At 32.2% G+C, this 72,089-nt stretch overlaps 6 protein-coding genes across 6 annotated transcripts; 3 read left to right on the forward strand and 3 right to left on the reverse strand.

The window, feature by feature from the left end:
• Positions 1–10,588: 10,588 nt before the first annotated feature.
• On the forward strand, positions 10,589–11,860 carry LOC124920363. The gene has a single exon (XM_047460841.1). The coding sequence runs from the start codon at positions 10,589–10,591 to the stop codon at positions 11,858–11,860; it is 1,272 nt and encodes a 423-aa protein (XP_047316797.1).
• Positions 11,861–13,798: 1,938 nt separating this feature from the next.
• On the forward strand, positions 13,799–14,302 carry LOC124920380 (secreted RxLR effector protein 161-like). Its single transcript, XM_047460864.1, has one exon. It carries the CDS (start codon positions 13,799–13,801, stop codon positions 14,300–14,302), a length of 504 nt encoding a protein of 167 aa, XP_047316820.1.
• Positions 14,303–18,982: 4,680 nt separating this feature from the next.
• On the forward strand, positions 18,983–19,777 carry LOC124920513 (leucine-rich repeat extensin-like protein 3). Its single transcript, XM_047461012.1, has one exon. It carries the CDS (start codon positions 19,094–19,096, stop codon positions 19,670–19,672), a length of 579 nt encoding a protein of 192 aa, XP_047316968.1. The 5' UTR covers positions 18,983–19,093; the 3' UTR covers positions 19,673–19,777.
• A 78-nt stretch (positions 19,778–19,855) lies between these two features.
• Positions 19,856–20,845, reverse strand: LOC124920512. The gene is made up of 2 exons (XM_047461011.1): positions 20,587–20,845; positions 19,856–20,500 (listed from the first exon to the last, which is right to left on the reverse strand). Exons 1-2 carry the CDS (start codon positions 20,828–20,830, stop codon positions 20,115–20,117), a joined length of 630 nt encoding a protein of 209 aa, XP_047316967.1. The 5' UTR covers positions 20,831–20,845; the 3' UTR covers positions 19,856–20,114.
• Positions 20,846–26,646: 5,801 nt separating this feature from the next.
• LOC124920390 (protein FAF-like, chloroplastic) lies at positions 26,647–27,450 on the reverse strand. Its single transcript, XM_047460876.1, has one exon. The coding sequence runs from the start codon at positions 27,448–27,450 to the stop codon at positions 26,647–26,649; it is 804 nt and encodes a 267-aa protein (XP_047316832.1).
• Positions 27,451–28,019: 569 nt separating this feature from the next.
• On the reverse strand, positions 28,020–29,866 carry LOC124920511 (CAX-interacting protein 4). Its single transcript, XM_047461010.1, has 3 exons — positions 29,734–29,866; positions 28,440–29,415; positions 28,020–28,349 (listed from the first exon to the last, which is right to left on the reverse strand). The coding sequence occupies exon 2, from the start codon at positions 29,389–29,391 to the stop codon at positions 28,459–28,461; it is 933 nt and encodes a 310-aa protein (XP_047316966.1). The 5' UTR covers positions 29,392–29,415; positions 29,734–29,866; the 3' UTR covers positions 28,020–28,349; positions 28,440–28,458.
• Positions 29,867–72,089: the final 42,223 nt, after the last annotated feature.

A 72,089-nucleotide genomic window follows, 5' to 3' on the forward strand; every position in this document is an offset into this window, starting at 1 on the left:
GTCACAAAGCGGTATGTATTCCGGTCGCAGTGTTGATTTCTTTCCGGAGACTTCTACAGGAACTGCGGTTGCCGAGAGAACCTGGCAAGCCGCCTCGAATGTTTCTCGATCTAGATTCATCGAAGTGTTGCGTCCATCTGTTGGTAGGCGTAGGATTTCAGCAACCGACTCTTCAGTTATGTCGAACTGTTGACCGCCTACGGTTGCGGTTATTGTTCTGCCGGAAAGAGATGCGGTTTTAAAGAATTCTTCAACTGCTTCTTTGTATAGAACAAACGGACCACCTAGGAAGTATTCGAGACCGGTCTCGGAAATCCGGGATAGAACTTCCTTTGCCGGAGCCGAACCGTTTTGTCTGATTTCTTCAAAGTCTACCTGGATGATGTGTTTGAACAATGCGGAATCACGACCCATTGTTGATGATTCAATCGAGAGAGCAAGAGAAGAACCGCTTTGAGAGAGTTTGAGAGCTAGAGAGAGAAAGCCGTTTCGCGTGAGAATGAAATGAAATGGCTAAGGACCCTTTTTATAGGTGCGGTTTGGAAGCCCAACCGTCGCAAACCGTCCCATCATCTTTAGGCGGAATTTTCCCTCCAAGTGGATTGGGCGCCAAACCAAGGGCGGCAAACCGTGGGCGGCAAACAAAAAGGCGGTAAATCAAGGGCGGGATGTTTGAGCGGGAGTTTTTGGGTGGGAAATTTCCCTCCAAAAATTTTCGAGTGGACTTTTGATTTCAGTTTAAATGAAACAGTCCCTTTTCAAAGCCGTTTATGAAGAGATGTGATTTATTAACTACGAAGATGACTTTAACCGGATTTTTCAGTGAAGACAAAGTGATTTATTGATATTGACCAGTTAGTTGGATGGTTGTTCCGATTTTGCAACTTTTGACCCGGTTATTAAACTGAAATAGAATTTTATTGAAGAAAGAGTACAGGATATAAACCGATTCATGAATCGGTTTTAGGAATAGGAATACATAAGAAATAAAAGTATCACTTATGTGATAACGACCCTTGAAAGTTTTTCTTCCACTCCATCCACGTCAAGGATGTTTGAAGAAGATGCCAGTGTGCCCGGTCCAAATTCTGGGCGGTACTTGAGAATGATCCGACTGATGTGAGGAGCATAACCGAGACCTTTCTTGGTCAGCACCATGGTTTTCAAGTTCTGGAAAATGACCGATGACCAATTGATGGCCGTGTTGCTAACAATGTAGGTCATCATGTCAAATATTTTCTTGGAGTAACGCTGATTCGGAGATTGACAAATGATAGAGCGGTTTACAATCTCATGAAGGAGTTGGATGTGGTGAGCAAGGCGGGTTTTTAACCCGTGATTTTTCACCGGTACATCGGTTCTAGAGAAGAATATTGAGTGATCGGTTGCTGCACTTCCCACCCGGGTTGGGAAGTCAGAAAACCCTTTTGTGGGCAGGTTGAACATTTGGGCAAATTCGGCTTCATCCAGCCAGAAAATGTGATCTCTTACTGTGGAAACAATGTAGTTTCCTCTTATGCAATCACTTCTGAAGAAGGTCTTGACATCCTCAAGAAGTATGTGACCGGATTCTTCGAGAAAGGTGCGAAGACCGGTGTCAATGAGAGATTCAAACATGACCTCCTTGGTTTCTATATCCCAATGTTCCATACATGAATCGAAGTTGATGCTCAAGAAGTTTCCTAGAGTTCGGCTCGGCATGATTCAAACTTTGCTAAGAAAGAGAGAGAGTTCAAGAGATTTTTGTTTTTGAGATGTGTTAAGTTGATTAGAGGGTGGCTCTTTATATAGATCCGGTTTTGGAGGGAAAATATCAACATTGAAGATCAGTTTTGTCTTATTAGAGAAGAGAATATTTATGTTTCCAAAGTGTATTGGAAAGAGGTTACTTTTGACCGATTGCGGAGCTCGAGGTAGGGATTTAGTTCAAAGGTAACCAAGTTAGTTGTGTAGTAATTACTCATGTAGTTGGGAGTTACTACATTAATTAAGTGATACTTTTCATTAATGACGAATGCAACAACAAACTGAAAAGTAACCGATTGAAACCGAAGATAACATAGACTAAGCTGAAATAATCATAGGAGAGTTAAACAAGGATACAACCGGTGCGTACAGCAAAATGACCGGTTGTAGGAAGGTGTGAGTTAATATCCGTTGGAGTTGGTATGACCGTTGGAGTTGATGTGGCGATTCCTCCTCTTCCAAGCCTTTTCAAACCGCTCATAAAATGAGTCGGTGACTTCTTTGGTGAGTACCTGGGCTTGGTTCAACCCTTCGCCTGGACAGGTTGGAACTCCAAGCTCCAGAAGCAGACAACTTAGTTGAGGTACGAGACAGACTGTTCGAACGCCAATCATCCAGATTAAGACGTCGAACAGCACCCTTGACCAGTTGACCGATGTGTTAGTGGTTATCGCGGCCATGATGTTGAAAGCAGCGGTGCAATACGTATTGGTCACATCCCTTCCCAGGATGCCTCGACCGATCACGTCGTTGAGAAGATGGTATTCAGCTTTCAACAGTGACTTGGCATCGTGGTCATCAACTAGTTGATTTGACCGGGCAAAGGCTAAGGAGATCTCGGCTTTTAGTTCAGCCGGCACATTGAGGTCGGTCATCCCTTGCTTTGGTAGGTCAAAGCATCTTGCGAAGTCACTTTCGGTGAAATCGAATACAATCCCTCCCACTTTTGACTGAATATGTGTGTCAAAGTGAGGAGTTCCACGAAAAACCCTAGCATTGTAGAAGAATTCCAGTACTGATTCAGAATAGATGACATGTTTGTCATCTAGAAAATGTTGGAGACCAGTATCTTCAAGTGACTTGATCATCTTAAAGACTTCATAATGCTCAGTGCTTTGAGCAGATTTGAAATCCACTTGAAGGATGTTTGGAAACTGAGACATTTTGTCTTAGTGAGAGGATGAGTTATAACTTGTGATTGTTTTTTTAAGGTTTGTTCAACTTATATACTAGTGGAGAGAGGATCTTATTATCCAGGTATCACAGGTAATAATGTCTATTAACCATAGGATAAAGAGTTTTGCATGAAATAAGCATGTCTACAGCCTAGGATGTTGGTCATAGACCTGGACCATGAAAGATATCAAATCTTCACGTCTTTTGAGGTGTAACCATTTTACTTCGAAAAGGTAATATTTCATGACAGATAAGTTTAAACACGTGTAATTATTCCACTTTTGTTCGAAGACCAAATAATCTAAGATAAACTATTTCCGAACCGGTAAGTTATCAGTTGTTCGTCCCGATGCGGTTATTTGGTGCATGCACTAAATAACCGGTCAGTTTACTCTGACTGATAGACCAGGTGGTTCTTCCATAGATACCTTGGGAAATTTGACATCCGACAGTTTAGGAGGAACTACCGGTTTTGTCTGTCCGAACCGATTTCCCTTTTAAGCATCCTTAGGAATAATTTGATTAATATCGGTCAAACCGAGTGTGAGTCTAAATTGAGAAAACTTAGCTTCCTGTAGAGGCTTTGTGAAGATATCGGCTACTTGTTGATCTGTCGGTACGTATTCCAGCCGGATATGCTTCAACATGACATGTTCCCGGATAAAGTGATGCCTTATGTCAATGTGCTTGGTTCTAGAGTGTAGAACCGGGTTGTAGGTGATTGCTATGGCACTTGTGTTATCACAGAAGATTGGAGACTCTTCGGTTATGACACCGAAGTCCTTCAGTTGTTGTTGGATCCAAAGAAGTTGTGAACAGCAGCTTCTGGCTGCCAGGTATTCAGCTTCTGCGGTTGATGTGGTAACTGATGTTTGTTTCTTGCTATGCCATGAAACAAGCCGATCACCTAAGAATTGGCATGTTCCGCTGGTGCATTTTCTATCAACCTTGCAACCTGCATAGTCTACATCTGAATAACTTGTTAGGTTAAAAGATGAGTCATTTGGATACCACAGGCCGACGTCAGGTGTTCCCTTTAGGTATTTCAAGATTCGCTTTGCGGCTGTGTAGTGAGACTATTTTGGGTTGGCCTAGAATCTTCCACACACACCGACTGCAAATAGAATATCCGGTCTACTTGCTGTCAGATATAGAAGAGAGCCGATGATGCCTCGGTAAGCGGTCAGGTCTACTGCTTGACCCTCATCGTCTTTGTCCAATTTGACCGATGAACTCATTGGAGTGGCCGCTGAGGAGCATGTATTCATCCCAAATTTCTTTAACAATTCTTTAGTGTACTTGGGTTGACTGATGAATGTTCCTTCTTCGAGTTGTTTAACCTGAAGACCTAGGAAGAAACTTAATTCTCCCATCATACTCATTTCAAATTTGTTAGTCATCAGGGTTGAGAATTTATCACATAGCTTAGGATCGGTTGAACCGAAGATGATATCATCTACATAGATTTGAACAAGTAGGATATGTTCCTTTTTCTCAAACTTAAATAACGTTTTATCCACCGAACCGATGGTGAAGTCATGTTTTAACAAAAATGCGGTTAGTGTGTCATACCAGGCTCTAAGAGCTTGCTTTAGACCGTATAAAGCTTTGTTTAATCGGTATACATGGTTGGGTAGTTCAGCATTTTTGAAACCGGGTGGTTGTTCAACATATACCTCTTCACGTAGGTCACCATTCAAAAATGCACTTTTAACATCCATTTGGAAAACCTTAAAAATTTTGAAGGCAGCAAAAGCTATAAAAATCCTAATAGCCTCAATCCTAGCTACAGGGGCAAATGATTCTTCAAAATCAATGTCTTCTTCCTGTTTGTATCCTTGTGCCACTAATCTGGCTTTGTTCCTCGTGACCAAACCGTCTTCATTGAGTTTATTTCTAAATACCCATCTTGTTCCTATGACGAGTTGATCTTTCGGCCTAGGGACTAGGTACCAGACTTTATTACTATCGAACTGGTTTAACTCTTCTTGCATTCCCAAGATCCAATCCGGATCTGACAATGCTTCATCCACTCTTTTCGGCTCAATCTGGGATATAAAGGCGGAATTAAAGTATTCCTCCAGAATTTGACGCCTAGTTCGAACAGGTTTTAAAGGGTCACCTATAATTAGCTCAGGAGGATGTTTAGTGTTCCTTTTGAGGTTCGGTTCAGCGATGTCTACCAGATTACCGTTTACTTGATCAAGGCTAGACATATCGGTAGGCTGAGCAAGGATGTCAGACCGACCGATTTCCTCGGTTTGGACCAAAGTGTCAGCTTCCTGTCGTGGGACAGCTTGATTCGGTTGGATTTCATCATTACCCATTTGGTCATGGACAAACCGCCTGAAAACCGGAATCTCATCTTCACCATCAGAGTGGATATTGTTATTTTCCAGTCTGTTGTGTAGATCAAAGCATGATGTAGTATTACTTTCAACCGATTCATCGAAAACAACATGAAGTGATTCCTCCACGGTTAAGGTTATATTGTTATACACTCTATATGCTTTACTCACTGCTGAGTAACCTAACATGATCCCAGTATCGGTTTTTGCATCAAAAGCAGATAGATAGGTTTTACCATTTATGTGAATATAGCATTTACAGCCGAAAATCTTAAGATACTTGAGGTTGGGAATTCTATCAAAATATACCTCATAAGGTGTTTTGTTGTGAAACTTGTTAATTAAAGACCGGTTTTGTGTATAACATGCAGTATTGATAGCCTCAGCCCAAAATTTTTGAGTAATGCCCGAGTCGGCTATCATGGACCGTGCGGCTTACTTGAGAGTTCGGTTTCTTCTCTTGGCTAGGCCGTTTTGTTGAGGAGTCCTAGCACTAGACAACTCGTGTCTAATACCGGATTCATCAAGAAATGCGGTTAAAGTACTGTTGGTAAATTCGGTACCTCTATCACTTCTAATGCTATTAATGCGTGTTGATTTTTCATTTTGCAAACGTTTAAGTAGTGTGATCAAATTTGATGCGGTTTCACGTTTGGATGGTAGAAATATTACCCATGTGTATCTAGAGTAATCATCAACAACTACCATAGTGTAAAGCATACCTCCTAGGCTGATGACCTGAATCGGTCCAAATAAATCTATGTGAAGAAGATCTAAGCATTAGTTAGATTGAATGTGTCCTTTACTCTTAAAGGTTGACCTAGTTTGTTTACCCATTTGACATGCTGAACATACCTTATCCTTATTAAATACTATGTCAGGAATTCCGTCGACTAACTTTTTACCGCGAATATAGTTTAAGGTTTTCATGTTCAGATGGTTTAGTCTCTTATGCCACAAGCAGGTTTGATCAGTCTTGGCTATCATGCAAACAGGGTATTCTACTTTTGTTTTCCAGTCTACCTTGTAAATATTTCCTAGCCTATTTCCGGTTAGTAGTATGGTACCTTGATAATTCTTAACTAAGCATGCATGTTTAAGAAATTCTACAGTGTATCCAACATCACACATTTGACTAATGCTTAGTAGGTTAAAACGCAGGTTTTTAACTAAAAGTACATTATCGATTGTAAGGTTACCATGGACAATCTTACCATTGCCCACAGTTCTACCTTTTGAGTTGTCACCGATGGTGATTAGTGCACCGGTTTCTATTCTGATATCAGTTAGAAGATTGTTGTTCCCGGTCATATGCCTGGAGCAACCACTATCCAAGTAACATTTAGAGTTTCCTAGCCGTTTCTTTAAATCCTGCAAAATGTACATATTTACAATTATTTGGTACCCACATTTACTTGGGTCCACAGGCGATTAGTCCCTTGGGTATCCAGACCTTGACAAACCGGACAGCTTTCCTGGTCAATGTCTTAACTACTTTTCTTGCACTTGGTTTTGAGTCTTTCTGTTTTCCTAAGAAGGCCTTGTGTGGGGATGATCTTAGGTTTGTCCTATGCGGTTGTGGGTTGACTTTTCTTTTATTGAACAGGTTGGCTTTCCTTTTCTCAGGGTGAAGCCATTTCTTAAAATCAGTTGGCCCTACATAGGTTAGTTTTTCTTCCGTATTATAGGCGGTCAATTCCTCTTCAGCGGTTAAGGAGCTTCTTATAAAACTTATAAAGGGAAGATCATTCTTTGTGAGCCTTACTTTGTCTACGGGTTTTCGGTTTTGGGATCTATTGTTTTTGTAACCTAGACCAAACATGCAGGTAGGGTGTCTTTTGTAACTGCACATTTTTCTTACCATTTCACTAGATCTCTTATATGCGGACATTTTATATTGGAGTCGGGCATTTTCCTCCTCGGTCAATTCTCGAACTGGCTCATCAGGCTGTTCGGTTTCAGAGGATAGTTCAGGTGCTAATTCGGTTTCTAAGGTAGAGGTTTCATCAGGTTGTATGATCTCTGATTCGGTCAGAATGGGTACTATAAGGTCGGCTCTAAAGTTGGTTTGCTTAGGTAATATGGCTAGTAGGTTCTTATACTCTGCTACCGTATCATTTAATGCATTATATAACTCATCTTTAGTAAATTCTTCACAGGGAGAGTCAAATACCTGTTCCTCATTTGCCATGAGGCATGTGAGTTCATCATCACTATCACTGTGAGCCCATAGGCTTCCTCCATCATCGGCTATCAGTGCTTTCTAAACCTCACTTCCTTCACCGGTTTGTTGGTAATTATTTCGGTTATTTTGATTGTCCGGTTTCCGGTCATCCCTCCTCGGTTTTCTGCATTCCCACTTGAAATGTCCCAAACAGTTACAGTTATAGCGTCTTACATTAGATTTATCACCATAGTTGTAGTTGTTTGTCGGTTGGCTCCTTTTCATGAACCTCCCAAATTTATGTGCAAGCATTGCCATGGCATCATCGGTGAACTGTTCGGCGGTTCTGATCGGTGCAAGTGCAACCGGTTCTGTGGATGTGATCAATACTCTAGTTGAGGTTGAGGCTGAAACCTCTTCTTCAGTCCTAGATCTCATTTCGAACTCATATGCCTTAAGATCTTCGAATACATCGTGTAGTTTCATCTTGCTTAGGCAGTTTGATTCCCTCATTACCATTGTCTTTATGTCACATGCACTTGGAAGAGATCTTAACGCTTTCATGATGACCTCCTTGTTATCATACCTCTTGCCAAGAGTTGCTAGCTCATCTAACACACCTGTGAATCGGTCACTGTATTCTCTCATTGTTTCTCCCGGTTTCATCTTGATGCTTTCAAACTTCTGAGTAGCTACCATTACCTTGTTTTCCTTGGTTCTTTCATTTCCCTCATGAATCTGTATAACCGTTTCCCATGTTTTCTTTGCGGTTTTGTAGTCTATGATCTTGCGGTACGTGTTTCTGTCAACACCGTTCGAGATCCGGTTTTTGGCATGGTTATCCAGGTTATTTCTTCTCCTATCTTCAGCTGTCCAATCCTTCCTGTCCTTGTCAATGATTATCGGTCCTTCGGCTATGATGAACTGCATCTCGTCATCCATGGTGATTAAGTGCAGATGCATGCGTACCTTCCAGTTGGCAAAGTCATCACCTTCTAGCATTGGGGCCTATCGAACGACATGCTTGCTTGAGTATTGAAACTAACTGCTCTGATACCAATTGTTAGGATCTAGGTCGAGGCTGGGGAACCGGGGTCTGGGCCGGTTTCGCGTCTCACTCAAATGTGGTGATTAATCCGGTTAGAGATTAACACCGGGGTTTCAATACTACACAAACTGTCACAATACCTTGAACCAGGTTCAAGCGCGGAAGAGGTTTGTTTCAGGTTGAAGCAGCACACTCACAAGATAGGTAGAACCGGTTTTTAATAGGACGGGTTTGGGGGTTGCTGGGTCGGTTTTGGGTCTTAGTGATTCGGTTTGGGTAATGTAGAGTCGGTCAAAGCGGTGTAAGTAGGTTAGTACAGATCGGTAAGAATGTAGAACCGGCAGAAAGTAAATAACAAGACAGGTTTTTATGGATGTTCGGAGATAAAACTCCTACGTCACCCCTTCCTCTCGAAACCGCGAGAAGGATATTCACTAAGGAATACAAACACAATCCGATCGAGACTTATTTTCTGCTCGATAACACTCGTATAATTTTAACCGAAATTGTAAATACACACTTCAACTTAGCACTTAAGCTTTTCTAGAGATAGAACACAATCTTATCACTTGTAAATTAATTGTCCACTGTGTCCCGCATTTACTCCTCTTCTGCTCCTCCTTTTATAGGTGAAATGTGCCAACAGTCACATTTCACTTCCTTGAATTTGATTGGTTGAGAAGAGGTTCAGTGATTCAGACCTGACGGTCAACTTTTCAGACCTGGCGGTCTGTTCTTTCAGTATGTATGTCAAACCGGCTAGGTTTGTCTTTTACTCAATATGGCAACTGTTTGTTGGGCAGTTGCCTGTACTTGGAAGATTGCCTTTCTGATTTATCCTGAAATGGAGAGATCTTGTAGGACGGTTTTCTGCCACCTGCAGACTGTCCTCAGACTTGTATGGATATGGCAATGTTCAGTCTGTTCCTTTGGTATCATTCTCAACAGATACCCGAAGTATCTTTTTATGCTGGTTGGTCATGTATGTTAACCGGATGGCTTCCGGGTATTCCTTTGGCTTCTAGATGACCGACTGTCTGGTGTTTCCGGCCTTCAGTTTTGACCGATCTTGTCTTTCTTTGTGCGGTCATGTTTCTGGTCGGTTTGATAACTTGACCGGTGGAGCTTCTTAATCCGGTTGAGTACTTTGACCGGTCTGGTTCTTTGTTTGTTCCTGCATAGGAGATTTGTTTGTGTTAAGTTCTATTAACCGGTCTAATTTTATCTAACAGAAATGGTCAATTGTTTTAGTTGTATAAGTACCTTTCGGAAACAAATGATAAGTAGTCATTAAATATGTGAATTATATTGTCGATTTACCGAAGTGGTGCTAAAAAGTCGGTAATATAAGATATAGTTGAAGTGCAAAATACTCAAAATTGATCACAAAATTTAGTAATATGAGAGTTCAATTGGGAAATAAGAGGATTTGTAGTGGTTAAATATGTGAATGAGATTGGCCAAAATGATAATAAAAAGTTTATAATTATGAGATAGTTTGATGCAAAAGGCTCGAAATGGGATCAAAATATGTAATGAGAGTTCGATTGGGGATAAGGGAATGTATGGTGGTTAAATATATGAATGAAATCGTTGGTTGGCCGAAGTGATGGTAATATGATGAGATTGTTGGGTACGAAATGTTACGAAAAATGGTTAGTATAAATAATGAGATAGTTAGTGTAAATACTTGAAATGAGGTCACAATTAATTATGAAAGGTCAATTGGGGAATAAGAAATAATTATATTTAATTATGAAAGAGTCAGAAGTTGCCCGAGTCTTGACTAGTTAGAATAAAAGAGTTAGTATTTATCCTAGTCTTTAGGACTAGTTGGAATAAATTCCTATTTTATAGGATTCTTAGTCTACTTTGATTAAGTCTTATTCGTTTGTAATCGTGGCTATTTTTAAGCCTTAAGTTTCCTTTGTTAAGAGTCTGATAGCATTTTCTCTATTCTTTATATTTGGTATCAGAGCCAAGTTTGAGAGTGAGAGTTTTTGAAAGGTAGCAACCTGAGATCTCAAACACAGCAAAATGAATGAAGATAAAACATTTACCAAAATTCCACATTTTGATGGTTACTATGATCATTAGAGCGAACTCATGGAAAACCTGTTACGGGCAAAGGGTCTATGGAGTCTAGTGGAATGCGGTTTTGAAGAACCAATAGAAAGAACTCTACTCACAGATGCACAACAAGGACTATTGAACAATACCAGAACCAAATATCACCAAGTAAAATATTATCTCTTTGAAGCAATAGATAGAACTGTTTTCGAGCAAATTCTGGATCGACGCACGTCCAAGGTGGTGTGGGACTCACTGAAAAATTTTTTTGGAGGAAATGAAAAAGTGAATAAGTCATTGAGAAATTCTCTAAGAAGAGATTTTGAAATTCTAAAGATGAAGAAAGGAGAAAGCATCATTGATTACTTTGCAAGAGTAATGGTAATTGCAAACAAGTTGCGCAGCAACGGGGAGGACATGTTGGATTATAAAATCGTGGAGAAAATCTTGCGCACTTTGACTAAGCAATTCACATGTGTGGTAGTGTTCATCAAAGAATCCAAGGACACAGATAACATATCCATTGATGAACTACAAAGCTCACTGGTGATGCACGAGCAGAAGTTCAATCGCGTTCACAAGGAAGATGATGACCAAGCTCTCAAGGTGGAAGAAATAGCAAGGTATGGAAGGGGTAGAGGCAAAGAACCATCTCGAGGTCGTGGACGAGGTAGAGGAAGATATAATGTGGATAAAGCCACTATTGAGTGTTTTAAGTGTCAAAATTTGGGAAAATATCAATTTGAGTGTCCTAAGTGGAACAAAGAAGCAAATTATATTGAACTGGAAGATGATGAACTTCTATTGATGGCCTATGTGGATGATTCTGAGAGAAAAAGGAGAGACGTTTGGTTCATTGATTCAGGGTGCTCAAACCATATGTGTAGGGACAAAGATATGTTTTCAAGCTTGGACTTGACATTCTCCCATTTAGTCAAGCTTGGAAACAACAACAGAATGCAAGTAAGTGGCAAAAGAGTTGTTAAACTAGAGTTAGGAGGCATTGTATATGGCATAGGAGATGTCTACTTCATACCAGATCTCAAGAACAATCTATTGAGCGTTGGCCAACTACAAGAGAAGGGATTAACAGTGTTGTTTCAAGGAAAACTATGCAATATCTATCACCCACAAAGAGGTTTGATTGCACAGAATGAGAAGAGTGCAAACAGGATGTTCACTATTGTGTCAAAATCACCAAGTGTTAATAATGTGCAGCAAGAAAGAAGCAAAGAAGTGAATTGTTTTCACACAAATGGAGATGATCTATCTAAGCTTTGGCACCAACGATATGGTCACCTCAGTTAAAAAGGTCTGCGCACACTTCAGTACAAAGAGATGGTATATGGTCTTCCAAAGTTCTCGACTTCAACTGTAACGTGTGTGGATTGCATAAATGGAAAACAGACAAGAAGTGCAATCCCGAAGCATGTCTCTTGGAGAGCAACTCAGCCGTTGGAGCTCGTTTACTCAGACATTTGTGGTCTTATAACTCTTGCATCCAACAGTGGAAAGAGGTATTTTCTAAGCTTTATCGACGATTTCAGCAGAAAGGGATGGGTTTATTTTTTAGAAAAAAAATCAAAAGCCCTAGAATGTTTCAAAATGTTCAAGATTTTGGTTGAAAAGGAAATAGGGAAGCCACTCAAGTCTCTAAGAACTGATAGGGGCGGTGAATACACCTCCATTGTTTTTGATGATTTTTGCAATGAGAATGGGATTCGTATGCAACTAATCACACCTCAACAAAATGGCGTCGCTGAGAGAAAGAATCGAACATTAATGAATATGGTGCGAGCATTACTTTCAGCAAAGAAAATTCCAAAATCTTTCTGGCCAGAAGCAGTGAACTGGACTTTTCATGTACTGAACCGATGTCCTACTTTAGCAGTAAAAGACGTCACCCCTCACGAAGCTTGGAGTGGATTCAAGCCTCACGTGGAGCACTTCAAAATCTAGGGATGTATATCTCATACTCACGTTCCAAAAGTCAATAGAGGTAAACTGGATAATAAAAGTTCAGTTTGTGTTTTCGTAGGAGTAAGTGATAATACTAAAGCCTATAAACTTCTGAATGTTGAAACTAACAAAATTATTCTGAGTCGAGATGTGGTGTTTGAAGAAAGTGAGCAGTGGGAGTGGGGAAAAGAATTCGACACACTTGTGGGTGCTGATCTAGAATGGGGTGATAAAACACAAAATGAGGGAGGTGATGGTAACATGGAAAGTGAAGATAAGCTTGAGGGTGGTAATGAAGCGGTAGAAAATGCAGAAGAGGATAATGAGGAAGAGCCACAAATTCAAGAGGAAGAGTCGGATAATGAGGAAGAGCCACAAGTTCAAGAGGAAGAATCACAAGTTTCATAGAGAGTAAGAAGACCTCCTACTTGGATGAATGATTTTGTAAGTGGAGACACTTTGTCAGTGATGACAACATTAATATGGTGCAAGATATGGGTCCTGAAGATCCAATTCATTTTCAAGATGCAGTGAAAGAGCAAAAATGGAGGCAAGCAATGGACAATGAAATTAGCCTCATTGAGAAGAACAACACCTGGACTTTCACAAAGTTACCAAAAGGCGCCAAGAATATTGGAGTCAAATGGGTTTTTAAGATAAAGCGAGACAAAAATGGGAAGATCACAAAGCACAAAGCTCGCCTAGTAGCTAAGGGTTACTCTCAGAAACAGGGCATCGACTATTATGAGGTTTTTGCTCTGGTGGCTCGGTTTGATACAATCATAATGGTAATAGCATCAGCAGCTCATAGAGGATGGAAAATTTACCAGCTTGATGTAAAGTCAGCGTTTCTGCACGGCGACCTGACCGAACAAGTGTTTGTTGATCAACCTAGAGGCTATGAGAAAAAAGGATGTGAAGAACTTGTGTATCAACTGCAGAAGGCACTGTACGGACTAAAACAAGCTCCTAGAGCTTAGTTTAGTCAAATCAAAACTCATTTCATTAAGGAGGAATTTCATGGCTTCCAAAGTGAACAAACCTTCTTCACCAAAAAAAAGCAAAGAAGGTAAAGTTATCATTATCAGCATTTATGTCGATGATTTAATTTTCACTAGTGATGATGAGTCCTTGATGATGGAGTTTAAAGCATCAATGATGAGGGAATTCGACATGACAGATTTGGGATGTATGAGTTATTTCTTGGGTATTGAAGTTTTATAAAAGAAAGAAGGGATATTTATCTATCAAAGAAGGTATGCAGAAGATGTTTTGAAAAGATTTGGGATGTTGGAGAGCAATTCGGTAAGCAATCCTACTACGCTAGGGTTGAAGATTCACAATGATGCAGATGGAGTACATGTGGATGAGACTTACTATAAACAAATAGTAGGAAGTCTTATGTACCTCACCTCCACGAGACCTGATCTAATGTATGCTACAAGTTTGCTAAGCAGGTACATGGCTAAGCCCACTATGCTTCATCTGCAAATTGCAAAAGGGATCCTTAAATACCTAAAAGGAACGATGAATCTGGGAATTTTCTACAAGAAAGGGAGTCAACCGGAGGAACTTGAAGCCTACATTGACACCGATTATGCCGGTGACAGTGACGATCGAAAAAGTACTAGTGGATATGCATTTCTACTCAGTTCAGGAGTTGTAGCTTTGAGTTCGAAGAAACAACCTATTGTGACACTATCTACTACAGAAGCAGAATTTTGTGGCAGCAACTGTATGTGTTTGTCAAGCCATTTGGATGAAGAGGATACTCAAGGTGATGATCTATGAAGGGAAGAGTTGTACAAACATAAAATGTGACAAGAGTTCCACAATCAAGTTATCCAGAAATCCAGTTATGCATGGTCGCGGCAAGCATATCGATGTTCGTTTTCACTTCTTAAGGGATTTATCAGAAGAAGGAACTATCTCCTTAGTTCACTGTGCAAGTGTTGATCAAATTACAGATATCATGACCAAGCCATTGAAGGTAGATGTGTTTCAGAAACTTTGCCTCGCTTGGTATGTGTGATTTTGCAGAAGTAAGTTAATGCTTCTTCATGACATTAGCTTAAGGGAGAGATTGAAAGAATCATTAGTTATCTTTAGGACTAGTTAGAATAAAAGAGTTAGTACTTGTCCTAGTCTTTAGGACTACTTGGAATAAATTCCTATTTTATAGGATTCTTAGTCTACATTGATTAAGTTTGTAATCGTGGCTATTTTTAAACTTTAGTTTCCTTTGTTAAGTCTGATGTAACTCAGTAGTGTTATATATAGCCTAGTACTTATTGAATAAGAGTCTAGCATTTTCTCTATTCTTTACAAATTATGTGGATGAGATTATTGGTTAACTAATAAAATATAGTTTCATACAAAATGTTTAAAATTAAGTTATAAAATTAGTTATAAAAGGTTATTTGAAAAGAAAGAGATAATACTATCTAATTATGTGGATTAGATTGCTAATTGATTGAGTGAAGTGAGCAGTAATATAATATTTAATATTTTGTTTATATATTTAACTGTGCATGTCAATCATTCTAGTTTAATAAAAAAATAAAAGTAATAACACTATTAATTTTTACATATGTAAACAAAAGAATCATTGCAGCAATTACTCTTCTCTTTATATATTAGTTGTTTATAATACATATTTCAATTTTTCACTTAATTATTATATTTCAATTTATAACTTATAAGTATGAAAATATTTTAAAATTATAATTTTATTCTTAATTTTTTAATTTAATTAATAATATATATATATATTCTATTTTTAATTATTAAAATCAATGTTAACGTAGAATAAAATTTATTACAATAATTTATAATATGAAAAAAATATTATATATTTTAATTTTTCAATATGATTAATAATTTTTTGTTTTCTTAAATAAAATTAACAATTTTAATATATATATATATATATATATATATATATATATAATTTTATTTACAATACATTGTTATTTAATATATATACATATATAATTATTTTTATTTATTAGAATAAGTTCATAATATTAAAAAAATACAATTATTATCTTAAAATATTTTTTATTACTGAATATTTTAGTTGTGTATTTATTTAATAAATATTGCAATAGTTATTCTAAATAAATGTATTATATATATTATAATTGTTTTTATTAAAAAATAATTTTTTATTTCAAATTATATATATATATATATAAACACAATTTCTATTAAATCTCTCCCTGGTTTACCATATTACAAAATATTTTAAATCTTCATTTCTTTTACAATATAAAATATATATATATATATATATATATATATATAAACACAACTTCTATTAAATCTCTCCCTGACTTACCATATTACAAAATATTTTAAATCTTCATTTTTTTTACAATATAATATAATATATATATATATATATATATATATATAAATAAATAAATGTTATATCTCTCATCCTTATTAAAAAATATTACCTCTACATTATCTTTAATAAATTTCACTAAATTTCATATATAATAAAAATATTATATAAATATTCCCAAATTTTATTTTTCATATATACAATTAGGGCTTGCAATTTTGGCTTGCAATTTTGGACCGACAAAAAAACATGATCGGCGAAAAAATCAGGTTAGGATTATGTATTTTTTTGTTTAGGTCTAACTATTTAACTTGATTAATAAATATATCAAAATTGGGTCGACCTGAAACGACCCAAAGTAAACCGGATAACCTGATTACAAGTTTTTTTATTGAGTTTTGTGTTATGTTTTCTTATTCACTCACTTCCTTTTTTTTTTAAATAATTATAAATTAATTTGTTGTTTAACTTAATTTTTGTTTTGTGTTGATGTAATTTTAATTTGAAATAGAGAAATGTGAATTAATTACATCAGGTTTGATTCGAATTTAATTAGGTAAATCGGGTCAAACAAGTCAGGTTCTGGTCAATTACAAATAAAAATGACAAATTCAAGTTAGATTTTGACTCAAATTGCTGAATTACTTAACATCATGTTATCTTTCGCCAACATGAAAATGACTCAAATTGTCTCCCAATATATAATATGGAATTTTTATAAATTATTTTATATTTTTTTCTAATTAAAAAAATAAGAGAAGTACTTCATTAATTTATATATATATATATATATATATATATATATATATATATATATATATATATATATTTTCTCTTTCATAATAAATTTTTATATTTATAATATTTTTTCTTAATTTATTATTATTATATATATAAAATAATACTATAAATTATATATAAAAAAACACATTTAATAATTTCTCTATCTTCTATTTTTTATTATTAAAAAATTAAGTATTTAATAATTTCTCATTTACATATTTTTATTATTAAAAAATATGCATTTAATAATTTTTGTCTTTTTAATTTTTTATTATTAAATTATTAATATGTTTTTAAAATTATATATATTTGTTACTTATATAATATATTAATTATTTTATTTATATATATATAACTTTTTTTTATAATTTAAAAAAAGATATACATTTTTTAATTTAAAAAATATATAAATAAAGTGAAAAAATTAAATATAAATTTTATATCATTTTTCTCTTATTTTCTTCAATCATTTTTTCAAATTATAATAAATAATAAATAATAGTTAATTATATAGTTAATTAAAAACATTTTCTTATTAATTTATTATTAAAAAAATTAAAAATTATATTCAAATATAAATTCAAATGTTTTTGAAAAGGTATCATATAAACATATACACTTATAAATAAATAAAAATCGTAATAGAAAACTCCTTAATCACCAATCAATATTAATTATATTTTCACTAGTTTTTCATAGTCATAGTCAATCCCATTGACATTCTAAACTTTATATGTACTGGTGGAATAAATTAGAAATAAAATAGAATTTATATTAAAATTAATTGCTTAAAATATAATAAATCAGATCCTTTTAAATGATTTCTTCCTAATTTATTAAGGACTGGTTCTCTTTGGGTTTTATAAAAAATCAAACTAAATTAATTTACTAATTATCCTATTAAAATATTTTTTAATTTAAATTATTATTTTATATTTCATTTATATATGTTAATACATTTTATATATTTTTACCAAAAATAATCATATTTTCCTAAAATCATTATTCAAAAATTTAATTTTTCTCTCTATTAGTTTAAAAAAAAACATAACCGAACAAGGCATAAGAGATTGTTTTCTCTTTATTAAATATAATATATATTATTTTTTTAAAATTTAATTATTTACTCTTTCTATTATTATTTATTTCAAAAATACATAAATTAATTAATTATTAATAAATAAGAGTGAAAATTAATTAATTAATTAAAATAAATTAAAATAATTAATTAATAATTTTTATATTTAATTTGTTATTCTTTTATATTTATATTTATTAAATATAATATAATATATATTTTAAAACATATATATTTGTATATTTTATTAATTTGATTTATTCATTTTTTTTATTATTATTTAAAAATTATAAATAAGTAATTAATTCAAAATATATAAATATATATTTAAAATTAATAAGTAAAAGAAATAGAATGAAATAATGAAAAAGAAGAGGAAGAGAAATAATTTTAAAAAAAAATTATATAAGGTTCATTCTCTATGTAATTTTCTCTATATATATAAATTTATTTTATTTTATTTTTGTATTTCTCTCACTTTTTAAAGAGAAATAAATATTGCCTGTGATTTAATAAAAATTATAATCTTAACCAATAGGTTAACTAATATTTTTTAGATGGAGGAGAAATTATCCATGTGAAAAGAGTAAATTGTAAAGAAGGGGATATTGACAATTACAATAATGACATTGTTTATGGCAAGTATATGAAGTCAGTATTTAGTGTTTCCAAGTGTGTGACAAACTAATGTGCCAGTTCTTTACCCACTTTGTTATTTGGGAAAACTAAAGAAAATCAATGAGCATGGTGGTTGGGCATTCGTGATCTGACATTTTTAATCAATTGGAATGACTATTATAAGATTTTTTTAATACAATTAAATATGGGAAAAACTCTCTTGAAAATGACTATGTTAGTTAAGATAGTTTGCACCAGATAAACTTTTGTTTGATTATTTTTATTTTGCAAGTATTTCTTAATTCTCTAACCTCTATTGATATTATTTAATTGCTATATTGAAACCAATTCATTTTCATTCATGAACTTAATTTTATTTTTTAAAGGAAAAAATAGAGTTAAAAGCAAAAGTGGTAGAGATGGTTCTCTTCCATATTAATTGATGTGTAAAAGTCAAAATATTTGGTAAGAGCATGCAAAACAGTTAGAGTAAAAAATAGGTGAAATGCCAATGTTCCATTAAGGCTTTTATATGCTCAACCATATTGTCGAGAGCACATAGAGTTTTAACTCTTTGGAGACAATGCATTTTATAATATATATACATATTCATGTTCACAACAACAACATCCTTTAAATTCATCACATTATATGAAGTTGAGACTTTGAATGAAATATGAGTTTTGACATGATTTCATCTTCTCCTCTCCTCCTGCAACTCACTCAATTACTCTTTTAGTTACCAATCTATATCATGTCTTCTTCTTTCAACTACTTATGTCTTGTTTTCCTTTGCCAATATGCTTTCTTATTGTCTCCTCTCATGGTTTCTTCAAGTCAAGATGCCAATTGTTTTGGCTTCTTCTCTGATTTGTGTCACAAAATCTTTGATCATCCAATAATTCATCATCATCATCATCTCATACATGAGATCCCTCACTTTGGTTATCATAAACCACCACCAACGCTTCCTCCACCTGTTTATTCACCACCACCGCCGCCGCCAACCTACTCACCTCGTCCCAACCCACCACCACCACCAATCTATTCACCTCGTCCCTACCCACCACCACCACCACCAACCTATTCACCTCGTCCCCACCCATTATCACCACCACCACCAATTTATTCCCCTCCTCCTGTTCATCATAAACCTCCACCAACCTATTCACCTCGTCCCAACCCACCACCACCAATTTATTCCCATCCACCTACTCATCATCAACCTCCACCAACCTATTCACCTCGTCCCCCACACAAACCACCCGTACATCAAGTGCCACCTCCCCCAACACCATCATATATCTTCCCTCCCCCAACACCGTATGCATAAAATAAGCTCCCCGTATTTATAAGGAAACAATACATTGTAGTTGAATTGTGGTTACAACAACTAAAGGGAGCTAATAATATATAATATATTTGAATAAACTTCTCTTTGGTACTGTAATATCATTCACTGTTTTTTTTTCTTTCTTTCTGGTTTTTTAAAGAATAAAATCTCTAGAAGACAAAGACAAAACATATAATATATATTGCAGTAGTACAAATACAGTAACAAATATAGATAGGCCTCATATAACATAATAATATTTCACTACCTACTACTAAGTAGAAAATTGATAATGCAAAACCATATATAGATAGTTTAATTAGCTAAAAATACAAACAACCATAATTATAATTATAGGCCGACACACTAAATATACTAATTAAAGAACAGCATTATCAGATACTTATACATAGCATCATCCTATCATATTATTTCCCATGAATTATGGAATGCCTATGATAGGCATGACAGGAGTACTATCGGCAGGAACAGGGGTAGTGTAATAGTGGGAAGGCGGGAATCCCCATTCAGGTGGAAACGGTAGATCGTATGTTTTTGAGGACATGAACTCGTCAGAAGTGTAAAACTTTAGAGGGGTAGAAAGAGTACTGAAGTAGTGATCATGTTGATCAGAATCAGGATGATTATGCAGCACAGTCTTGGAGAAGGCATCTTTCCTAGACACATAAAGAGTAGTTGGGCCACCCACGATTTTGGCCAGGCAGTTGTCGGAAGAGGGAAGGTGAGTGATAATGAAGGAACCATCTTCTTTCGTGGTTGCAGTGGCCAACTCCTTCACTCCGCTGCACTTCACCACAACCTTAATGCCTAGTCGTGGATATCAAGAAAATATAAACCCAGGATAAACAAACATGTTACATAATTAGGTTAGGTAAGGTTAAAGAAGAACAAACCAGAGAGATCATGATTAGAAAGGCAATCAAGGCAAGAAACAGATCCTCTGAGATCTCCAGAGCAGGTGGAGAGCTGTGGCATGGAGAGGAATAAGGAAAAGAGAAGTAGTGGTAGTAGTATCAGAGAAATGGGGTCCTTAAAATGGGTGAGCTTCATTCTTTTTTTCCTTAGCTCAGGAGAATCAGATAAATCGGAAAGAATGACTACGATACGTAGACAACAGAGAAAGATGGTGGCTGCCATGAAGACTCAAGAGGAAGCATATATAAGGAAATACAAGAGATGGAGAAAAACTAAAATGGAACAGACAGGGCAGAGTAAATGAAGGGGGGCCTCTAGCCTGTGTATTTGGTGGTTGCTATGAATGCAACTGAGTTAGCTGCTAATAGTTAGCCCCGACCTTCTTCACTAATAAACTGATCCCTCAGGCTTAGTACTCCTAATTATCATCAAGAATATTGGACTGAAAGCTATGTATGCAAATGGGAACTAAAAACACATGATTAAATGTAATTTGCATAAAGGCACTGTGGTGTTGCCATCAGACAAACTTTTACAGACTCTTTAACTCAACTAGTCCTCTAGGGTGATTAGACTTTGGATGTGTAGTTAGTGTCTTTTACTTTGAATTTTGTTAATAAGGGAAAACTTATGAAAAAAGAAAGAAATGAAATGTGGGAGAGCTTGGGGGGGTGGTTGGATAGGGTGGCGGTGGTTGGTTAATTTAAAATTGAAGGAACATATTGATGGAGTCCAACATTTGTAGTTGTAGTCTTCAACTATAGAGCAGGCCACACACGTGATTCCTTTTCCTTTTTTCAACTTCTTGTCTCCCACTAATTTATAGTTCTTTTAATCAAACAACCATTTGTAGGCTAATGAAGGTGAGTTCAAACACATCCTAATATGGGATTCTTTCTTTGATTTATGCTCACCCAAAGTGCTCAAACAAAAGTGTTGGTTGTGGAGGAAACAGAAAGAAAATAGTTTCAAAATAAATCAAACTGGACCAACAAATCATTTAACAATCACAGAGGTCAAGTTGAGTTTCAAGCCTCATTCAAGATTTGGAAACACTTTTGCTTCTGAATCTGGATCAGATCCTACGGAGAAAACCACCAATGGATTTATGAATATGGGGGTTAGCCTATAAACAGTTTTCCAATGTGAATCCACACCTATATGAGAAATCTGACAGAGTTAATATTTTCAAATGAAGGCAATGAAAATTGCACCAGCAATGTCAACAAATGTTTCAGCGGAAAGAAACTGAGAATGACCTAAGCAATCTATTTGGATATACACAAACACCTGTTAGTATAAGTTCATCTTTATCATGGTCTTTTAATATTATTATTGTTGTAAACAAATTGATAATGGAGAAGGAGTGGCCAGAAAATGGCTACCTGTGTATTTCTGGACAACTCAACTAACATTCTCCTGTTATTAATACAAAAAAAGAAGCTAATTAAATAATGGAGCAATTTTCTAGAGAGACTTAAATGAGCCTTACTTGGGAGAATCCAAAGCAACTCCCAACTACTTTTTGCAGTAATAGTTATGGAAATTATAATGTGGCTACATTGGTAATTTCCACAAATTATGATCATGTTCTAGAAAAGGGTTTTCTTGAAAGTGTTTCAATTCTATTAGGTGGTCTAGAATGAATCTTTTTTCTCACTTTTTTTCTTTAGATAAACATCACAAGAGAACAGATCCAAGGTTGAGAACCCATAAACAAATAATGTTCCCAATCGAAACAAGATCAGCAAAACTTGAAGTCTATCTGAAACTCCCTAAATAAACTTCAAGAACACAACCTAACTCAAACATGTCTCAAGAGTATATAAGAAAGATTATTTCAGAAGCAAATATCATTCTGGTTTCTTGGGAATGTTCTTCTTGAACAGGATGGGTAGAGACTGCATTAGATTCTTCAGTTTGATGAGATTGAAATCATTGATTTTTTATATCTTCAAAGGGATATCATTATCATAAATCACAGCTAATATCAATCCATACTATGCAAAAACAAAACACTCTCGACTGGTTAATAATCAAAAGAAGAAGAATCATCATGGACAAATTTGGTTCATATTAATACCCTACACAGGTTTTAGCAAAAATACAAATAAAAATGCCCTACACGGGAATTGCAGAAGGCATGAAGTCATGTATCAGAGATGATAACAGCAGACAAAAGAATGTGGATTTTGGAAGAGAAGTTTCCACACATATAAAGAAAATCTTCAATCAAGAAAACCTGTCTTCCGCAAAACTGCATTTCGAACCTGACTAAGATCTCTCCCTTTCAGTGTTCTACCTGCACCTTCAAGAACAGAGAAAGTCATCATCGGCGACTGCCGCGAAGCAATCATCTCATGAGGCGGCAACATCGTATCTCCCCTCTTATCATCGTCATCATCATCATCAATTTCATCGAATTGGCGCATCGCTCTGTTCCTCCTCATCGCCTCGGGAATCATCGGGACATTAACAGGTGCAGATTGATGATACTTCACTGGGTTAGGACGATCAAGAGGCGGTTTCTTAGGGATCAAGCGAGAATTTGATAAGGGTGGTGAGGAATATGAAGGCTTGATAGAGGGTTTGTGAATAAAAGCCGATCGGGCTTGGATATTATCTGGGTTGCGATCAGTCAACGGAAGGGCGGCGAGGATCCCGAAGTTTTCAGAACGGCCAAAACTCTTAGCGGAAAGAAGAGGGTTGTTACATCTAGGGGAGGAAGAGATGGGAGGAGAATCGGATGGGTGTTCGGAATCGGAAAAGTTTCCAGTGAAGAAAACATCGTGTTCGCTGAGTTCGTCGCCGAGGTCGGTTTGGGAAATGGGATTGTTGAAAATGCCAAGGAGTCTCTCTGAGGAAGGAGTTCTTCTACCACCACCACCACCGCCGCCGCGAGTATTGGCGGCTGATGCGACAGACCTTATGTCCATATTTGAGATTAGGAAGATTCAATAGCAGCAGCAAGAAATCAAAAGATTCAAGTCCATGAAAGAGAGAGAGAAGATAGAGGGGTAGAAGAGGGAAGGGGTTCTCTCCACTCTCCTTTCATTTCCTACTATAAAAATCTGCTCCCCATTACTCCTGTCACTCCCCAAGTCCCTATGCCTACGTCATTATTAGGTCATAAAACTTATTTTTATTATTTCAAATATTTTTAAGAGAAATTTTACAATTTTAAAAAATTTATTGTATACATTTATTTTAATAAAATTTGAATCTTAATCTTGGTTCTGAATCCACATAAGGTAGGTTTTTCTCTCTCAAAATTGGTAAAGAAGTTGAAATCTTATTCTTATCCATCAAATTTGAATTAATTTTTTTTTATGTATATATATTATCCTTATATATAGGCTGGGAGTTAGATAAATGAGAGATTAAGTCTAGTTAAGCTTAGCCTAGTCAAACTAAAATTATGTTTTATAATATGTATATATATTCTTTATTTTTAAAAGGAAGAAAAATAAAAAGTTATATTAGAAGAGATGGTAGAGAAATCTAAGATTTATTATTAAAGGAGGAAGAGAGACATAAATTAAAGGAAAAAATAATAATTAGAGGAGTTGTTGATTAATATTATAATTAATAATTAGGATGTATATATTATTTATTTATTTTTATTAAAATTTGCTAAAATTTGTTTGTTTATAAATTTATAATTATTTGGATGAGACTTAATAGAGTTGTCATGAGAATGTAAATTACTCTTTAATTTCTTATTTTTTTTCATTCTAATTTAATATTTAATTCATTTTTACTTTTCCCCTAAAAAAAATAAGTCCATTAACTTTTTTGAAGAACATCCTTAACTCCAAATCTTGGATTTTTCCTTGAGTAAAAATTCTTGGTGTTAATTTGTTTGAATAGAAATTTTATTAAATTTTATTAAATTTTTCTTCCCAAATTTTTATATAAATAAAATAGTATTTTCAGTGGTTGGTAGATCGTTTATTGTTCATACATTTCAATTATATTGGTGATCATTTTTTGAGTATGTATTAATTCATTTTTTATGAGTAATAATATGAACTTGTTTTTTATTTTTTCAATAAAGAGACACTAAAACAAAATTTTCTATTAAAGAGTCTCTTACCGGTATTCTCTCATTGTTGATATGGTTTCTTTTTTTTTTTTTTTACAATATATATGTAGATGGTTAGTTATCATTTGACATAACTTTTTATGACATTGTTTACCCATTATCGGTAAATGACAATTTTTATTACTACTTAAAATATTTGATAGAGATTATTTCGACATGTTTGATTGATTTATTCGACTGTCTTTATTTCATCACTAATAATTACATATCAGCTTCAAAAATTACCAAATTAAAATTTTGTTTTCTTATATATAAATTTTTTTGAAAGAATGTATTAATATATTATAATAATAATAATAATAATAATAAAAAGAAATATATAATGTATTTTAGTAATTTTTATTAATAATTTAATAATAAGAATGGAATAAGATGATATTTGATTATATTTAAGCTAAATTAAGTTCTAACGTGATCTTATCTTTTATCTGTATTCACATCATATTTTGAAAATAATTAATATTTTCAATTAAACTTATTCACAAAATATATATATATATATATATATATATATATATATATATATATATATATATTTCTAAATCCAAGAATTCAAATGGGTTAATATGTTCTTAATGGTTGATTGATAGTTAAGAATACAAGCTAAGATCATCTCCAACCCACCTGCAAACTCATTTTCATAATAGGTTTTAGTCCTTTAATTCATCTGCAAACTCAACTGCATTTTGAGTTTTTCTGCAAATTCTCTCTCCTCCATATTCAAATTTGCAGGGACACTGTTCACATACTCAAAATTTTTCAAAACTTTCATTTTAGTCATTCTAGTTTGTTTTTAATTAATTTACATAACTTATTTATATTTTAATTTGTTTACCTATTTTATTTATTTATATTTTAATTTATTTATATTTTACTTAATTTATATGTTTAATTCATGATAATTTTAATTTGTTTATATGATTAATTTATATTTAAATTTGTTTATATTTAAATTTGTTTATATTTATATTTTATATTTTTAAGTATTATAAATTTATAATAATAAATAATATTGTATAAATAATTGATTTATAATTAGAATTTAAAAGTAATTAATAAGTTGTTGTAAAGTTATGAGTTCAACTTGTAATTTTAGATAAATATATAGATAATATTGAAAAAATTAAAAATTATTATAAAAAGGAATATTCTGTGAATATTCTTTTGAATTTGAGTTTTTGGGTTGAAGATGAATTACTGTTTGATGGGATATTTACTACATTTTGGGTTTAAAAATAAATATTTAGGTTGGAAATGACCTAAGTTAAACTTAGAACTTCCCACCAACTCATTTATGTGGGGGGATAATCCTACCCTTAACTTCCTAGCCATGGTAACCTGGTTGCTTATAGTTGTCTAAATGGAGTTATTATCTTATATGTAAGTTTATGGCTAAAATATTTCTCGTTATAATACCCCAAATCAATAGACTCAAACATTTTATCTCTTAGACAAGATTTTTTACACTTAATATATAAACATTTAATCTTTGATAATGTTATGATTGTTAATTTGTGAACTTATATCAAGAACTTTAAATGATTTATTTTTCTTCCAAAGCAAACAAGGCTTTAAAAGCTAAGTAAATAGCTCCTTTATTATGCTAAAGAAATGAAATTCATACATGTTACTTTGTCAGAAAATGCATCTTTCCAAGATTTGCTTGATTTCCCACTTCAGCTCAAGAATCTGATAGTTCAAATTTGTAAAAGCTTTTTTTCTATATGAACCATTTTCTCATTAATTAGTAACATAGAAAAGTGATAAGATTTTGATAAAAAGAAGTAGCTTGCAACTGTCTATTATTATTTTTTGGTCTATTCAGAAGAACAGGAGAACTGGAGGGCATCTAATCTTTTCAGACTCCCAAAAGATGGGCATGAAAATGATATAGGAGTTATCTGGTGTTTATATCTTATCATCAAGAATCAGTTTAGAAAAAATCTACTTTCTTCTCTTCATCATTAATGTTATTCTCAATTTCATCATCTTCTTCATCTATTTCCTCTTCATGATGATCTTCTTCCTCTTCCATGTCTCCTTCATGATCATCCTCTGATTGAATAATCTGGAGCCTGAGACGCCCATCTTCGCGTCGGGCATGAAGGAACTCTTGTGTTGGAATTCTGATCTCCTTCAAGACAAACCTCCCGTCAGATCTGAATGATCTGAAACAAACTCCTGGTTTTCCACTTTTTCCAATTGAAGTAATTGGAGGAGGAAAGCCTTCACCAGTACCCACTAATCTCGACCTCCTCCTGTATTCTCTCATGCATACCTTTCCTTGCTGCGTTGAACTTGAACTTGAATGGGTCTCTTTTCCTTTCTCCTCCTGGTTTGTCCACAAATCAATATCACTTTTCATCTCTTCAACATCATCAGAACTCTCGAATCCCAGTCCCTCTGTGCATAGCTGTAAACTCTCAGAACTACTCATGATAAACTGTTTTGGTGGGAAGTTATTATTATAGTCTGATTGACTGCCAAACATTTCCTTTGCCTTATCGGTTTGCAGACATGCAAATAATGATGATGGTGATGAGGAGGAGGAGTCTTCCTTGAAATGAAGCTCTCCGAAGATCTCAGTGAAAGAGTGATTATCAATGGGGGAGGAGTTGTTGATGTTGTTCTGGTTCCATGAGGAAGAGGATAGTGAGTCAAGGAAAATGGGGGTTTCAGGAATTATGGGTTTCTTCTTCTCCTCAAAGATGTGTTGGAGACTCCCACAGGTAGCCATTGGTAGTATTTCTTCTATAACATGAAAGATGATTTAGGAGGAGGGGATAGAAGAATGGGGAAGAAGATGGTATAGAAAGAGTAAGTCTAAGGTGGAATGCTATTTAATAGGGTTTGGAAGGTGCTTTTTGCTTGTTCTTTGGAGAGATCAGAGGGGAAAAGAAGGATATGGCTATCATTCAGCTTTGGATCGAGTGGAATAAGTATTGAGTGGTTACCAATATTTGGACCATCCCGTGGCCATTATCTTTCCAATTTTAGATTCTCAATTTTGACTCTTTCATAATATCTACAAATAATGTTTCCAATTTCATTATATAAGATTTTGCCAACATCAATTTCTAATGTTTATTTAATTTTGTTCTCCATTTTAATCTCACATTTCATCACTTTATTACACTTCATTCAATGCATGATACAAAAAGGGCATCCCCTATTGGTCACAAAATTCCAGATAAAAATATTCCTAAATATATCCTCCAAGGGATGTGATATTTCAAGTGGAGATCAATCAGTTTTTTCACAAGTTCATAATAGATTAGATCATCACACAGACTGTAGCCACAAAAGAATCAACAAATTTCCAGAAATTGACAATAATAATACAAGGACTCAGGATAAGTGTGTCCAGAATGGAATGGTGTTCTTGATACCTTAATTATCCAGAATGAAATGAGCATACAAGGGATTCAATGTTGTCTTTGGTACTTTAATCATCCAGAATGGAATAGGCATACAAAGCAAATACTTACTACATTCAAGTTTGAGTTTTTAATCGAAACCAACAACCCAAAAATCGACATAAAACAGTTGCCACCCAATAATTTGTTTCTTCTTTTTCTTCTTCTTCAGCTAACAAACAGGGAAAAAGCAAAGACTCAGCCATTTCTCTACAATTCCCTGAAATGATAGCATCAAGGAATTAGGAATTGGGGTCACAATTTACACAATTCGATCTGAATAAAAAGAAAATGACAAGGAAAGAACTACCGTCTATAGGAAGGAAGTTCTAGTCTTCTCGAACTTTCACTCTCCTTTTCTCAGATCGCCTTTTCTCCCTCCCAACCCGAGAATCATCTGAATCACTTTCATTCTTCCGCTTACGTCTGTTATGTGAATCATTATCAGAAGTGTCAGAATCATCAGAATGCTGCCTATGGCTACGCCGCCTCCTTTTCTCCTTTCTACTTCTCCTCTTCCTATGAGAATGTCCATCAACATCGTCATCTTCTGATGAATCGTCTCTTTTCCTTCTCTTTGTGCTCCTTCGCCTCCTAGCACTTGCATCTTCTTCACTACTCTCAGAATCACTGAGTGCCTTCTTCTTCTTCCCACTTCTTCTCTTCTTAGATCTGCCTCTTTTCTTCCTCCTATCCTCAGAATCAGAATCAGAATCCGATCCCACTCTTTTCTTTCTTGACGACTTAGACTTCCCATTCACCTTCTTCCCAAGCTTTGCAGCAATAGCTCTCTCAATTTCAGAATCATAATCAGAATCTGAACTTTCACTTTCTTCCACCTCAGAACTATCCTCTGAGTTCTCTTCTATCTTACCTTCCTTGCTTTTCAACCTTCCCAACCTAGCCAGAACTGCACTTTCAGGATCTTTGCTGTCCTTATTATCATCCTTCAAACTCACAATATTCTTGCACTGAAATGTCAGGTGCCCAATACGTCCACATCTTTTACAGCCCCCACGAGGTTCATCAGCATTAGACCCAGTTATACGGGCCAGTTGAAGCAGTCCCTGGAAACTGGCATATGCATTCTCTGCCTCTGGCCCTGAATTTGAAGATTTCTGCTGTGACTTACTGTCGTCCTTTGAGGGTGCATAGGGATCATACCCTATAGCACTCTGCCATATACCATGAGTTTGGAGAGCAGCACTACTATGGACACGATTGTTTGCGGGCATACGAACCCTACCTGCTGTCGCCGGCATCTTGAAATTTGAACAGGCTCAACCCTGTAAACAAATATTCAACAATCTAGTTTACAAGACTAGAGATTTACTGGATATATGTAAATCAATTCAAGACAACATTCACCCCCAATACGATAATTAGGGTTAGGGTTTTGAGAAATCTTCAAGATTCATTCAATCGACAATATAATTTGGGCCGAGAATATTTATCAAATTGAAATCGAAGGTATATTAAATAAAAACATTCAGCGTGAAGCGCTGATGTTCTATAAATTTCTAGGGATCGATTAACAACAGAAATCATCAGGTCCGAATCGAAATCAAACCGAAAAAACAACAATATTCAGATCAAAAACGTACCTCGATTCTTCTGTTGAAGGGACGCGACCACGAAGATCGGTGAACTGGATCGAAGCCACGAACACGGAAAGAGGAGAGAGATATGAATCTATTACGAGAGGAGCGTGTGAAAATATCTAAAAGATCAATTGTATTAAAATAATATAAATTATGACAAATAATTGCTAGAATATTTATATATTTTTTATTTAATAATATTTAAATAGATGTACAAGGGTTGAATTCTTAAATGAACCTCGTTTATTATTTAACTTTCTAATTTTTTTTATATTTAAATTATTATTTTTATAAATTTGATATATTTAATTACTATTTTTATAAATTAAATTATTTTATTTTGATACATATTTAAATTATTATTTTTATAAATTTAAATATTTATATTTTGATATATATTTTAAATTATTATTTTTTTATAAATTTAATTATATATATTTACATTTCAATTATTATTTATTTAAAATAATAAATATTCCTTTTAACATTTTAATAAATAATTGATAAATACTAATAAATTTAAAACATCTTAACCATAATAATATAATAAATAATTATTCATAAAAATAATTACAAACATCATTTATCTAAATTATTGACGATTTTGCTTAGTCCTCCCACAAATAATGGTCATTCGTGGGTGTGGATTATCCATTTCGGTTCGAATACGTTGGATTTAACCTGGTTGATTTTCTTTTTTCTCAAATTATTTTTATTGGGAACAAGATTATCATATTTCTCTCAATCATGTGTTATTGGGAACGTCAATATGATTCGTTAGGTATAGAATGAAAATCATACTGTCACATCTCAAAAATTGGGTTCAATACATCGATACATATCCCAATCTAATAACAATTTCACAATCCAACGATATCCTGAACAAAATCCTCAATAATTTAGAGAAATAATTTAGAGAAATGATGATTGTAATAGTTTTTATGAATGATTAATTATTATATTATTATGATTAAGATATTTTAAATTTATTAATATTTATTACATTATATAAATAATAATTGAAATATAAATATATATATATTACAATATAAATAATTAAATTTATAAAAAATAATAATTTAAAATATATATCAAAATATAAATAATCAAATTTTAAAAAATAATAATTTAAAATATATATCCAAATATAAATAATTTAATTTATACACATAATAATTTAAATATATCAAATTTATAAAAATAATAGTTAAAATAATATATATATATATATATATATATATATAATGAATTTAAATGTAATAAATTAATAAATTAAAAAAAAACTGAGTTTAAATAATAAACTAGGTTAGTTTGAGAATGAATGAACAAAGTATGTTAGTTTTTTGGAATTGATTTATGTATAAGTATGCACTTTAGAAATAATTAAATATATATTATAGGAATATTATTAAGTAAGAATATTGTATCAATTAAAATTTTATTATATTGTGCAATCTAATCTACACTAGCGAGATTTTCGTACATTTGTACGGTCAAAAATAAAATAACAATTTTATCCTCACATATTTACCGACTCATTTTCATCAATCAAGCAACATACCTCACATACTTACCGACTTATTTTCATCAATCAAGCAACACATTCCTTATTAATCAACTATATATTATTTACCGAACTTTATCAACTCACTTTGGTCAATAACCAATCTTATTTTCACCCAATTACAAATTCACTTTCCGACAAACAACAATATTATTTTTACCCACTAGTTTAATTATTCAAAATGTTGAAGTTATATTATTAAAAATGTCATACGTTCATCAATTTTAAAGTTGATTTTAAAATATAAAATGATATTAGCCTAGTTGGTTAAAATGTTAAACTTATATTGTGAGGTTAAGTTCAAAACTTGTGTATATCATAGTTAAATAATAAATGGTATTTCTGATTTTACACAAATATATCTTCATATTTATTAGAAATGTCTAAATAAGCCCATAATCTTTATATTTCTTTAATATTTATATGATAACATTTAATAGACAATTAATAAATAATATATGTATCAAAATATTGAAAATAATCTATTAATCTCTCACTTGGGTTATATATATATATATATATATATATATATATATATATATATATATATATATATATATATATATATATATATATATATATATATATATATTTTTTCTTTAATTGTATATTATAATCTTAAAAGCTCAAAATATTGTTATCATTTCTAAATACATCGATATGAATTTCGTTTATCAATTATATCAATATAGTATTAAATCGATTTTTATTTCATCAATTATAACAATTATATAACCATCAATTTCGTAACTAAACCTTTAATAGTCACATATATCAATACAATCAAATGATATAGATTAAACATGAGTGTGTAGTGTGAATTAACATGTAGTGTGATCTTCAAAAAGTCTAATACCAACCGATTATTCTATATTCCTTATATAGATCAATCTGAATAATTTTATAATCTTGATTTCTTTAAAAACTGATTTTTTATTTTTTTAGAAAATGAATTTTTAATGCGCACATAAATTCCAAATTATATCTATACAAACATCACAATACAAACTCTCACTAAAACGGTATATCATCTAAATATACAATAATATCCATATGAAGTAGGACGGACCCAAAAACTAGATTTGGGGTGGGCTTAAAATGATATATATATATATATATTATAAAGTTCAAATATATATATTTTTAATTAAATCCAATTCAATACAAAATATCAAACAATTTACAAATGAGACATTAATGGCTTCAATCTCTCTGTGATCACCAAAGTAATGATTTTATACATCACCGAGCAAAGGTGGTCTAAACTTACTAAATGTTTCTGGGCTAGGCACTTTCCAGACGGCGAACACTGGGGTAAATTTATGGAGCAGGGCTTGTATGGGTTTGGGTGTTGGCTCCTCTGTCTCTTCAGCTGAGAGTGATAAAAATTGGCCGCAGCTAGATTGTCAGCAATCGACTTCATTCGTTGAACCGTTTAGTTGCTGAAAGTATAGAGATAAGCTTCCCAAGGCCTTCCTTTTATGGTCCAATACCTTATGACGGACAAGCACCCGGGACGACTGCACGTTACATCATAGCAGCACGACCAAATGTCTTCCATTTTATTGTAAACTTTCAATTCCTTTATTGCTAAAATAAATAAATAATACATTAGTTCAAGAAATTTTCATGAGTTTAAGAAATATATATATATATATAAACTCGTTTAAACAATATTTCAATTAAATTAACAATTTAAAATAAATTCTTAAACTATATATATTACCTAAAATTTAGTTCTCTATCCATCTAATAATAACGTCCAAGTTAATAGTTTTTAATAATAAAGATTAAATAAATAAAAATTATTAAAAATATTGTGATAAGTAATGTGCATCGATTGAACGACGACAACTATAATATGTTTCGATCAAAATATTGTTACGTTCTAAAAATTGTGAAATTTAATAATTGACAATTCTTAATCAAATTATTTGATACACAAACATAAATTTTGATAATACTTAAAAGTACCCATCACATAAACAAAGTTGGCATAGAACAAATTCATAAATTATGGCAAAAAAGAGATGATAATAATAAAATAAAATGAACTTTAACACTTTTAAATTTATAAATAAGTACGCTAAATATTTTATAACGGTAATAAATAATTATTAATTTTTGTCTCAAACATATTATAAATATGAAAATTTGACTTACCTTATTTTCAAATAATATTATTATGTTTAATAATATTAAAACAGTATTTTGGATTTTATATTCAAAATAACTTAAAGAAGGAATTAAAAGTTAATTAAGGATTAATTATTGTGATAATTAAACCTTAATTAAGGAAACTTTCCAAAATTCCAAAAATAATTTGAGCATAAAATATTTGTATATATTTTACCCAAATTAGACCAAGGAAGGGTTTAAAATTTTTTTTAATTATGATTTAATTATAAATTATGTTTAATTTATGACTTAAGGCAATTAAATAAAATACCCCAAAATTCCCAAAAATTCCCCAAAAAATAAAATATGGTCATAATTGTTATTATGATTCTAGAAATTGTTTTTTTGAAAAAATGAATTTAGAAGGGATTAAAAACCGATTTTTAATAACCTTTTAAATAAAAATATAATTGCATAATCATGTGTAGCTGAAATTATGTTAAATCTTTGCAGTAGGATTCTGGACCATCAGATGAGCGTCCAGATCTCATCTAACAACCCAGACGCTCCCACGTAGCCAGATGTAACGGAACCACGTGCGCGCGCCCGCATTGGATCAACAAACGAGATGGACTAACCCCGTTAGTAATACCGTTGACTATGGACGGAACGCAGACGATGTCAGGAGAAACAACGTCATTTCAGCCCAATTTTTTTGCTGGAACGTTGTGCTTGCCGAAATCATGACCTCGCCAACGTCCAATCTTCCAGAAGCTCTAGCTTCGGCCACAAGTGATCAAATCTGATGATTTCTTTTCATACACGTTCCTCTCGTCAACGCCTACGATAGCCCTCTATCTAGAAGTCTTATCCAGCTGTAGATAAGGCTGTCAACTGCCGAATAGGATTTTAGGGATAAGCTCGTCGGACGTTAATTTCTTTTCAAATTAACTCTCCTCGACCGACTTTCCTCTACTATAAATATCCCCTCCCTTCCACTATGAAATCATCAAACAATAGCCATCACTTACACCCCAATTCACTTCGGACAAAAACCTACAAATTCCGGTCAAGAACAGTTTTTGTCAAAACTTTCTCCGGTGAGCCAAGTTTCGATCTAGGCTTTTGGATCACTTCCAACACCTCCCAGGAGTATTCTCTAGCTGTTGGTATGATTCCAGAAGCCTTGAATTTCGATTTGTAATTAAAAATTTTGAATGTTTTCAAAAATTTTTGTTTGATCGGTTTAATCTTGTTATTAACGTTTATTATGGATTTTCTTTGTTGAGAATCATTCTATATATCACTTATATGCTTTCTGTTGAAAGAAGTTATATGAAATCTATATGAATAAAAAATTTCAAAAAATCAAACTTGAAAACTAGATTTTTTGAAATCTTATGTTCTTGAGTTAAATTCGATTTTTTTGGTTTAAGTAGTTACTATACATGTTTGTAGGGATGTACATGAGCCGAGCCGAACAATATCATGCTCGAGCTCGGCTCGTCTAGTATATATTTGGGCTCAAGCTCGACTCGAGCTTGTTTCGAGCTTTTACAATCGAGCTCGAGCTCGGCTCGTATGGATTTATTTGAGCTCACGAGCCGCTCGTGCTCGGCTCGTTTAAAGCTCATTTATAAATTGAACAATGAAATGAATGCAACATTAAAATTATAATTATAAATATACTTTTCAAATGATAAGAGTAACATATTAGTGGAAGTAAACCTTCAAAACTATAACCCTAGCTAATAACATAATTACATAAAGCATTTTGCTTTAGTTTTAGAATACATCTAAAAAGGCCCTAACACAAAAATATTATCAAAAGTATTTTGCTATCATCCAATATGACAGAGAATTTTGCTTTAGTTGCAGTATACTTCAAAAAAGGCAAAAACACTGTGTTAAATAAAATTAGATCGGTTCACAGAACTTAACACATAAACCTTCCATGTAGGAACAAGGAACCGGACCGGACAAACAAATGGACCGGTTAAGAAGATTAACCGGTCAAGCTATTAAACCGACCAGGAACATCCGGAACATCACCGCACAAAGAAAGGATCGGCCAAAGCTAAAAACCGGAAACACCAGACAGCCGATCAGCCACAAGGTAAAGGAATAACCGGAAGCTGTCCGGTTAAACCAATCACACCGGAAGCCATTCGGTTAAGTCAAATGACCGACCAGTATAAGAAGACAATTCGGGTATCTGTTGAAGATGATACCAAAGGAACAAACTGAACACTTCCATATCCATACAAGTCTGAGGAAAGTCTGCAGGCTGCAGAAGACAGTCCTATAGGATCTTTCCACTTCGGGATAAGTCAGAAAGGAAATCTTCCAAGTACAGACAATTGTCTAACCAACAGTTACCACATTGAGTAAAAGACAAACCTAGCAGGTTTGTCTTACACACCGGAGGAACAGACTGTCAAGTCTGCAAATTTGACCGCCAAGTCTGATAAGATGACCGCCAGGTCTGTATCAATGAACCTCTGCTCAGCCAATCAAATTCAAGGAAGTGAAATATAACCGTTGGCATATTTCACCTATAAAAGGAGCAGTTGAAGAAGAGTAAATGCGGGACACAACACGAGACAAGTGAGATAAAGTGAGACACAAGCAATATAGCGAGCATTTAATTCACAAGTGATAAGATTGTGTTCTATCTCTAGAGAAAGCCTAAGTGCTAAAGTTGAAGTGTGTATTTATAATTTCGGTGTAAATTGTACGAGTGTTATCGAGCAGGAAATAAGTCTCGATCGGATTGTATTTGTATTCCTTAGTGAATATCCTTCTCGCGGTTTCGAGAGGAAGGGGTGACGTAGGAGTTTTATCTCCGAACATCCATAAAATTTGTCTTGTCATTTACTTTCTGCCGGTTCCATTTTCTAACCGACCTGTACTAACTTACCTACACCGCTCTAACCTACTTAACTCTATCCAAACCGGATCACCAGGTTACAAAAACCGACCCATCAATCTTCAAACCTTCATCATCCGAAACCGGTTCTGCCTATCATACAAGTGTGCTGCTTCAACCTGAAACAAACCTCTTCCGCGCTTGAACCTAGTTCAAGGGTTTGTGACAGTTTGTGTAGTATTGAAACCCCAGTGTTAATCTCTAACAGGATTAATCACCACCCTTTGAGTGAAACGCGCTAACCGGCCCAACCCCGGTCCTCCAGCGGCGACCTAGATCCTAACAATTGGTATCAGAGCAGTTAGTTTCAATACTCAAGCAAGCATGTCTTTCGATAGGCCTCCAATGCTAGAAGGTGATGACTTTGCCAACTGGAAGGCACGCATGCACCTACACTTAATCACTTTGGATGATGAGATGGAGTCCATTCTGGCCGAAGGACCGATAATCATTGATAAGGACAGAAAGGAATGGACAGCCGAAGATAGGAGAAGAAATAACCTGGATAACCATGCTAGAAACCGGATCTCCAACAGTGTGGACAGAAATACATACTGCAAGATCAAAGACTGCAAAACCGCAAAGGAGACATGGGACACGGTTATTCAGATATTTGAGGGAAATGAAAAAACAAAGGAAAACAAGGTAATGGTAGCTACTCAGAAGTTTGAAAGCATCAAGATGAAACAGGGAGAAACAATGAAAGAGTACAGTGACCGGTTCACTGGTTTGCTAGATGAGCTAGCAACTCTTGGCAAGAGGTATGACAACAAGGAGGTCATCATGAAGGCATTAAGATCTCTTCCAAGTGCATGAGACATAAAGACAATGGTGATGAGGGAATCAAACTGCCTAAACAAGATGAAGCTACATGATGTATTCGAAGATCTTAAGGCATATGAGTTTGAAATGAGATCAAGAACTGAAGAAGAAGTTTCGGCTTCAACCTCAACCAGAGCACTGATCACATTCACAGAACCAGTTGCACATGCACCTGCACCTGCACCGATCAGAACCGCCGAACAATTCACCGAGGATGCCATGGCGATGCTTGCACAGAAGTTTGGGAGGTTCATGAAAAGAAGCCAACCGACAAACTACAACTATGGTGATAAATCCAATGTAAGGTGTTATAACTGTAACTGTTTGGGACATTTCAAGTGGGAATGCAGAAAACCGAGGAGGGATAACCGGAAACTGGATAACCAAGATAACCGAAACAACTATCAACAAACCGGTGAAGGAAGTGAAGTTCAGAAAGCACTGATAGCCGATGATGGAGGAAGCTTATGGGCTCACAGTGACAGTGATGATGAACTCACATGCCTCATGGCAAACGAGGAACATGTATTTGACTCTCCCTGTGAAGAATTTACTAAAGATGAGATATATAATGCATTGAATGATATGGTAGAAGAGTATAAGAACCTACTAGCCATGTTACCTAAGCAACTCAACCTTAGAACCGATCCTATAGTACCCATCCCGACAGAACCGGAAATACCTGTCCTAACCGAACCAGATGTCATAAAGCCTGATGAAACCCCTACCTTAGAAACCGAGTCAGAACCTGAACCACCACTTAAGACCGAACAGTCTAGTGAACCAGCTAGAGAACTGACCGAAGAGGAAAATGCCCGACTCCAGTATAAGATGGCCGCATATAAGAGATCTAGTGATATGGTAAAGAAAATGTGTAGTCATTACAGACATCCTTTCTTCATGTTCGGTTTAGGATACAAAAAGGATAGATCCAAAGACCAAAAACCCGTAGAGAAAGTAAGGTTTACAAGGAGTAACCTTCCTCTTATAAGATTCATTAAAAGCTCCTTAACCGCTGAAGAAGAGTTGACCGCATACTATACGACAGAAAAACTAAACTACAACTATGTTTGTCCAACCGACTCTGAGAAGTGGCTTGACCCTGAGAAAAGAAAAGCCGACCTGCTCAAAAATAGGAAAGCCAATCGTCAACCGCATAGGTCAAAACAAAAATCACCCTCATTTAAGACCTTCGTAGAAAAACCGAGATACCCAAAACCGAGTGCCAAAAGGACGGTTAAAACCTTAACAAAGAAGGCTGTTCGGTTTGTCAAGGTTTGGATGCCCAAGGGACTAACCGCATGTGGACCCAAGTGAATGTGGGTACCAAACAATTGTAAATATGTACATTTTGCAGGATATAAAGAAACGGCTAGGAAACTCTGAATGGTACTTGGATAGCGGTTGCTCCAGGCATATGACCGGGAACAACAACCTGCTAACCGACATCAGAATAGAAACCATTGCATTAATTATCTTCGGTGACAACTCAAAAGGTAGAACTGTGGGCAAGGGTAAGATTGTCCATGGTAACTTAACTATTTATAACGTACTTTTAGTAGAAAATCTACGTTTTAACTTGCTAAGCATTAGTCAAATGTGTGATGCTGGATACACGGTAGAATTTCTTAAACATGCATGCTTAGTTAAGAACTCTCAAGGTATTATGCTGCTAACCGGAAATATGTTAGGTAATATTTACAAGGTAGACTGAAAAACTAAGGTAGAATATCCTATATGCATGATAGCTAAGACTGATCAAACCTGGTTATGGCATAAGAGACTAAACCATCTAAACATGAAAACTTTAAACTACATTCGCGGTAAAAAGCTAGTAGAAGGTATTCCTGAAATAGTATTTAACAAGGATAAGGTTTGCTCAGCATGTCAAATGGGTAAACAGACTAAGTCAACCTTTAAGAGTAAAGGAAATATCCAATCTAGCCGATGCTTAGATCTCCTTCACATGGATTTATTTGGACCGATTCAGGTCATTAGCCTAGGAGGTATGCTTTACACCATGGTAGTTATTGATGATTATTCTAGATTTACATGGGTAATATTTCTACCATCTAAACGTGAAACCGCATCAAACCTGATCACACTGCTTAAACGTTTGCAAAATGAAAAATCAACTCGCATTAATAGTATTAGAAGTGATCGAGGTACCAAATTTACCAATAGCACTTTAACCGCATTTCTTGATGAATCCGGCATTAGACACGAGTTGTCCAGTGCTAGGATCCCTCAACAAAATGGTCTGGCCGAGAGAAGAAACCGGATTCTTAAGGAAGCCGCACGGTCCATGATAGCCGATTCGGGTATTGCTCAGAAATTTTGGGCTGAGGCTATCAATACTGCATGCTATACACAAAACCGGTCTTTAATCAACAAGTTTCATAATAAAACACCGTACGAGGTTTATTTTAACAGGGTTCCCAATCTCAAGTACCTTAAGATTTTCGGTTGTAAATGATATATACATATAAATGGTAAAACCCCTCTCTCTACTTTTGATGCAAAAACCGATACTGGGATCATGTTAGGTTACTCAGCAGTGAGTAAGGCATATAGAGTGTACAACAATAGAACTTTAACCATGGAGGAAACACTTCATGTTGTTTTCGATGAATCGGTTGAAAGTAATACTGCATCATGCTTTGATCTACACAACAGATTGGAAAATAACAATATCCATTCTGATAGTGAAGATGAGACACCAGTCTTTAGGCGGTTTGTCCATGACCAAATGGGTAATATTGAAACCTAGCCGGATCAAGTTGTCCCACGATAGGAAGCTGACACCCCAGTTCAAACCGAGGAAGTCGGTCGGTCTGACAATCCGGTTCAGCCTACCGATATGTCTAGCCTTGATCAAGTGAACGGTGATTTGGTAGACATCCCTGAACCAAATTTCAAAAGGAACACTAAACATCCTCCTGAGCAAATTATAGGTGACCCTTCAGAACCTGTTCGAACTAGGCGTCAAATTCTGGAGGAATATACTTTAATTCCGCTTTCATATCCTAGATTGAGCCGAAAAGAATAGATGAAGCATTGTCAGATCCAGATTGGATCTTGGGAATGCAAGAAGAGCTAAACCAGTTTGAGAGTAATAAAGTCTGGTACCTATTCCCTAGACCTAAAGATCAACCGGTCATAGGAACAAGATGGGTATTTAGAAACAAACTCAATGAAGACGGTTTGGTCACGAGGAACAAAGCCAGATTAGTGGCACAAGGTTATAAACAGGAAGAAGGCATTGATTTTGAAGAATCATTTGCCCCTGTAGCTAGGATTGAAGCCATTAGGATTTTTCTAGCCTTTGCTGCATTCAAAAACTTTAAGGTTTTTCAAATGGATGTTAAAAGTGCATTTTTGAATGGTGATCTACGAGAAGAGGTGTATGTTGAACAACCACCCGGTTTCAAAAGTGCCGAATTTCCAAACCATGTATACCGGCTAAATAAAGCTTTATACGGTCTAAAGTAAGCACCTAGAGCCTGGTATGACACACTAACCGCATTTCTGTTAAAACATGATTTCACCATCGGGTCGGTGGACAAAACGTTGTTTAAGTTTGAAAAGAAGGAACATATCCTACTTGTTCAAATATATGTAGATGATATCATTTTCGGTTCAACCGATCCTAAGCTATGTGATAAATTTTCAACCCTGATGACTAACAAGTTTGAAATGAGTATGATGGGAGAATTAAGTTTCTTTCTAGGTCTTCAGGTTAAACAACTCGAAGAAGGAACTTTCATTAGCCAACCCAAGTACACCAAGGAGCTCCTAAAGAAATTTGGAATGGACACATGCTCCTCAGCGGCTACTCCAATGAGCTCATCGGTTAAATTGGACAAAGATGATGAGGGTTAATCGGTAGACCAGATCGCTTACCGGGGCATCATCGGTTCACTACTATACATGACAGCGAGTAGACCGGACATTCTATTTGCAGTCGGTGTGTGTGGAAGATTTCAAGCCAATCCAAAACAATCCCACTACACAGCCGCAAAGAGAATATTGAAGTACCTAAAGGGAACACCCGATGTCGGCCTGTGATATCCAAAGGATTCGTCCTTTAACCTAACGAGTTATTCAGATGCAGACTATGCAGGTTGCAAGATTGATAGAAAAAGCACCAGCGGAACATGTCAGTTCCTAGGTGACCGGCTTGTTTCATGGCATAGCAAGAAACAAACATCAGTGGCCACATCAACCGCAGAAGCTGAATACCTGGCGACCGGAAGCTGTTGTTCACAACTCCTTTGGATCCAACAACAACTGATGGACTTCGGTGTCATAGCCGAAGAGTCTCCGATCTTCTGTGACAATACGAGTACCATAGCAATCACCTACAATCCGGTTCTCCACTCCAGAACCAAGCATATTGACATAAGGCACCACATCATCCAGGAACATGTCATGCTGAAGCATATCCGCTGGAATACGTACCAACTGATCAATAAGTAGCCGATATCTTCACCAAGCCTCTACAGGAAGCTAAGTTCTCTCAATTCAGACTTACTCTCGGTTTAACCGATATTAGTCAGATCCTTCCTAAGGATGCTTAAAGGGAAACCGGTTCGGACAGACAAAACCGGTAGTTCCTCCTAAACTGTTGGATTTCAAATTTTCAAGGTATCTGTGGAAGAACCGCCTGGTTTATCAGACAGAGTAAACCGACCGGTTACTTGGTGCATGCACCAAATAACCGCATCGGGATGAACAACTGATAACTGACCGGTTCGGAAATAGGTTATCTTAGATTATTTGAAATTCAAACAAAAATGGAACAACTATTATTGTTTAAAGATATCTGTTCTGAAACATTACCTTTTCAAAGTAAAATGGTCACACCTAAAAAGACGTGAAGATCTGATATCTTTCATGGTCCAGGCCTATGACCAACACCCTAGGCTGCAAACATGCCTATTATATGCAATACCTTTTATCCTGCAGTTAATAGATATCATCACATGTAATACCTGGACAATAGGATACTCCCCCAACTAGTATTTAAGACAAGCAAACATTAACCAAAACACTCACAAGACAAAAGCTCATTCTCACACTAAGACAAAATGTCTCAGTTTCCTAACATCTTTCAAGTTGATTTCCAATCTGCCTTGAGCACCGAACACTATGATGTGTACAAAGTGATAAAATCCCTTGAAGACACTGGTCTTCGGTACCTCCTAGATGACAAGCAGACTATCTACTCTGAATCAATCCTGGAATTTCTTTATAATGCCAGGGTTTTCAGAGGAACTCCTCACTTCGATACTCATATCCAATCGAAAGTGGGAGGTATAGTCTTTGACTTCACCGAGAATGACTTTGCGATGTGTTTTAGCCTACCAAAGCAAGGCTTAACCGATCTCAATGTTCCGGACGACTTAAAGGCCGAGATTTCCCTCACCTTTGCACGATCTAACCAATCGGTCAATGATCATGGTACTAAATCACTCTTGAGAGCTGAATATCAACTCCTAAATGACGTGATAGGTCGAAGCATCTTAGGAAGAGATGTGACGAACACCTACTGTACCGCGACATTCAATATGATGGCTGCTATCACCACCGGTACACTGGTTAATTGGTCAAGGGTACTGTTCGACGTTCTAATCTGGATGATTGGCGTTCGAACAGTCGGCCTCGTTCCCCAACTGAGCTGCCTACTTGTTGAACTTGGAGTACCGACTTGTCTAGGTGAAGGTCTCAACCAAGCTCAAGTGCTAACTAAGGAAGTAACCGACTCCTTCTATGAGCGGTTTGAAAGGGCTTGGAGGAGGAGGAACCGCCGCAACAACCCCAACGGTGTCGTCAACTCCAACGGACACTAAGTTACTCCTTCCTACACCCGGTCATTTTGCTTCACACACCGGGTGTATCTCTGCTCAACCTCCCTGTGATCATTTCGGTTTTATCTATGTCTTCTTCGGTTTTCTCTATGTTACCCTCGGTTTCTTTTGATTACTTTCCAGTGTCTTGGTGCATTAATGAAAAAGTAATATTTAATTAATGAGGTAACTCCCAACTACATGGGTAACCCCCAACTACATGAGTAATCAATACCCAACTAACTTGGTTACTTTTCAACCAAATCCCACCTCGAGCTCCGCAATAAATTAAAAGTAACTCCTTCCCAATGCGTTTTGGAAACATAAATATTCTCTTCCTTAATGAGACAAAAATGACATTCAATGCTAATATTTTCCCTCCAAAACCAAACCTATATAAAGGGCCATCCTCTAATCAACTCAACACATCCTAAAACACAAAACTCTCTTGAAATCTCTTGAACTCTATCTCTCTTAGCAAAAGTTAGAATCATGCCGAGTCGAACCTTGGGAAACTTCTTGAGCATCGACTTTGAATCATGTATGGAACATTGGGACGTAGAAACAAAGGAGATCATGTTTGAATCTCTCATTGACAACGGACTTCGAACCTTTCTCGAAGAATCCGGTCCCATACTGATTGAGGATGTTAAGACCTTCTTCAGAAGCGCTTGCATCAGGAGCAACTACATCGTCTCCACGGTGAGAGACCATACTTTCTGGCTTGATGAAGCCGAATTTGCTCACATGTTCAACTTGCCCACAGAAGGGTTTTCTGACTTTCCAACTCAAATGGGAAGTACGGCCGCCGATCACGCACTGTTCTTCTCTGGAACCGATGTTCCGGTGGAAAACTATGGGGTTAAAACCCGCCTCGCTCATCACATCCAACTCTTTCTTGAGATTGTAACCCGGTCTATCATTTGTCAATCTCCAAATTAGCGGTACTCCAAGAACACATACAACATGATGACCCATATTATTAGCAACACGACCATCAATTGGTCAACGGTCATTTTTCAGAACCTGAAAAACATGGTGCTAACCAAGAAAGGTCTCGGTTATGCCCCTCACATCAGTAAGCTCATTCTCAAATACCGCCCAAAATTTGGACCGGGCACACCGGCATCTCCCTCGAACATCCTTGACATGGATGCGGTGGAAGAAAGGTTTTCTAAAGTGGTTATTACATAAGTTGTATCTTTCCATCTTATGTGTGTCTGTTTTCACACCGATCTATCTTTCGGTTTCTATTCTGTAATGTTTCTTCAATATAATTCCATTTCAGTTTAAATAACTGGGTCATCTTAAAAATTTGAAAAAATTATCTAAGTAACCGGTTAACATTGTCAAATAACCGCGCTCCTATCCGGTCTCAAAGAAAACCGCTTAAACTCAAAAGATTGCAAATAGTCTGCTTGTTCAAAATAACCGGTTAACTTTCGATAACTAAACTCTCCGGTTAAATTAAGAAAACCGCAGCATCAAACGGTTTCAAAGGAGAGATTACGTCATCAAAGTCGAAATCAATAATTTTGGAGGGAAATTTCCCGCCCAAAACTCCCGCTCAAACTTCCCACCTCCTGGCTTACCGCCCATTGAATTGGCGCCTTTACGATTGCCGCCGTTTCGATTACCGCCTTTTGGCTTCCCGCCCACAGATTTCCGCCCTTTCGGCTTGGAGGGAAAACTCCCGCCAAGAGTTGATGGGACGGTTGGGTGTCCAAACCGCGCCTATATAAGGAGTCCTTGGGTAATTCATTTCACTCCTACGCGAATCAGCTTTCTCTCTCTAAGCTCTCAAAAATCTCTCAGCGGTTATTCTCTAGTTTTCCCAAATCCCCTCAATCATCTAAGATGGGTTATGACTCAGCCTTGTTCAAACACATCACTCAGGTGGATTTCGAGGAAATTCGACAAAAGGGCACGCCTGAAGCAAAGGAGGTTATTAAACGGGTAACTGAAGCCGGACTTGAGTATTTTCTCGGAGGTCCCTTTATTCTATACAAAGAAGCGGTTGAAGAGTTTTTCAACACCGCAACTCTATCTGGCGACAAGATCACCGCGACTGTCAGCGGTACTGAATTCGAGTTAACCGAAGAATCGGTTGCGGAGAGCCTACGCCTTCCAACAAACGGCCAAGATGCCTTGTTGGATCTAGAACTAACAACATTCGAGGCAGCCTGCTAGATTCTCTCAGCAACCAAGGAACCGGTGAAAGTATCTGGTAAGAAAGCGACACTACGACCGGAGTACATACCGCTTTGTGACATCTTCACAAAGTCGGTTCAGGCGAGAGGTGGAAATTACAATAGCCTCACCAAGGCCAAGATCGAGATGCTAGTCGGTTTGATACAAGGTACGAAAGTCAACTGGGCGAAGGAAATATTCCACAACTTGAAAGACATGGTGAATCCGGACTCCGCACTCTCATGGGGATACGCCATCCCTCTTGAAAAAATCTTGCTCCATCATAACATCAACACCGGTCCTGGTGTCATTATCCCATCAAGAAGGTTAATAAGATCCAAACATTTCCTGGAGAGGAAGCAGCCGGCCCCCGGTTCCACAAGTGGCCGAAAGAAGAAACCTGCTGCCAAGAAACCGGCCCCAGCAAAAGAAAAGTCCGGAAACAAGGACAAGGAAAAGATAGTATTCACAGAACCGCCACCACAGGATGAGGACGAATCGGCTTCCTCGTCTGAACGAACCGATTCACAGAAAACCGATGAAGAAGGACCGAATGAAGAAGAACATTCGGGTACAAGTCCCAGCAATACCGGTGCGGCCGGTAGCCTTGAGAACGCCGAGGCCGGTGCAGACAACAGTGAGGAGGAGGAGACTTCCCCTGATAACGACCAGATGAAGGCCAATATTATAGCGCGCCGGATCCTGGCGGACATTGAACTGCGAGTTCAAGCGGTTGGCGCATTATACCGGGAATGGCACGAGTACCGATTCGACAAACTTTTCAAACACATGTTACCGGGCCTAACCGACGAACAATGTTTCAGAAGGCTGAAGGAGATAGAGGAAACAGTCATGAGCCTCACAAACGCCGAAACCCTTCACGAAGCCTTGGACCGATGCACCATCGTGAGACCGCGAGCTCGGCTACAAAAGCTAACCGTACGTATCCGGAAGCTTAAGGACAGGTACGTCGAGGGGACACCGGAGGCTAACTTACAGCTCTTGGTGTTAGAAAAACTTGAGATAGCGAAAAGAGAATTCGCATAAGAAATTGATCGGCTTGAGGCGGTGGTCAGACAGCGAGAAAAACCGCACTCTCCAGCCCCTAAGACCGATGACGGTCAGAATCATGGTGCAACACCTCCTCGGGCGGATCCGGTGATAAACGAAACCAATGAAAGGACAGAGACTCCTCTCGCCGGACAACTTGAAACTGAACCGGACGTCACAGAAGAAAGGGTCAAGACCCTTATTCAAGAGTTCGTAGACTCAACGGTTCACCCATTAGAGGAGAAAATCAAGAAAACCGTGCGCCTGGCACTCCAGTTCGCCGAAAAGACAAGGAATGATCTCGTAAAGGCACAGGACCGGATCACAGCCATCGAAGCTGATTACCGGGACAAAACGGTTTTGCGCAACAATCATCTTCGGCGAACCGATGCCTTGGAAGAAAAGACCTCAAGAATAGTAGAAGACTTGGATCGGCTTGAAAGGGAAACCGAACAAGGATTCACAGAGGTAGATGAGGACCTGGGATGGAGGGTCACCGATCTGGAAAACAAGAATGCGAGCCTTGAAGACCGCAACGACAAGCTCGAAGCCGACCTCAAGGCGCTCACCGCACAAGTAGCTGAATTAATCAAGGCCAAGGTGAATGCTGATACAGCGGTTGAGGAGGCAAATGCCCGAGCGGTTAAGGAAGTCCAGGATGCGCTGGACGAAGAAGCAAGAATAGCAAAGGAGCCACCGCGACTATCTGAGGAGGAAATAGCCGAGCGCGAACGAAGGACACTGGCTAAGTATCCGGGACTTGCAAAGTCCATAGCCGCTCAAGCTGCGGAGGATGCAGAGCGGTTAAATACTAAAAGACAAAGACTTGAGGGATTTGCAACCGTTTACAAGAAGAAAAAGGAGGCCCCTTCCTCCTCGGTTCCGGCAAAGCGGAAAAGGAAAACATCAAAGAAGGCTCAAGTAGCCGGGCTGCTGGAAAGAATCACTGACACGGTTATTGAAAATCAACTGGACCCGGCTATTCAGACCGAAGATGAAGATGAAGAGCAACTAGAGCAGCGTTCTACAAGACAGCGAGTCTCCAATACGGCCAGTCAACCGCAAGCTGGAGGTTCTTCCTCAAGACCGGACCAACCGAATAAGAAAAAGCGGACCAAGGATATGATGGACGGCTTCAATTTCTCCGACTCAGAATAGGGGCTCCCTTTTCTTAAACTATGTTTACTTCAATGTCTATATAATATTTTCGGTTATTTCTCTATATATATAAAGTTATTTTTGAAACCGGCCTATATTTGCATCTCTACAGGGTTTTGATAATTTTAAATAAAATAATCAAAAAGGGAGAAATTGATAAGATAAAAGATAATAATTTTCCAAAATTTTCCTCAAAATTTTTCCAAAATTTTTCGAAAAATTCTCCCAAGTTAGTTTCAAAAATCCGGTCGAATAAAGAACCGGCCTACGTTTGCAAACTTACAGGGTTTTGATAATTTTAAATAAAATAATCAAAAAGGGAGAAATTGATAAGATAAAAGATAATAATTTCCCAAAATTTTCCTCAAAATTTTTCCAAATTTTTTTGAAAAATTCTCCCAAGTTAGTTTCAAAAATCCGGTCAAATAAAGAACCAGCCTACGTTTGCAAAATTACAGGGTTTTGATAATCTTAAATAAAATAATCAAAAAGGGAGAAATTGTTAGATAAAATTAGATCGGTTCACAGAACTTAACACATAAACCTTACATGCAGGAACAAGGAACCGGACCTGACAAACAAATGGACCGGTTAAGAAGATTAACCGGTCAAACTATTAAACCGACCAGGAACATCCAGAACATCACCGCACAAAGAAAGGATCGGCCAAAGCTAAAAACCGGAAACACCAGACAGCCGATCAGCCACAAGGCAAAGGAATAACCGGAAGCTGTCCGGTTAAACCAATCACAGCGGAAGCCATTCGGTTAAGTCAAATGACCGACCAGTATAAGAAGACAATTCGGGTATTTGTTGAAGATGATACCAAAGGAACAGACTGAACACTTCCATATCCATACAAGTCTGAGGAAAGTCTGCAGGCTGCAGAAGACAGTCCTACAGGATCTTTCCACTTCGGGATAAGTCAGAAAGGAAATCTTCCAAGTACAGACAACTGTCTAACCAACAGTTACCACATTGAGTAAAAGACAAACCTAGCAGGTTTGTCTTACACACCGGAGGAACAGACTGTCAAGTCTGCAAAGTTGACCGCCAGGTCTGATAAGATGACCGCCAGGTCTGTATCAATGAACCTTTGCTCAGCCAATCAAATTCAAGGAAGTGAAATATGACCGTTGGCATATTTCACCTATAAAAGGAGCAGTTGAAGAAGAGTAAATGCGGGACACAACACGAGACAAGTGAGATAAAGTGAGACACAAGCAATATAGCGAGCATTTAATTCACAAGTGATAAGATTGTGTTCTATCTCTAGAGAAAGCCTAAGTGCTAAAGTTGAAGTGTGTATTTACAATTTCGGTGTAAATTGTACGAGTGTTATCGAGCAGGAAATAAGTCTCGATCGGATTGTATTTGTATTCCTTAGTGAATATCCTTCTCGCGGTTTCGAGAGGAAGGGGTGATGTAGGAGTTTTATCTCCGAACATCCATAAAATTTGTCTTGTCATTTACTTTCTGCCGGTTCCATTTTCTAACCGACCTGTACTAACTTACCTACACCGCTCTAACCTACTTAACTCTATCCAAACCGGATCACCAGGTTACAAAAACGACCCATCAATCTTCAAACCTTCATCATCCGAAACCAGTTCTGCCTATCATACAAGTGTGCTGCTTCAACCTAAAACAAACCTCTTCCGCGCTTGAACCTAGTTTAAGGGTTTGTGACAGTTTGTGTAGTATTGAAACCCCGGTGTTAATCTCTAACAGGATTAATCACCACCCTTTGAGTGAAACGCGCTAACCGGCCCAACCCCGGTCCTCCAGCGGCGACCTAGATCCTAACACACTGCATATTATCGAATGTGTTCGTGAGCCTATAAACGAACTTGTTCGCGAGCTTATAAGCGAGCCTATAAACGAACTTGTTCGTGAGCTTACGAGCCGAATATCGAGAAGTTCAAGCTTGGCTCATTTAAATTTTCGAGCTTTTAAACGAGCTTGAGCTCGGCTCGTTAAGACTAACGAACGAGCTCGAACGAGCTTTTTGTCGAGCCGAGATTCGAATAGCTCGCGAGCAGCTCGGTTCATTTACATTCCTACATGTTTGTATACATGTTTGAATGATTTCCAAACAATAGTAATCAAGTTTTGATCTTGTTTGATCAAACTGAAATTTGGAAAAAAAAGCTTGAAAATCTGGATTTTTAAAATTTTGTGTTCTTGCTTTTAATCTGGATTTGTTGATTCAATTAGTTGTAATACATGTTTATAAATATGTTTGGATGATATCTAAGTAACTGTAATCACGTTTTGATCATGTTTGATCAAACTAAAATTTTGAAAATAAGGTTAAAAAAATTAGATTTTATAAAATTTCGTGTTCTTGCTTTTAATTCGAATTTGTTGATTCAATTAGTTGTAATCATTTTGTTAACATGTAGGGATGAATCTCAAGTGACTGTTTCATCAATTTGATCATGTTTGATCAAATTGAGTTTTTGAAAAAAAAATGGATTTTGATTCAATCTTCAAAAACTGTTTTAATGTTGTTGTAATGTTATTGTTTTGGTTTAGATAAACTATATTCACCATTTCGAAGCTAATGAAATAAAAATCAGGCCTTGAAGTAGCCTAATTTAAAAAGATCCCAAAATTTGACATAGAAATGGTGTTTTGAAATTGATTCTCTTAAGATTTTTAAAATTGTGATTTATGTTAGGGCTTTTGTTCTTCATGATCATATAAACCTACTGTAGCTTACAGATTGTGATTTTGACCTCCCAATCAAAAGTTATAGGCTTCAGAAATTTTAGACCAAAATTAGAACACCCGGTCCTAAGTTTTTGACTAGGACCGAGAAAATAGGACGGAGGACCGAGAAAATAGGACCGAAGATCGAGGGCCACGACCGGTGTTCTTTAGCCACAACCAAGTTCCACCACTGGTGTTCTTAAGCTACGACCATGGGCCACAACCGATATCTTTCAACTAGGACCGAGGGCCACGCCCGATGTTCTTCAGCTAGGACCGAGTGTCACGACCGATGTTCTTCAACAAGGACCGAGGATTAGGACCAAGCTTTCTAACCTATTAGGACCGAGGGCTAGGACCGAACACTCTAACATTAGGACCGAGGACTAGGATCAAGAAACATAACCTTAGGACCGAGCCTCCACTTAACCTAGGACCGACAAACTTGACCCTAACCCTAAACTTATGATCTTCAAACTTGTCCCTAACCCTAAACCTAGGACTGATAACTACCTAACCATAGGACTAAGCACCTATACCGACAAACTTGACTAGGGACCGAGCCTCCCTAGTCTTCGACCGAGCCTCCCGAGTCCAGGACTAAGCTCTCCGGTCCCTTAACCCATACGATCGAGCCATGGTCTGAACCACCCTGGTCATAACCGAGCCTAACCGAGCCCACATTGGCCAAAACGAACCCGGACCCCAGGACTTCGGTCTTAAGACCTGTTTGGTTTCGCTTTTCAAAACCCAAAGTTATTTTCGTAATTTTGGGACCCAAAAACCCATTTTCAATTAATCTCGAAATGTTAGAAAACGACATTTTTCACATTTTTGGGATAACGCCTAAACCAATGTTTTGGATAAGGGCTCGTTTGGAATTTATGTTTAAATTCTGACATTCTTCTCTGTTATTTTCAGGTTTTGTTAAATCTGAACATCAACGCAATATGTACACACCTCTCCTTTAAATAACTTTGTACAATTATTTAAAGTCTATAATTATTTAGGACCCCTAGACTACTAATTAAAGATAATGAATGTTATAATTAGATTTATAGAAGCCATACTTTGTTTATTTTAGAAGGATTTTAAAAACCGTCCTTAGGCGGGCGCATAGAACATAGCACGAAAGCCCTTTCCCGAGCGTAAACAGACAACGAACCACCTTTTTTAGAAACTCTGGTATAAATACGTATGTACACGTATCATTTTATTGATTTTCATAAAATCTCTTGGCGACTCTGATTTTCAAACAAATTATCTTTAAATTGATTATGTTTAATTAATTTAAATTGGATTTCGGTTAAATTGTTATTTAGCATCCTAGATTATTAAAGTTTGAACAAAGGATTAATTATTTTTACATAATTAATTTCTTACCGCTCCAGGTATTTTCAAAATCTTTTAAAAACTAAATGTTTCATTTGAAAAGATGTTTGGCACGCAAACCAATGTTGAAACGCATCGAACCTCGAGCTTATTCGCGGTAGTTCTTCTATATTACCACATGTCTTACAAACACGTGCTAAGCTATGGAACGAGACAATGACCGGGGTAACCCATTACACATATAAAGTTTTTACAAAAATAAAATTATTTACCTCTTCATTTACCACCTAAAACATCTTTTATATGAAAATAAATTTTATTCAAATTATTTATCTATAAATATCATCTTAACCAATTAAAAAAAATTCAGTTATTTTATATATATTTTATTTGAATAAACTTTCAACTTTCTACTTGAGATATACTCTAACTTCATTAAGAAATTTAAACTTAATATATATTCAGATAAAATAAGTAAAAAAAGAGTAAAGTAACAAATTATAAATTATATTTTGACATGAGAGAGGTACATGGAAACTAATTAACAATATAAAGTTAGGTCGTCTTCTTCTCGCGCTTTCTTCTTTCTGTCACCGCTTGTAATCATCTTGAGAACATGACCATCACCAAGCTTCGCAAATATTTAAAGAACTGATCTGTAATTTAAGAGTTTGTCTAAATATGCTCAATAGATAACTAATAATTCGAGTGTTTGTTTAACCCTCTTACAAGAATTAATCTTTTCAACTAATAATGAAATTAAAATTATCTGGCACGAATTTTCGACTATTTTGATATCTAACAAAATTCAAATCAAAATACCAAAGAATCTTTATCCGATTCGATTTCACTATATGAGTGTTTTGTTAATAAAATGTTACATTACTTGTTTAGTTGTTTTCTAAGGATCCAAACTAGGATCTTTTATATTTGTTCAACATCATAAATATACTTAATTTCTTGATGCATATATTCTTGAGCATACTCTTGTTTAAGAGTCTTTTGTATTTATTTAATTTTAAGGCTAAGGCTAATCTTGAAGTACTTATGAGACTAATTTTGTTTTTAGTTCTTCTAAAATATACAAGAATTAACATCTAACAATTCTTTTGTCCAATTTATTTTCTTTGGACCTATAAGATATAATCTTAACTAGACAACTCCAAAAGAATTCACTAGTCGTAGTTCTTAATTCTTCATTCCAAATAAATTAATTATATTGAGATATTCCATAAATATTTGTTTCCAAATAAATAGTATCTGAAGTAGTTCTTTATTTCTTCATCTTTAATATGAATTATCATTATGTTTTCCTTCACCATCAATTGGCTTTTGACAACTAACTCAATCTTCAAATAAAGAGTATCTAAAATATTTCTTTATTTTCTCATCTTTAATTTGAATTGTCAATGCTCATGCCAGAATATCTTTCACCATTAACTGACTTTTGACAACTAACTCAACCGTACATCAACACATTTACTTTGGATAGTAATACTGAAGTTCACCATCAAATGTATATGAGTACCAAAGTTAAATTATTCTTAGAACAAAAAAACGGTAATATGTATTCTTTTATGCACCATTTTCTTTAGTAATTTTCTTTTAGGTGCAACATCTGCAATTCTTACAACTTCATTACTTTATTATCTTTTAAAGTATTTGCTAAGTGAACACTATTTATGTTATTTTTGTTTCAATCTTTTATTTTCTTACACACAATATGACGTGAGTTCATATAGAGACTAAGTCTCTTTTTATACAACTGCAATTCACATCAATTAACTTAAGTGTGAATAAGAAAATTAAAATTAGATGCATGAGAATACATTAGTGTAACTCTAATTTTAATTCATTTAATTTTGAACAAAATAAAATATATATTTTGGTGTATTTCTTATGATATCTTTATTCTAATAATACACTTAGCGATTTTAACCTTTTTAGATACAATTCTTAAAAATAACAATTTCTAAATACGTTTTAAAACTTTATCATATAAAATGAACTTATGATATTGACAAGAAAAATCATATAAGCATAAGTGTTATCTTAGTTAGATAACAAAACAAATGAACAACCATACTCACAAAAATTTAATAATCACATAAATTCAAAATAATGGTATGTCTCATCATAAGATAACAAAGGCAATATTAATATTTAGTCTTTGAACATTAAATATTAACTTGCAAACAGTACTCTTTTATAGTAATCAAATATTAACAATAAGTTCAGTCAAACAATTAGTTATCTTTGGATAGTCCAATTATTCTCAAGGCACACCGAATAATTACTACATATTTATTACCACATGTACATAATGTTATTATGACTAATTATTTATCTTCCTTTGAACCGATTAAATAACCACATGAATTACATACACACTACCTTATTAATTTATAAAACATATTAACCTACACAAGAGACCCTACTTTGGTAGGATGTTGCTTCAATTAATTGATTTATTAAATTAATAACTTATGTGCATACTTTAAGTGTGTAACCAATTATTAAATTTTCTTTTGTCAGTGTTTAATAATCGCATAGTTACAAACACAACCTTCTTAATCTTATAAAACAAATATTTTATAAATTAATAATTTATACATTAATTAAATTTATAATTCGACTTCTTTGGGTTGATTAACAACCGCATAATTATAAATTTAAGTGGGCATAAAATTGTACCAAAATTTTGAATGTATTATTAATAAAAAGAATTCGAATATTATTTTATATATCAAAATCACAAAAATTTCATATATGTCAGATAAAACAAATGATTGTATTTTTACTAATCACCCAAATATTTCTTAATATCAATTAATAATATATACATGATTTATATAAATATATTAATTAAATAATTAACTATGTATAATAAGGATTACGATAAAATTCTAAATTTATCCATTATTAGATTAATTGATATATCATAATTTATTTCCTTAATTTTTGATTATTAATATTTTTTATTTATTTTTTAATTATAAATTATTATTAATAATAAAATAATCTCTTATTTCTTGACTTTTTCTTAATTTTTAAATAATTTTTTAATAATTTTTTAATAATTTTTTATTTAATTTCTTAATTATTCATATATAAATTTTTATTTATATATATATAATTCTTCAAATTTGAAACTTCCTTACTAATAATTATATATATAATTCTTTATTTTATTTTTTATATTCTTTAACATTATCTTTAATTCATTTTATAATATATATATTAATTATTTTAAATAATTAATATTTAAGTTATAAAAAAAACCAATGTTTATAATTTTTAATTAATACTTCTAATTATGAAACTAACTATTCTTATTCTTAATTATATAATAATTAGTCCTAATTAATTATTATTTGAAAAACTAAATTCCTTAAGTAATTAGAATGATAATAAATTATTATTCTATATATATATATGAGAGTAAATGAATACTTGGGTCGGATTATGGGTTGACCTACCTATAAACTTAAAACGGTTAAAATGTAATGTTATATGTATGTTTCGAATTTACAACCTAACAAAACAACTACAACCCTTTAACTAAATGTGATTGTGATGTGGTTTATCGATGGATAATAGGCTGGTAACAATTGAATGTGCTTAAAATATATAAATTAAATATTTGATTGACCGAAGTGTGAGGTCAAGATGCTAAATATTAAAATAATATGAATCAGATATTTGATATACCAAAATAAAAGTGTAAAGTCAAGAAATGAGAGGTTAATTGGAAAAAATTATGTGATTAGATATGTGAGAAGATGAGTTATTTTAACGAAGTGAATAAAATATTAAATGAACTATTTTAATATATTATTAGTGATTTATTAAAAAATTTAAATATTAAATACCTATATTTATAATTTTTAATTTTTATATATTTTTATCCGTATATATAGGACGAAAATTTTCCTTTATTTAATTAGTAACCCCCACCATAAATGTTTACCTCTCAATGAATAATTGCATTGATAAACTTTTTTATTAAACCACTCAATTAAATAAAATTGTGTATATCTTTAATTTAAAATAAAATAAGATCCAAATTAAAAATCAATGATAAAAAAAAAAAAAATACTATTTTAGTTGATTTTATTTGTCTATATCTAAAGAAGATTTGCATTTTTTTTCTTAAATCATGAATTCTTCTTTCATGTTTAAAATTTGACAATTTTTTAATATTATTTATATTTAGTTAGAAGTAGAACCAATAATATTTAGTACTATATGCTTCATTAGTTAAATAAACTTTATTCTTATTTCAATAATAATAAAATATTTTAAAATTATACAATAATTATCACTTGCCTCACACATTTTCAGCATACTCATTGGTTTGTCTAAACACTAAATTACGTTTTAATTTGTGCAACTTTTTCTGTAATCCTGTCACCCTGGTTGAAATAAGACCATGGACATACACAATATCCACGTATACAATATGCATAAAAATTGTGACAAGAAGTTTTACAATAAAGATCACTCGAACATCTTCTTTGAAGTAATTCTACCGTCTTTGCCTCTGAATATATGGTCATACCTAAAATTCAATACGTATTGGAAAATTATATTAAAGAATAAATTAAATATTATAATAATAAAATATTAAAAATTAAAAAATAAGTGTTTAGTTGGAAATTTTACCTAACACCATGATATATAACACTAACATAATTTTTAGAAAACTCTTCTCCATGCTACTCTTTTTTTAGGTTGTATCCTTAAATTCAATAACTCAATTGTTTGAGTTATATCATCTCTGCTATAGTATATATATATATATATGGTCAATTTGTTCTTTACTGAAAATTAATTAAATATAATTTTGATATCATTATAGTTTGATTCTTATCATTTTATTTAAGATACGGTGAATCCATATTATAGATAGTTGATTCACGCAATCCATCTAATAATAGTAGAATAAAGTTAAAATATTATTACAATAATGTAGCTAATAGATGATTCACACAATCTAGCTAATTTAATAGAAGATTAGATGGTCATTAAAGCCAATATCCATTGCCAAAGTTGAAAACAATTAATATATATATATATATATATATATATATATATATATATATATATATATTTTAAATATCAATACAAATCTGATCTAATAGGAAATAAATAAGAACAACTAATATATATAAAAGTGGTCTTAATATTTTTATTATTATCTTTCTTTTACTATAACCTACTATTCTTTTTGAAGTATCATTTATTTTTATTTAAAAAAACAAATATATTTAATTTAATTAATGCTCACTTTTTGTTTAACAAAATGTTCATGCATCTCTCTCTTTATTTTTTATGTTTCAAAATATAGAGTATTTTGATTGATAAATTAAATAATGAAAGGATTATGAGAAAATAATGAGTTATTTAAATAAATCTAATTTATCAAACAAATCTTATTTCATGGTCTAATGATATTATTATGTTAATATTCATACTAAAAGTTACATTTTACTCTAATTTATTAATATTATATTAAATAAAAATTAAATTATTTATTTTAAAATAGTTAATACAATCAAATAAAAGAAATTATGTATAAGCATAATCACAATCATAAAGACAAAAAAAAAAAAGTTATACAAAGTAACAAAGTCATTTCAAAATCAAGTTTAAATATTTGATATGAAATTAATTATTAATTCGGTCAATTTTAAATAAATTTGTTAACTACCTATCTTCATTTTGAAAATTTAAAAAAAATTACCGTATTTAAAAAAGAGATTCTCTAGGGGTTCATGTGTGTTTGGTTAAACGTGAAAGAATGTTTTTGATACTATATCAAGACAGTCTCTACTTCTAATATTTTGGCTATTTTTAGAAAATATTGTACACTTATTTTATAATTTTAATTGTCAACTCATATTCAATCTAAAATATCTAACTTATACATTAATACTACAATTTTTTGAGTTTTTATAACAGGGACACAAAAATTAAATTAAATATTTAAAATTGAATAAAAAAAATATTTTTATTAAAATTATTATATTTATTTCTTTTATAAAATGATTCAAAAACATTTAAATGTAAAAATATTTATAAAAAAATAAAATAAAACATAAATAAACAGTGTGTTAGTCTTGGGTTAGTTAGCGAACTTCAACTGGGCATTTCCGGTTATTTCCTATGATATCTTTGGGTTTTTTTTCTTGAGAAAGAAGTAAAAAAATGACAAACCAATTTTTCCCAATTTCACAATTTAAATTTAGATATTTTCAATAATTAATAGAACAAATTTAATTAAACCAAAAAAAATTTAAATTAGTTAACCGGGAATTTTGATTAACTACTTAAATTTAAATAAATTAAGCTGTAAATTAAATAACTCAATTTAAAATATTAAATTGAAACGTGTACATGAAATTAAGACAAAATGAGAACAAGACTAAAAAACTTCCTAAAATTCTACAATTTTTTTGAACGGATAACTAAAACTTAAATAACTTTACACACGAAAAATAGAAAAATGGTAAATATGATTTTAGCTTTTTTTTCTCTTCCATTTTTTCTTTTTCTTGTCTTGATTTGTTATTTATGGTGGTATTAGTGTCTTACCTCATAATAGATTTTGGCCTTTTTTTAGAAAAATTAAGTTTAGAATTTATGAGATTAAGGTTCCTAATAAATTTAATTAAAACTTATGAATTCTTAAATTTATAAATAATTATGAATATATATAACTCCAAATCAAATATATATATTAATATAACCTAAATATATATAATATATTAATTAATATCTCTTTAATTATCTAACTAATAATAATTAATAAATATATATTAATTTGACCATTAAAAAAAAAAAGAAAATTGAACTTCTTTATCATAGACCATGAGTTTCTCTAACTAATTACATGTCCAAATATTATATTTAGAGAATTTAATCATAATTCTTTAAACACAATTTGTTAATCTTCTCAACTTCATAATGTCTTTTGTTCCTTAGTTTTCGACAGAAGATTTCCTTATTTAATTCTTTTACATTCTTTTAAGATCTTATAAATTAAATTTTAATTCTCTAATTAAAATGTTATCGTAACTCTTTTTTAAAATTAGATCAAGAACAATATATTAAAAATGTTTACAATTTCTAATTCAGTCATTCTTTATATAATTTTCTGTTCTAGCTTAGATAAGGAACATATAAAAAATGTTCGTTCATATTCTTTAAAATCTTATAAACCTAAATCTCAATAGATTGACACTCTGATACCACTTGTTAGAATCTTTAATCTAAATGTTTGTTTTTTAGTTCTATAATCTTAATACTATGTGTCGATAAATTGAGACAAACTTTAGATGATGAAACATACCTGAATCTTTAATGAAGAACGATTCATTAAGTTGTTCTACGTTGTTCTTCGAATCTTCTCTTGATCTTGAATCATCTTGTTCTAGATCTGGACCTGGATCGGAATGTTTGATGTGGATGGGGTTTAAGTCTTCCAACTCTCTATCCTTTTTATCTAATGAGAGAAAAATAATAGGTATGCTATCTATATGGATTGGGGACCTAACGCCCTAATATACCCATTTATTATTCGGCCAATAACGAAATAATAAATTGTATTTCTTCTTTTACACAAATATATCCCCATATTTGTTAGAGAAGTCTAAATAAGTCCATAATATTTATACTTTAATAGATCACTTTAATTGGGCTTTAATCTTTATATGATAACAACTAATACACCATTACTAAATAATATATATGTACCCAAATATTGGAAATAACTCCAACAATGAGTTCCACCACCGACTCTTGAAACGATTAGAAATTGTTGAGGAAGAGATGCAATAGATTACTACACTTGTACAACTAAACAATGCACAAACCAATCAAACTTACGGATAATTTTTGACACACAATATCTTTAAAGAGATAATGCTTTAAAATAAAATAAATAAATCAATTGAGAGATGTGCAAACTGGTTGCTCCACTAAGATAACTAAACAATGCATAAATCAACCAAATATTTGAATAACTTTTGACACACAATCTTTTCAAATAAATAATGTCTTAAGGAAGCGTTTGGTACGTTGTACAAATTATATAGGGTATAAGTTTGTATAAAAAATATAAATAGTATATGGTATTATAAGTTGTATAAGTTATTACTATTTTGTTTGAATTATAAGTGTTAGTAATCTTGTCTTGAAATTACAGAAAATATAAAAGTATCATATTACAACGAAATTAAATTAACTACCATATATAAAGAAACGACATCAGAGAAATCAAATATTGATTCAAGGCATGTGCTTAACACATTTCCCTTAAAACAATTCCACCGTCTGCTTCTTGTGCTGGAGTTTATCAGATGATTGTCTCTCAGGGTATAACGAATTTAGTAGTGATTCAACATAGAATCACTACGCAACGAACTTGACCGACGTACCCAAACTATCATGTGAAACAACAATTAAAATGATCAATATAAAGTTTTTCTAAAAAACTAAGTAGTTAGCTTATTGTGATGTTTAAAATAAAAACAAAATAAAGTTCATTTAAGGTGACTGAAGAATAAAACTGTGTAATTATGCAATTGCTATTGTCATTTTTAACAACATGTGATCAATTGAGAATTTATATAAAAATAAATTAGTCAATCAACATAATGACTAATTTTTTTAATGTAGGAATAAATTCATTTAATGCAACCAATTGCATTTTTCATCAATTACATTTGAATTTATCTTTGATTGAAAACTTCTCATATATTAATACCCATTTAAATAACTCATTCAATTAAAAATTTAATCTAAATATATATCAATTTATTTTTATGCAATGAAATGCTTTGTAAATAGCTTAAACTTCACTTGAATTAATGAAAAAACTAATAGCAAATAAAATTATCATTTTCTTATCAGTTACTATCTTAATTTAAGTTATATATATATATATATATATATATATATATATATAATTTAAACTCACGTCAACAAACACGATAAATTCTCTCTCATAATAATTATTTTCTCTCTCCTAATATATATATATATATATATATATATAAATAAATAAATAAATGATAAATAATAATAACTAATTTTTCTTTCCCATTTATTTACTTTTCATTATAATTCTCTTTCATAATAATTATTTTCTCTCTTTTATTATATAATTAATTATAATGAAATAGTAAATAATTAAGAAAGAAAAATTAATTATTATTATTTATCATTTATCATTTATATTTATATTTATATTTATATTTATATATATAAATATAAATATAAATATAAATATAAATATAAATAACTAATTTTTCTTTCTTAATTATTTACTCTCTCATTATAATTAATTATATAATAAAAATTATATATAATATATTTACCTAGAATGATAGAGAAATAAAAAAAAATATAAAAGAAAATTAGTTATTATTATTATTACTACTTTACAAGTAGGCGCATTTATAATAAAAATTATTTATATATATATATATATATAAAATAAATATATATAAATATAATGTTATATGTATGTTTGAATTTGCAAACTAACAAAAATAAGTAAAACTCTTTAATTAAATGTGATTGTGATGTGGTTTATCGATGAATGTGCTTAAAATATATAAATCAAATATTTGATTGACTGAAGTGTGAGGTTACTATGCTAAATATTAAAAAAATACGAATAAAATATTTGATATACCAAAATAAAAGTGTAAGGTCAAGAAATGAGAGATTAATTGGAAAAAAAAATATGATTAGATATGTGAGGAGATGAGTTATTTTAATTAAGTGAATAAAATATTAAATGAGCTATTTTAATATATTATTAGTGATTTTTTAAGAATTTGAAACATTAAATTTATATTATTATAATTTTTATTTTTTTTATATTTTTATCCATATATATTGTAGGAAGAATTTTCCTAATTTATATAAAAAGAAATTATATATTTAATTAGTAACAACCCCACCATAAATTTTTACCTCTCAATGAATAAATGCACTGATAAATTTTTTATTAAAACACTCAATTAAATAAAATTGTGTATATCTTTAATTTAAAATAAAATAATATCCAAATTAAAAATCAATGATAAAAAAAAAAAAAATACTATTTTAGTTGATTTTATTTGTCTATATCTAAAGAATATTTGCATTTTTTTTCTTAAATCTTGAATTCTTCTTTAATGTTTAAAATTTGACAATTTTTTAATATTATTTATATTTAGTTAGAAGTAGAACCAATAATATTTAGTACTATATGCTTCATTTGTTAAATAAATTTTATTCTTATTTCAATAATAATAAAATATTTTAAAATTATACAATAATTATCACTTGCCTCACACATTTTCAGCATACTCATTGGTTTGTCTAAACACTAAATTACGTTTTAATTTGTGCAACTTTTTCTGTAATCCTGTCACCCTGGTTGAAATAAGACCATGGACATACACAATATCCACGTATACAATATGCATAAAAATTGTGACAAGAAGTTTTACAATAAAGATCACTCGAACATCTTCTTTGAAGTAATTCTACCGTCTTTGCCTCTGAAGATATGGTCATACCTAAAATTCAATACGTAATAGAAAATTATATTAAAGAATAAATTAAATATTATAATAATAAAATATTAAAAAATAAAAAATAAGTGTTTAGTTGGAAATTTTACCTAACACGATGATATAAAACACTAACATAATTTTTAGAAAACTCTTCTCCATGCTACTCTTTTTTTAGGTTGTATCCTTAAATTCAATAACTCAATTGTTTGAGTTATATCATCTCTGCTATAGTATATATATATGGTCAATTTGTTCTTTACTGAAAATTAATTAAATATAATTTTGATATCATTATAGTTTGATTCTTATCATTTTATTTAAGATACGGTGAATCCATATTATAGATAGTTGATTAACGCAATCCATCTAATAATAGTAGAAAATAGATAATATATGATTACAATAATGTAGCTAATAGATGATTCACACAATCTAGGTAATTTAATTTAAGATATGGTGAATCCATATTATAGATAGTTGATTCACCCAATCCAGTTAATAATAGTAGAATATAGTTAATATATGATTACAATAATGTAGCTAATAGATGATTCACACAATCTAGCTAATTTAATAGAAGATTTAAAGCCAATATCCATTGCCAAAGTTGAAAACAATTCATATTTATATATATATATATATATATATATATATATATATATATATATATATATATATATATATATATATATTTTAAATATCAATACAAATCTGATCAAATAGGAAAATAAATAAGAACAACTAATATATATTAAAGTGGTCTAAATATTTTTATTATTATCTTTCTATACTAAACAACTTTTTTCTTGTAGTATAATCTACTAATCTTTTTGAACTATCATTTATTTTTATTTAAATAAACAAATATATTTAATTTAATTAATGCTCACTTTTTGTTTGACAAAATGTCCATGCATCTCTCTTTATTTTTTATGTTAAAAAATTGAAAGTATTTTGGTTGATAAATTAAATAATTAAAGGATTATGAGAAAATATTGAGTTATTTAAATAAATCTAATTTATCAAACAAACTTATTTCATGGTCTAATGATATTATTATGTTAATATTCATACTAAAAGTTACATTTTACTCTAATTTATTAATATTATATTAAATAAAAATTAAATTATTTATTTTAAAATAATTAATACAATCAAATAAAAGAAATTATGTATAAGCATAATCACAATCATAAAAAAAGAAAAAAAATTATACAAAGTAACAAAGCCATTTCAAAATCAAGTTTAAATATTTAATATGAAATTAATTATTAGTTCAGTTAATTTTAAATAAATTTGTTAAGTACATATCTTTATTTTGAAAATTTTGAAATAAAATTATCGTATTAGAAAAATAGATTCTCTAGGGGTTCGTGTTTGGTTAAACGTGAAAGAGTGTTTTTGACACTATATTTCACATACCTGTTAGAGACAATCTCTACTTTTAAAATTTTGACCATTTTTAGAAAATATACTTATTTTATAATTTTAATTATCAACTCATATTCAATCTAAAATATTTAATTTATACCCTTAATATTACGATTTTTTGAGTTTTTATAATGGGGACACAAAAATTAAATCAAATATTTAAATATGAATAAAAAAAATTATTTTTATTAAAATTATTATATTTATTTCTTTTATAAAATGGTTCAAAAACATTTAAATGTAAAAATATTTATAAGAAAAATAAAATTAAACATAAATAAACAGTGTATAAGTCTTGGATTAGTTAGCGAACTTCAACCTCCAATTGCTGCATATCCGTTCTTTTCACCATTTTTGTTCTTAGCAAAAAGCTAAAAACTGACAAATTTATTTTTTCTAATTTTCCAATTTAAATTTAGATATTTTCAATAATTAACCGAACAAATTTAATTAAACCAAAATTTTTTTAAATTAGTTAATTGAGAATTTTGATTAACAACTTAAATTTAAATAAATTAAGCTGTAAATTAAATAACTCAATTTAAAATATGAAATTGAAATGTGTACATGAAATTAAGACAAAATGAAAACTAGACTAAAAAAATTCATAAAATTCTATAATATTTTTGAACGGATAAGTAACATTTAAATAACCTTACACACGAAAAATAGAAAAATGGTAAATATGATTTTAGCTTTTTTTTTCTCTTCCATTTTTTCTTTTTCTTGTCTTGATTTTTTATTTATGGTGGTCTTAGTGCTCTTACCCCATAATAGATTTTGGCTTTTTTTTTAATTTTTTTTTTTATTTTTAGGGGAAATAAGTTTAGAATTTATGAGATTAAGGTTCCTAATAAATCTAATAAAAACTTATAAATTCTTAAATTTATAAATAATTATGAATATATATATATATATATAATTCCAAATCATATATATATATATATATATATATATTAATATAACCTAAATATATATAATAAATTAATTAATATCTCTTTAATTATCTAACTAATAATAATTAATAAATAGATATTAATTTATCAATTCTTTAAAAAAAAATTATTTGAACTTCCTTACCCTAGACTATAAGTTTCTCTAACTAATTATATATATATATATATATTATATTTAGAGAATTTAATCATAATTTTTTAAACAAAATTTGTTCATCTTCTCAACTTCTTAATGTCTTTTGTTTCTTCGTTTTCGATAGAAAATTTCCTTATTTAATTCTTTTACATTGTTTTAAGATCTTATAAATTAAATTTTAATTTCTCTAATTAAAATTTCATCATAAGTTTTTTTTTTAAATTAGATCAAGAACAATATATTAAAATTGTTTATCATTTCTAATTCAATAATTCTTTATATCATTTTCTGTTCTAGCTTAGATAAGGAACATATAAAAAAATGTCCGTTCATATTCTTAAAAATCTTACAAACCTAAATCTCAATAGATAGACATAGAGAGACTCTGATACCACTTGTTAGAATCTTTAATCTAAATTTTTATTTTTTAATTCTATAATCTTAATACAATGTGTCGATAAATTGAGACAAACTTTAGATGCGGAAACATACATGAATCTTTAATGACGAAAAATTCATAAGTCGTTCTACGTTGTTCTTCGAATCTTCTCTTAATCTTGAATCATCTTGTTCTGGATCTAGACCTGGATCGGAATGTTTGATATGGATGGGGTTTAAGTCTTCTAACTCTCTATCTTTTTTGTCTGATGAGAGAAAAATAATAGGTAGGCTATCTATCTATATGAGTTGGTGACCTAGCCCTAATATACCCATTTATTATTTGGCTCATCAACGAAATACTAAATGGTATTTCTATTACTACACAAATATATCTCCATATTTATTAGAGAAGTCTAAATAATCAGTATACTTTAATAGATCACTTTAACTGAGCTTAATCATTATATGATAACAAATAATACACCATTACTAAATAATATATATGTACCCAAATATTGGAAATAATTCCAACAATGAGTTCCACCACTGACTCTTGAAACAGTTAGAAATTGTTGAGGGAGAGATGCAATAGATTGCTACACTTGTACAACTAAACAATGCACAAACCAACCAAACTTAAAATAAAATAAATAAATCAATTGATAGATGTGCAAACTGGTTGCTCCACTAAGATAACTAAACAATGCATAAATCAACCAAATTTGCGAATAACTTTTGACACACAATCTTTTCAAACAGATAATGTTTTAAGGTAGCGTTTGGTACGTTGTACAAATTATATAAGGTATAAATTTGTATAAAAAATATAAATAGTATATGGTATTATAAGTTGTATAAGTTATTACTATTTTGTTTGAATTATAAGTGTTAGTAATCTTGTCTTAAAATTACAAAAAAATATAAAAGTATCATATTACAACGAAATTAAATAAACTACCATATATAAAGAAAGGACATCGACGAGATCAAATATTGATTCAAGGCATGTGTTTAAAACATTTCCCTTAAAACAATTCTACCGTCTGCTTCTTGTGCTGGAGTTCTTGGGCTGGAGTTTATTAGATGACTGTCTCCCAGGGTACAACGAATTTAGTATTGATTCAGACCAGAATCACTACGCAATAAAATTGACCAATGTACCTGAACTATCGTGTGAAACCACAATTAAAATGATCAATATAAAGTTTTTCTAAAAAATTAAGTAGCTAGCTTATTGTGATGTTGAAAATAAAAACAAAATGAAGTTCATTTAGGGTGATTGAAGGATAAAACTGTGTAATTATGCAACTGCTATTGTAATTTTTAACAATATGTGATCAATTGAGAATTTATATAAAAATAAATTAGTCAATCAACATAATGACTAATTTTTTTAATGTAGGAATAAATTCATTTCATGCAACCAATTGTATTTTTCATCAATTACATTTGAATTTATCATTGCATTTGATTGAAAACTTCTCATATATTAATACCCCATTTAACTAACTCATTCAGTTAAAATTTAATCCAAATATATATCAATTTACTTTTATCAGTTTATGCAATAAAATGCTTTGTAAATAATTTAAACTTCACTTAGATTAATGAAAAACTAATAACAAATAAAATTGTCATTTCCTTTAAACTTTACAATATATAAAAGGAGGGATAGAGAGAGGAAATTTGATGAGGGAATTTGATGATGGCATCACATTGGTAAAATGTAAAAGTAGGGCTGTGCAAAAAAACCGGAAAATTGGTAACCCAACCGAACCGATAGTTAACCGATTTCATTTTAACGGTTTATTGGTTAACTGGTTTAGCGGTTCCGGTTAATCGGTTTTTTACCGGTTAAATGGTTCAGTTTTCGGTTTCCTTATTTTTCTAACGGTTTAACCGGTAAACCGGTAATAATTTTATTATATATTTTTATATTTTATAATTTGTATTAGTTATTTTATAAATAATTTTTAAAAAACATTATAATCTATATAAAATTTTACAAAAATAAATTAAAAATAAATTGAAATAATTTCATTAAAATATGTAAAATTGTTTTTATGAATTATAAATTAACAAAATCAAAATAGTTAAGCAAATTAAAATTTGATGTCTTCAAAGTTCAACCTTCACTTTATGTTTTAACTTTCTCTCCAACACGTCTAATACGGAAACAAGTAAAATCAAATTTATAAATTATAATTTACTTATTTTATTTCTCGTTTTATCGGTTGAGAAGGGGATTCTATCATATTCGCTTATACTTGGTTGGTCAAATACTAATCGACATAATAAATTTGAATTTTCTCAAGACCTAACAGAGTAGCTATAAAATATATTATATTGTAATAATAAAATTATATATTATAACATATTCCTATATATATCAATAAAATATATTATTATAATATAATATATTTATATTATATAATAATAATAATATAATATATTATAATGGAGAAAAAAAAGATGAAAATAGTATAATAGGAAAGTGCAAACAATAATTTAAAAAAATATATTTTATAAATTTATTACTTAATTTAAAAAAATTGAATTATCGGTTCCTGGTTAAACCCGGTTAACCGGCCAAAACCGACCAAAACCGACCAAAACCGGTAGAACTAGAACCGGTAAAACCGATTTGTAAAATAAAAGTCAAAACCGGTATTAACCGGAACCGTTTAACTGGTTAACCGGTTGAACACCCCTATGTAAAAGTGAGAAAAAAGAGAGAAATTATTTGATTTTTTCATGCCAAGTCATTCTCTCACCAAATTCCCTCACCTAATCATTCATATATATATATATATATATATAATTTAAACTCACCACAAGGTAAATTCTCTTTCATAATAATTATTTTATCTCTCCTAATATATATATATATATATATATATATAATAAATAATAATAACTAATTTTTCTTTCCTAATTATTTACTCTCTCATTATAATTAATTATATAATAAAAATTATATATAATATATATTTTACATATAAAATGATAGAGAAATTAAAAAAAATATAAAGAAAATTAATTATTATTATTATTACTACTTTACAAGTAAGTGCATTTATAACAAAATTGTTTATATATATATAAATAAAATAAATATATAATATTATATATAAATATAAAAATTAGGAATAAAAAAATATATATTTTATATAAATATATATATATATATATATTATAAATAATAATAAAAAATTATATTATATATTTTCTTTCATTATTGATTTTATATAAAAAAATTTTATCTTATATTATTTTCTCTCACTAATCATATAAAATATATATTTGTTTTATCAATAATTATATATATATATATATATATATATATATATATAAATATATATATATATATATATATATAAAGTTTTTATAAATGATAAATAATAAATAATAATAACTAATTTTTCTTTTCTAATTTTTTTTTTATCTCTTATTGATTATATATATATATATATATATATATATATTTTTACCCTTTATAAATATAAATATATATTATATTGTTTTTCATCATTAATTTTATATAAATACATTTTATTTTTTATCATATATTTTTTCTCTCATCACACATATATATTCTCTATGGCATCATTTGGTACGTAGTACTATTTATATAGGTATAAGCTGTGTAAGGGGTATAAGTTATATGGGAGTATTAAGATATATAAATTATATAGATTATATGTGTTTGGTTAGAAGTATGAAAGATGTATAAATTATATATGTTTTATAATTTTGTGTTTGGTTGGTGGTATAAGAAAAGTAATAAAAAAGTAAAAGACCATTTTACCCTTATATTTATATAAATTATTTTTATTATTTTAATATTGATCTTATTTTAGTTTTTATTATTAATTATATTTAAATTAATAAAAGTAAATTTAATTATCATATGAATATTTCAAAAAAAAATATTATTTAATTATACATTTTTTATTAGTCTTTTATTTAAAAAAAAAAAAATAACCATAAATCAAGTGACATAATAATAAAAAATATTAGATAATTATTGCATCATGTGTTTTATAAATGACCATAAAAATATTGTCCCATGTCAGATTGAATATGTCACAATGAAAAAAAATAATACCACAAGCGGTATTTCCGCTATCATTCCTTGCCCACAATGGCCAGATGATATGGTGAAGGATAAATTGATGAACAAATGTTGACTATTGCGGTGAATTTGTTTGTGGTTTTCTCATTTTCATTGTCGTCATTCTTATTAACTTATTAGCTTCGGTTGATAAAGTTATACTCAAATCATTTATGATGTTTTTTCTCTTGCATATTGTATCTAATTATGATTCACTTTTCAAGACTCTAGCTGAAAAATTAACTTGAGAATTTGTGACACTTGTATATGATTAATCATGTCACAATTATGAGTCATATTCTTCCTCCATCACTAAACACAAGCATGTTATACCAAATTAATTATCTCATTTTCATATGGCCATAAAACAATCTCACATTCACATATCTATAAACTTCATTTTATTGTACACAATTCTTTGTATAAAATAGACACAATATATTATATTCAAACTAAATAACATGAATGATTTGTAAGTTCTACAAACTATATAATTACAAAAATATTATATATGCCTACATGTCATATATAATAACACCTAATGGTCTAAAAACATACAACAATGCATAATTTGCAAAAACAAAAGTGACATGTTATACATTTACAAAAAATATTATATATGCCTACATATCATATATAATATGATCCAATGGTCTAAAAATCATCCAACAGTGAATATTTTACAAAAACAAAAGTGACATGTTATACATTTACAAAAATATTATATATGTCTATATATCATATATAATATGACCCAGTGGTCTAAAAACCATCCAACAGTCAATGTTTTGCAAAAGAAAAAGTGACATGTTATACATTTACAAAAATATTATATATGCCTACATATCATATATAATATGACCCAATGGTCTAAAAACCATCCAACAGTCAATGTTTTGCAAGAGCAAAAGTGACATGTTATACATTTACAAAATATTATATATGCCTACATGGCATATATAATATGACTTAATAGTCTAAAAACCATACAACATTTCATATTTTACAAAAATAAGTACTGCAAGTCTATTATTTCTTAACTAGTCAAATGAGAAAGTCTTTCAATGAACAATAACCTGTCGGCATCCTCGGTCAAGGATGCAAAGACGTCCACAAGTTGTGACTTAGCCGTGATAGCAATAGTTGCATTTATCCTATCAATTGGATCAAGAGAAAGTCGAGAAATCATTTCACATACTTGCACTCTTTTCGCTGACAAATCATGGTGGTAACTTTGTTTAGCAACTAATGCTGCTAAATTCTCTGATGACTTTGTAAAATATTCTCTCATTGTGACATTAAGATCCTTCATGTATGCCATCATAGGATCAGATTTACTTTTTTTACCTTTTCTTCCTTCTTCCACATCACTGGTTCTTGCATTAACTAATCCCGGTAGAGATTCTTTTTCAGCATTTTGATTATCCATATCATCATTTTCAACTTCATTTTCCATTGATGTCATTGCTTCTGCAGGTCCTTCAGCAAATTCTCCAGTTGCTCTATCTTTTCCAAACACAATACACCAGTCCTCATAAAATGGAAGAGGTTTGTTTCTCAGTCCATGTGCATTAGGATCAACCTAGTCAAAAGAAAAATTATAAAATATAAAACTTCACTAAAAAAAATTAAATGTAACATTAACTAAAAATGATTTACCTTTACATGTGACTCCCAAACAACATCAGCATCACAAGTAATGCTTTTGTCTATATCAATCCATCCAAATCCTGATAAAGTACGCATTCGTTCAACAGCAGTGTATATTCTTTTCCAAACCTTAATTTTTGAGTCAATATGTGGCGTATGGCGCAAGTTAGTACTAGGAAACGCAACTACCATTTTGTCATACAAAACATTTAGATATCCTGATCGAAATGCGTTATCTGTCTTCCTTCCTAAGCTCACAATATATTTCAATGCTCCAATAAGAACGTGTTGTTCTTTGTCTGTCCAACTTCTTCTACTAATAACCTTCTTTTTCCCTCTTTTATTAATTTGATGAGCTTGTGCATCATCATCTTGACTATCCATACCTAAGCATTCATAACATAAAGATAATATAAAACATAATAAAAAACAGATAGTATTAATCAAAATAGAATATAATTTTTCCACTATAATCAAATCACATAGTATTAAACAAAACAGAATTTGAAGTATAACATTCAAATATAAACATTACACATAAACATCTATCTTCTACTCCCACTATTTCTTCCTGATCTCCCTTCAAGAAACATTGTCTTTGCTAACTCAATTCTCCATTGTGTCCAATCATCAGATGTCTCTATAGCACTTACATTGTCTCCAATTTGAGGATTCAAATGTTGTAAATGTTCTTCTGTTAGTAATTCTTCCATAGGATCTATTGACATTTCCCTTCTTATATAATTATGTAATAGACAACATGAAATGATTAAACGACATTGTGTCTTAATTGGATAAAATGTAGGACTTCTTAGTACAACCCATCTAAGTTTGAGCAAACCAAATGTTCTTTCAATAACATTTCTTGCAGATAAATGCTTCATGTTGAAAAAATCTTCAAAATTAGAAAGTGATCGTCCAACACTCCAAGATCCTAAATGATACTTATAACCTTTAAACGGTGCTAAAAAACCCTCTCCGTTTGTGTATCCAGCATCTACTAAGTAATAATAACATGTGTTAATGTAGCTAAGTTAATATTTCTATTAAAATTTTGTAGTAGTATATAGTCATATATACTGTATCTAAATATATATCTTACCTCGAGGAATTTTTAAACCACAATTTCTATTAATTGCATCTCTTAGAACTTTACTATCAGTAGCAGAACCTTCCCAACCAGGTAACACATAGATAAACATCATATCATGAGAGCAAACTCCAAGCATATTTGTTGTAATTTGTCTTTTTCGATTTCTATATCTTGCTTTCATATCTTCTCCCACATTTACAGGAATATATGTTCCATCTAAAGCTCCTAAGCAATTCTATTTAATGTATACAAAACTATTAAAAACTTTAATGTCATTGTTAAGAATGAAACATTTTT

Source organism: Impatiens glandulifera, chromosome 1 (genome assembly GCF_907164915.1).
Source record: "Impatiens glandulifera chromosome 1, dImpGla2.1, whole genome shotgun sequence".
Lineage (NCBI taxonomy): Eukaryota > Viridiplantae > Streptophyta > Magnoliopsida > Ericales > Balsaminaceae > Impatiens > Impatiens glandulifera.

Excerpts from the sequence above, each read along its gene's own strand:
- LOC124920363 (XM_047460841.1), top strand. The coding sequence starts at position 10,589 with ATGGAAAACCTGTTACGGGCAAAGGGTCTATGGAGTCTAGTGGAATGC.
- LOC124920380 (XM_047460864.1), top strand. The coding sequence starts at position 13,799 with ATGTTGGAGAGCAATTCGGTAAGCAATCCTACTACGCTAGGGTTGAAG.
- LOC124920513 (XM_047461012.1), top strand. The coding sequence starts at position 19,094 with ATGTCTTCTTCTTTCAACTACTTATGTCTTGTTTTCCTTTGCCAATAT.
- LOC124920512 (XM_047461011.1), bottom strand. The coding sequence starts at position 20,830 with ATGGCAGCCACCATCTTTCTCTGTTGTCTACGTATCGTAGTCATTCTT. Across the intron at positions 20,501-20,586 it reads TTCTAATCATGATCTCTCTG|GCATTAAGGTTGTGGTGAAG; the intron begins GTTTGTTCTTCT and ends ATCCACGACTAG.
- LOC124920390 (XM_047460876.1), bottom strand. The coding sequence starts at position 27,450 with ATGGCTACCTGTGGGAGTCTCCAACACATCTTTGAGGAGAAGAAGAAA.
- LOC124920511 (XM_047461010.1), bottom strand. The coding sequence starts at position 29,391 with ATGCCGGCGACAGCAGGTAGGGTTCGTATGCCCGCAAACAATCGTGTC.